The following is a 72,089-nucleotide window of genomic DNA, read 5'->3' as shown; positions in this document are numbered from 1 at the left end:
TAAGTTGATTGATTGAATAACTCTAGTGAAGTCTAGTGATTGTGAGATATAACAATTTTCTAATAAGGTGCCTATTTTAAGCAATTGGATCATCAACTAACTCACCATCATCTTGAGAAAGCTTTAGATTCTGGTCCATAGGAATAGACAATGGTTTACAACCCAAATAACCGGTCTTGGATAGTAATTCCAAGGCATATTTTTATTGACAAATGGATATACTGCCACCTAACCGTGCCACTTCTAAACCTAAGATATACCATAACGGTCCTAGAACTTCATTTTGAACTGAGCATTTAGAAGACATTTCACTCTATGTACTGCTAGATCATTGTTGCTTGCTATGATAATATCATCAATATAGATTAGAAGAGCTAAAAAGGAAGCTCCAGCTTGTTTTGTTAATAAAGAATGATCATTGACTGATTGAGTGAAACCATCCAATATGAGAACACTAGAGAATTTATGAAACCATTTTCTCGAAGATTGCTTCAGCTCTGATATAGCTTTGTGTAGTTGACACACAGCAGCATTTTATGGACAATTCCACACACACAAGAATATCTAGGATGAATGCTCATGTAAAGTTCCTCCGTAAGATCACCATGAAGGAATACATTGGTGACTACTAGTTGGGTAAGAGACCAGCCATATATTGTTGCCAAAGCCAATAAAATTTTGATAGCAACAAGTTTGGCAACTAGAGAGAAAGTATCCAAGTTGTCAATCCCCTCTTGTTGAGTGTAACATTTTGTAACAAGCCGAGCTTTATGTCTCTCTACTATTCCATTGACATTATACTTAGTTTTATACACCCACTTACAACCAACATGACCAAGTTTTATTTGTTGCTAAGGCTCTCAACTCAGTTGCCATAACATCATGCCAAACTTGCAATTCAATAGCTTGGGAAAAAGATTTTGGCTCAGGTTGAGAAGTGATGGATAGGATAAATTAATGAAAAAGATGAGAGAGTTTCTTGTGTTTTAGAAATGTGGAGATAGGATATTTAGTATTGCTAAACAAAAGATTTGAATGAGTAGGACAATATTGGGCCAAGTAATAATGATAGTCAAATAGATAAGGTGCTTTAGCATTGCTGGAAGGACGTGTAAGGGTGAGTATGGTATGGTCACACTAGGCTGAGCATTTGAAGGAGAAGGCTGCAATGAATGGCTCAGTTTTGTGGGTGATTCATATTCAGAACTTGGATATAGCAAGACACGGTCATGAAACACATTAAATATGCCAGTATTAGTTTGGAAATTAGCAAAAGGAAAGATCATTTCATGAAAGATAACATTTCGTGTGATATATATATATATATATATTGTTATTTAAGTCAAGTAATTTGTATCCTTTGTATCTAAGAGGGTAACCAAGAAACACCGAGGCTTGAGCACGAGGGGTGAATTTGTGGCATTGACTAGCAAGTGTAGAACCATAACAAAGATAACCAAGAGTACGAAGATGTGCATAGGAAAGTTTCTTTTGGTGTAATAGCTCAAAAGGAGTTTTGTTATTTAGAAGTGGAGATGGTGTGCGATTAATAAAGTAATCAGCAATTAAGATGTCCTTACCCTAATAACACAATGGAACACGACATTGGAACAGTAATGCACGAGCAACATTGAGAATGCTTTGGTGTTTACACTTAACTACCGAATTTTGTTCATGTGTTTCAATGCAAGAATGGTAAGATATAACACCTTTTGAATGGAAAAATTTACGGAAATCTAACTATTTAGTATTATCTGAATGAACTGATTTGATAGAACAATTGTATTGGATGGAGATCGTAGCAGAAAATTCTAGAAAAACTATCAAAACATCTAATTTTACACGTAAGAGGTACACCCAAGTAGCATGAGTACAATCATTGACTATTGTAAGGAAATATTTTTAGCCTTCTAGTGTGCTAACATGGAAAGGGCACCAAATATAGATATGAATGAGATCAAAAGGTGCACCAGATATATTATTATGAGAGATATATGGGAGACACTTTTGTTTTGTTAAATGGAAAATATCACAATGTGAAGATGACGAAGAAGAATTTGGAATTTGTAATTCATTATTTTGGAGCTGCAGTTTTACAAGAGATGGATGACCGAGCCATGAATTCCATACATCAATTTTGGACTTAGCAGCAACAATTACAAGGATATAATTACAACCAATAGCTTCAAATTTTAAGAGATAGAGATTGTTTTGTCTTCTACCCATCCCAATCGTTAAGTTCCGAGTAAGGTCCTAAATGGTACAAGAGTTTGGAAGAAAGTTAACACTTTAATTGTGACTTAGGATGAGTGAACTATTTCTTAGAAGATTAAAAGCAAAAATGGGGCAAACAACACATCTTCCAAGCATAAATTGTTGGACAAACAATGGTTCCCATTTGGTCTATAGCTACTATGTTTCTGTTAGGCAGAGTGGTATAAGCATTATCGTGAGATGAACATTTAGAGAACAAGCAAATATCACAACAAACATGGTGTGTGGCTCCATTGACAATCACCCAAACATTACATGCAATGTTAAGATTTGAGAAAGAAGAAGAGGAAAGTATATTACCCATGCTATGTGAGGTTGGGACAGGTTGTCACTTGAATTGGCAATGGATGTGGCAAGATGTGGCTACTATAGTTGAGAGCTCAAGTAAGCAATCAGCTGTTGAACTTAGTTGGTTGAGAGTGAGTTGGTTGAAGGTGGAGGAATTGATGGTGACCCCATTTGTGAAGCCGATTGGTGTTGCATTGTCGCAGTTGCAACAAAGAAATTTGGCCGACCCCTAGATTCAATCTGAGAAGGCCCATTATGGTTGGAATGGAAGCTATCATGTACTTGTGATTGTTAAGAAAAATTATTTTTTGGCTTGGGCTTGAATCCAAGTGGGCACCCATTTAAATGATAGCACTTCTTCATGGTATGGCCTATTATTCCACAGTGAGAACATACTAGCCGATACTTCTCTTTGAATGATGGTGTTGCTGCTGTAAGAGATGAGGACAACGATGTCAAAATCAACTTGAACCCAGCCATGGAATCTGAAGATCTATTAGGAGGTCCCATATCTATACTTCATTGCCTCGTTTCTTGAACAACAAGATTGAAAACTTTTACTACAGGAGGCAAGGGATCTGACATCAAAATTTGACCTCTAATTCCTCCATAGGATTCATTCAAACCCATTAGAGATTGCATCACAAACTTTTGGGCCTTGTTTGGATTGACTTCTCAAAAAAGTGCTTTCTTTCATTTTAGTAGAAGTGCTTTTGAAAAAAAAAGTGCTTCTCCAGAGTAAGTTAAGCATTTTTTTAATTTTGTGTTTGGATTAGCTTTTCTACAGGAGAAGAAGCTATAAAAATAAGCCAAAAAACAGCTTTTTTAAAAAGCTGGTCATGACTAGCTTCTAAAAAAAACTATTTTTCAGTTTTTTTTACAGCTTCTGCTTTTGCAGAAAAGCCAATACAAACAACTTTTTTTAATCCAAAAGTGCTCAACTTATAAAAAACCACTTCTAGGTTTTCCAAAACCTAATCCAAACAAGCCCTTAATCTTGGTAGTCCATATATGCCTTCATTCCTCGACAATGACAAACTGGGACTAGTTGATAATTTTTTTGCTCATCCCATAGTATCTTTAATTTTGTATAGTAAGATTTGAGATCTAAAGATCCTTGGAAAGCCCATGGATCTGTTGCTAATCTGAAAAGTTCTTGGTGCATTACTTTGACGAAATCGATCCTTAAGATCCATCTAAACAACATGTGTTGTGTCTACATAAAGAAAGCTATCATCTATTTCCTCAGAGACTGCATTTAAAAGCCATGTAATCACCATACTATTGCAATGAGACCATGAATGAGCATTAAGATCATCTACAAGAGGTTGTGGGATAGATCCATCAACAAAGCCTAGTTTGTTTTTGGCATTAAGAGCCATCGATATTGCATGACACCAAGTTTTGTAGTTGGAGCCATTCAATGGATAAGAAACAAGAGCCAAACCAGTATGATCTCCACTGTGCAGAAAGTAAGGGCTGCTAAAGATATCTATAGAATGTGCCTCTGGAGCATTTGTAATGTTTGAAGAGGATGGAGAAAAAGATTGGAAAAGATTGGCATTAGTGTTTTGACCACCATGAGCAATCTATGGTAAAGAAGCTAAAAAACAATAGAAGAAAAGATCTCTGATACCATATTAGAAAGAAAACTGCATAAATTTTAAGAAAGAAATTGCAAAAATGATAATTTAGCCTCTCACTTCATCTCCTTAGAAATTTTACATAAAATTTATAGCTGAAAGAAAAGAGCAGAAAAATAGAGTGATGAGTTGTATTCCTTAATAACAACCGGAAAGCTTTCTAACAACTGGAAAGGTTGTTCTAATAACAGGAAAGAAACAAGCTAATGGGGATCAGGATTTCCGGATTCTTTCTTCGTGAGGATGGCGATGGGGATCAATTTGTCCCCATTTCCTTAAACGGGGCTGCGACAGGAGTGTTCTCCTTGCCCCTGGTTAATTTATTATAATTAATTATATTTTATTATTATTATCATTCTCAAAATATTATTTTTTAAATAAATATTCTTTGAAATATTTCCTAAAAGCCCTCAAAGAAAAATAAATCTCAAAAATATTATTTTTTAAATAAAGATTTTTATGTAATTTTTTCAATCTTATATTTGTGTTTACTATTTTTCAAATATATCTATTTTTTTAAAATATAAATATTTTCAATGATCTTTTATAAAGCAGCAATATATGCTAAAGGGCTTATAGTCCAGTGGCATTAGCTCTAGTGCGTAATGTATTAGTGTATATATTGAAGAGTCTCGAGTTTAAATCCTACTAAACACAGTTGTAGTAACGAGTCCCTAATTGTGGGTTTGGATTTACTGTCTGAACCTCTAATTGCGGGTGAGGGCTCCAAGACTAGACGACCAAATTTTTATTTCATGTCCATGCCCACTCCTCTTACTGTATATTGCGCTTATCACATTAATTAAAAAAATAAAATAAAATAAAACAACAATATATACAGTATATATATACATATTTCAGTAATCCCGTATAAAATGCCAATATTTATACCATTACATATGTTAGAACATATTATTACTTTTCCAGGATAATTTTCAAATGTTTGATTTGGAGATAAATACTATTCTCCCAACCAAATAACTTGTTATAAAGAACTTTAAATTTTAATTAAAAAATTTACAATTTTTATTAATTGATTCAAACTTTGGTTAGCTCATATAAACATTTTTCCTCCCACCTATAATTTTAAAAGCATTCTTTTAATCTCACACCAATATCCTAGGACCAAGCAAAACTAGTGTGGGGGAATATTAATAAGAAAAAGCAAGACTTAGTTGATTGACCAATTTTTCTTTTTCTGATAAAAAATGGATAAACCACTAATTTATTGAAAGGAAAATGACTAGTATGGATTAAAATAGGAAATAAGCAACAAACTGGAAACTAGAGAAGAGAAGCACAAGAGAAGAAAAACGCAAAGACCAAACAAAGTTAGGAGACCATTATCAAGAGTAATGCACTCCTAAAAGCCACACACTAAGATAATAGAATTATAACTTAAGGAAGAAAGCAGGCCACAACTGAGAAGACAAAGTTCGGCAAAAGGTATCAAAGGTGTACTCATGCTGTCAAGGGAGATGGATCACTCCTAAGGTGGTAGTACTGTGCTGAAAATAAAGGCAGAACATGGGAATTAAAAATATGATTGTTTCTTTCATGCCTAATGTTTCAAAATATTGCTCTTGAAAGAAGGTCCCACAGAGCTCACTGCCGAACATCTATGGATGGAATCTAAGGTGTCCAAACCTCTGAAAGAGATTGAGAATGTGACTATAAAGTTAAGGTTTGCTCAAAGAACACCTAGATATGTTCAGCAAATTCACACCTAAGCAAGAGGTAATCTGTTGTTTCTGAATCTTTGTGACACAAAACACAAGTATCAGTGGTGCTTTTTATGTTGCAACCTTTTTCGGCTAGATTAGTAAGAGTTAGAATTTTATCCTCACAAGCTAGCAACCAGAAGAGAGATATTTTGCTCGGACATTCGAATTTCCAAAACATGGGGATAGAGCGCTACAAGTTCCACTATCCATGAGAAACTTATAAAAAGAACATACAAAAATCTTCCATTGTTCTCCAAAGTCCAGGTCATCACATCATCCTGATTGCATGAACAATGTGGTATAGATAGCAAGAGAGGCAATATTTCAGTAGGAGAAGCTGTTCTAAAAATCATCTCCTGTAAGGAAAGTCTTGTGTAAATTGTCTAATCGTAATCCAAGGGAAGTTACAATCATTGAAAAGATAAGGCCAAAAATCATTGGGGCTCTACCTTCCAGAAAGTTATTGTACCATAACCACATGGAGTTGCCATTTTTCACAGTCTTCGAGGTACAGAATCTATAGGTAAAATCTGTGTAATGCCTACCTAGAAGTATGATTTATTCCTAGGTGATGAACGGAATGACAGTCCTGGAGGTCCTCTTTTCCAATAATTAAAATAAATTATTTTAGACCAACAACATATTTGGCGAGAAAAATTTTTCCACCACCACTTGCTTTGGAGAGCTTTGTTGAATTTGTGGATATTAAGGACTCCCCACCCTCTCATTTCACATTGTCAGTTAATCCTCTTCTAAGCAACTAGGTGAATATTCTTCGATCCCGACTCCGGTCCTTTCCAAAGAAAATTTGTTCAGATCTTGTCTATCTCTTTAACAACCCATACAAGTAATTTGAACACCAACATCAAATACGTTGGAATCGAGGTCATAACAAAGTTAAGGAGGGTGAGGCTACCCCTTAGAGAAACGTAGTTAGCTTTCCAGGATGTGAGCTTAGCATGAACCATAAGAATTAATTTTGTCCAGTCCTATTGTTACGCCCTGACCCACGGGCCCAACATGTGACATATCACCACAATAATCCAAGGGAGACCAAACCCCGCCTCAACCCTGGTTAGCTCATATAAACATTTTTCCTTCCACCTATAATTTTAAAAGCATTCTTTTAATCTCACACCAATATCCTAGGACCAAGCAAAACTAGGGTGGGGGAATATTAATAAGGAAAAGTAAGACTTAGTTGATTGACCAATTTTTCCTTTTTTTTTTTTTAATAAAAGTGGATAAACCACTAATTTATTGAAAGGAAAATGACTAGTATGAATTAAAATAGGAAATAAGAAATAAACTTGAAATTGGAGAAGAGAAGCACGATAACCCAAGGGAGACCAAACCCCACCTCAACCCTGGATTATCGTAAGGCTAACATGTTTCCTATGCATAATCACTATAACAACATGGGAGAGTACAACAACACACAAGAAAATTCCTATACATAATCATCCTGACAATAAGAAGATGGAATAACATAAACCACATAATCACAACACCAAAGAAAATCCTAAGTATGGTTTCTCATTCAACACTGTAGACAACACCAAATAAAAGGGTTTCCAAAGAAAGGAAAGTAGACGTAAAAGTCAACAAATACACTAATGGATCCCACATAAAGACATGCCATGAACTAAAAATAAACCTATAGAAGACTGCGAGTAAATGCACTAAAAGTAGACTCTTGCCAAGCATGACGAATGGGGGAACAAACCATTTTTTTCTCAGTGAGGGGATTATCATAGATTTATAAAGTCATGCACTCAAGAGTATAGATTGTATAAAAATAAAAATATTCAAGAAACAATAGAAGCACAAAAAATTATGAAAGCACCCATTACAATATCAAACTGATGTTCACCAAGATCAATATACACAAATGATAGTATTTTATAACATGAATTGGTCAAAACAAGGTTTCCTTTCAATAAACATCATTTTTTTTCTCAACAACTCATAAATTCAATATTTTATGAAAAAACTTGTCAAAAATCGTCAATGTGATAGATAGTCTCAAGAAACCCTCCATTGCTAACCATGGCTACGGCTAGGTTTGGAGGCACCAAGATACATGTCTCTTGCCGTTGGCTGTTGGGAAACCCATGTGGTAACTCCGAGCATCCAACCTTGCACACTGTCTAGGTTCTCTGTGCCTCCTAAAAGGGTGGTAGCTCAACTGAGTTCTCCACACCACCCCAACTACTGCAGTAAGTATGAGAGCTTGGCTCTATGTCACCATCCATACCATCAAACCATCATACTGCCCGAAGGCCCAATATACAATTCATCAAAATGTGCCAAAATCTCAACAAGATTTCATAATTTCCACATAAACAAGCCTCCACTCGGAGAGTGAATAATTTGAAAACATCGATTCATCTCAATAAGAGTTTTCAACATGAAACATAATTCTTTCTCAAGAATTGACATCATTTGCATTCAACCTTTGCATATATGTTTCAAGAACAAGGTTTTCAAACACAAGTAATATATGTTTACAAGCACTCAATGAAATCATTTGATATAAAAGTAGTAATTTTAAGAATCATAAATACTTTCTAAGAATCCTTTCAAAAAAATACAATATCATGTGAAATAAATGGAGATCAAACATCACAAAGTCATGTATGACATTATAAACCATGCAAACAATAATCCCACTCACAAACTTGGCCAGTCACAATACTCTGGTGCTAAACCTCCACCGGTCCTTTACCCTTTCCCAATGTCTTGCCTCCTAAAACAAGTCCATCAAAATAATGGATCAAAACCAAACAAAAACTCAACACAAGGATGAGGAAAACTCCTCAAGATGGAAAGTATGCACCTTGGGTTTACTAAGCATGCCTTCCCAGTGATTCTACCAAGGTCCAACCTAAACCCTCAAGGCTAATGGCAATGGCCAAGAAACCCAAGATGGGTTTGGTGCTACAGTAACCCAATAATAAAAAAGAAGAAGGTTTCTAGATCCAATAAATATCAAAGGAAAAATGAGTGCAAACACTCATCTCAAGCTTCTGGCACTAAACAAACAAGAAATGAGAGCAATGAACAAGCTCACAACCAAACCCTAGATCTAACTTTGACACACCAAGGAGAACAAAGAGAGAAACAAGAAGAAAGTGCTTACCTCTAGATTTGAAAGAGAGAAGAGGATAGATCTTGGAGATTCAATCAACCAATAAGAGGAAGGTCACCCAAAGCCTTCTTCCCTTCTAGAGAAAACTGAGACAAATAGAGAAAAGAGGGAAGAATGGGAGCAATAGAGGTTAAGGTTCATAAAGACGCAAAAATATCCTTTAACCAAGGCTGGAAAAACTGAAGCACGGGCGTGCTTTACCCATGTTAATGCTATAGTACCACTGTTATAGTATCACTTCTGTAGTAACACTACTATAGTAAAAGAGCACAGTCTTCACTAGGGAAAAGCACAGGTGTGCTCCACAAAAGAACGGGCATGCTTTTGGGCAGTGCACTTTATAGAAAATTGAAAATCTACTTAAAACAATTAGCACGACAGTGGTCTCAGAGCATGGTCGCATCGAGCAAAGCATGGTTGTGCTTAGGGCATGCTTTTGAGCCCTGCATTTTATAATTTGGCTGATTTCACACTGATAAGAATCCCCCAAACTTTCCTGTAAAGTTCATGGGCATAAGCACGGCCTGAGACGGGTATTCTTGCATTTTTAGACTAAAAAATGATCGAAAAGGCTAATCTGCAACTGCAAACCCCCCAACTAAATAAAACACTTCCGAATAGACTCAAAAAAGATGACAACACTGAAAAAAATATCTCTAGTACCACACTTGGAGTGGGACCTCCATTTAGGTAAGGGGTAGGAAATCCTTGTTATAATTAAGAATTGCAGCTTAGGCAATGTTTGGCTAAAAACCATAATTAATGGAGTACAAGCAACTCTTAAAAAAATTAATGGTTAGGCTTGCAGAACCTTCGAAGAGATAGAGAATCAGTTTGATAATTCAAAGATCTTCCTATCCTCCAACTATGAAAATAATAAGGTCATTCATATATTGAAGATGACAGATATTTTTCAAGGGTTCTATATAAACCGCTAATAATACTCTGGAACGTAGCATGTGCATGAACATTACACTCAAGGTATTTGCTACTTAGGTAAATAAAAGAGCATGGGAGAGAGAGGATCACCTTGCCTTGGACCTTCCTTATAACGGATATAACCATGTGACTCCCAATTAACTAGTAATCTAGCCTTAGCAGAGCTGAGGATGTTATGAATCCAAGAAATAAAATGAGATCCAAACCCCTTAGCAACTAGGACATCCAGGAGAAAATTCAAATCTAGTGAATCAAAAGCTTTTGCTATGCATCTACCTTTAATGAAAGTCGGCTATGCATCTCCCCATTAACTAGTACTTTAAAGGTATATCCTAGGAACTTTTGCTTTTGGACGTTGAAGATCAGTTCCTAAGCAACAATAATATTATCTGCTATGCATCTGCCTTTAATGAAAGTCGTCTATAAATTATCTACAAGTATAATGATTACCCGACTTAGCCTATTAGCAAGCAGTTTGGAAATGATTTTACATAAGGAATTTATAAGGTTAATAGGTTGGTAATCATTAATGCACTCTAGTGAGTTAGTTATATCTATGAGTGCTATGTTAACCAAATTTAGACTTTCGAGGTTAACTCTACTCTCAAAGAAAATATTGTACTATTTAACATAATCATCCTGGACCAGAGCTTAGTGCTTTTGAAAGAAAACATGGGAAAACCATCAGGGTCTGGAACCTTGTCTGCTCCCAAGTCGAACACTCCTTGTTTAATTTCCTCACTTGAAAAAGAGTGTTCAAGAGCCTAGAGATTTATTATGTCTTTAAGTGAGAACATATTTTTCCTATCCTGGAAGAATCAGAAAGGTCTACGTGATCCAAAGAGAAGGCGAAAGTGCTCTGTAAAGATCTTGCCTAGGTTTAGATCCCCTTCTATCAAAGCCCCGTTATTACAAATTCAGGGAATAAAGTTTTTATTCCGCCAACCATTAGCCATCAAGTGAAAGAATTTTGTGTTGTAATCACCTTATTTTAAGCTAAGTAATCCTGGGCCATTGCTTCTAGTATAATTCCTCTTATAGCAAAAGGAAGGAGAATTTCTGATAACTGCTTGTGGGATAAGAATGCGAAGTGTTCTTTCCTTATGATGAGCATTACTTTTATCGGGTTTTAACACTAATATGTGTGTATTTATATTACTTTCATGCATATAGGGTTGTAAAGCCGAATCTTAGAAGAAACCAATGTAGATCATGAGTGCACCATTTGGAGAAAATCTTGAGAAGGTACAAACGTAAAGACATAAGTTGGGTTCAAGATGCTAGAATGTGTGCTAACCTCGTTCTATTCAAGCTAGCACAATGATTTGGAGGGGCACAAAGGCAGTCACATTCTAAGTATTCTGACTTGTGGATGTGTAACAATATCTCCAGCAACGTGGCTGTTCATTGAAGAAGCAAAGGGATCTACGACGTAAACGTGTGCCTGTTTATGTTACCTCGATGAAAGCATGGTTTCGGGAGTGTTTCAGGCCGATACTGTAGCAAAACACTGTAGCAGGAATGTTCACAGCTGGCCGAAGAAGGAGTTGTCTAGAAAATCCAGACGGACGTGTGGAAATTCCACAAGCCCGTGCGTTAATTCCACAGGCACGTGTGGAATATCCAAAGGAGCGTGTGGATTCCCGATTCCAGCCTTTAAAAGCCGATTTCAACCCCAATTTCAGCATTCTTTTCTCCATCTTTTCCCCAACTTGAGAGAGTATGGCGGCTAGGGTTTTGAGAGGTATTGGCTATTGATTGGGAGAGGTTCTACGGCTCTGACATCACGCTCCGTTGGGAAGAAGGTTAGTGGGAGAGCTTTCGTCGGCACCTATCTGGCGAGGTGTATCCTAGGCCGGACAAAGGGACTTTTGGACGAGTAGAGGACTCTCCACAAGACCATCGTCATGACTATCGAGAGGGTTTTCTATGGATTTATTGCTTTTACATTCGATTTCATTGATTGTAATTAGCTCCATAGAGAGCTAAACCCCCTAGTGGGTATTTGGATTGTAAACCCTAGGATGTATTCGTTTCATTAAACCTTGTTATTATGCTTTTATTAATTGATGTTTTTATTGAGTTCCAATCTTGAATGCATTGATTGTATGAATACTCCCTTAGAGTGACACTAGGGTTGAGAGTTCTTGTTGGTAACCCTTGTGAGTGAGTGACACACCACGAGAGTTAGACAAAGCTAGATTGGAGAGGGTTGAGAGGGTGAGTCGAGAGGTAGCGGAGCATCCCCTTTCCCCTCTGGTGTGATTTATTCTACCACCAATTCCTCAAGTTCTTTGCGGTTATAGTAGAGTGAATGGGCTAAGGGATGACCTTCTGCTAGGGCTTAGTTGCAAGTGCAATGGAGTGAAGCGTTGAAGTGATTTTAGCATCTAGGGCTTAATTGTGGCTAGGGACCTTCCGCCTGGACCAAAGGGTTAGGTCTACATATAGGAAGAGGATTTATCACTTGGAATCCCTAGAACTCATTGCAATTCTATACAAGTGCGAGGTTGAGAGATTGTCCAATTTCTCCTCCTGGACATGTATAGGGTTAGGCATGGTTGACCTTAGATTTGGATCATGTATTAAAGGATCTCCACGACTCATTAATGCAATAGTTAGGAAGCATAATAAAGGGTTTTTGCACTTGAAACGATTGTTTTAGGCGGATCAATATCCGAGTACCCCATTTATATCGATTGCCTTACCTCTCCTTTACTTGTGCTCTCTCTCTCGTCTCTTTTACTTTTGTTTGCATTACATCTTGTCACACAAATCACTATTCATATTTTGCTTAGTTAAGAAACAGTTTAAGTATTTTTACTCCCTACTCCCTGTGGATACAATACCCACTCACCTGGGATTTTATTACTTCGACAAACCCGTGCACTTGCGGGACATACGCAAGGGGCATTGTTAATTTCATTCTTAACTGCGACATGCACTAGGACTCAGCATCCGAAGAGGATCTACTTTCACTATTAGAATCCATGGAATTTGTTTCTAGAAGTAGAGAATTCTTATGCATTGTAATAGACCCCCAAGTCTTTAAAGCCCACTTTCAAAGCTTAGCTTTCAGAATGATTAACCTCTTAGAGAGGATAAAGGCACCACATCCTTCAAGTGTAATCTCAGTCCACAATTCCTAGATAAGAGTTCCAGGTTCACATCAAAGTAGCAGGATTTCTCAAAATGGAAGTTCCGAGGTCTCGAGGAGAAGGGGAGTATGGACAAAACTCCATGTAAATTAGGGCATGATCAAACCCAAACCTAGGCAGGGTATATTGGCAAGTCCTTGGAAAGATGGTAGACTAGTTTTAAGAAAGTAGCAATCAATCTAGGCGAAACTAGATCGGGTCTATTTGATGATTTGTCTACATGTACCCTCGACCATGAAGAGGGGAGTCTACTAGGTTAAGCTCTTCAAAAAGGTTTTGCATAGTAGCTAGGTTACCTAGGTTGGGGGGCCTTTGTTCATATCATACAGGTAAAACACTACATTAAAATCTCCACAGATAACCCAAGAGAAGGAGCGCAAACTTCTCATGAAGTGGATTTTATTTCAGAAATTGCTTTTAAGAGATCTAGCATTAAGTCCATATACTGCTGAACATAGCCAGATTGAGTTGTCAACTTGACTTGTAAATTCCAACATAAGTGAGAATGACCCTACATGAATTAGGGAACAACTGACTATAGTTTTATCCCAAGCCATAACTATTAGGTTTATTGTACCAGCGGCAGGAATGATTCAAAAGAATCTAGGAATTGACCACTAATTGATTTCCACAAAGAAATGTGAATATCTTGATGTTTGATCTCTTGTAAGCAAACTATATCTTCTCTAATAGAAATCAGAAAATCTTTAACAAGTGGTGTTTAGATAGCTTTCCAAAGCCTCTAACATTCCAAGATAAAATTTTCATTGAGAAATGTTGGGGGCCTGGTCAGCAGGTCTTACAAAGGATCCTGCCAGGTGAGAAGAAATAGCAGGTGTATCTACTTCTAGGTCCTTTATCATTTCAATGCATTTAAACTTGTGATTAGGGGAATTCAAGAATTTCACACCACAAGATTTACTATAATTAAGAATTTGAACATTAGACCAAGAATTAAGGATGGAATGATTTAAAATGCATGTAGATTCTCTTGGATCTTCTGGAATCTTCTTCTTAGCAAATCTAGGTGGGTAAGAAAGAAATCATGCCTCTTCATTCCAATGGGTAGAAGGTTTTTTTTTTTTGTCGCTTCTTCTAATTTGAGCAGACGTTGGTATTTATATAGGGGCAAGTGGATTGTGCTTCTTGTAACTCTCAGGTCTCTGATCCACCTGTGGCATCTAGATCTATTTCTACTTCACCTGAGTCAAGAATTTGATCAAACTATTGTACAAGAGCCGAGACCACCTGTAGAAGGTCTTCTTGTGCCTCAAAGGGGATATTGTCTTCAAGAAAATTTTCTTCATTTGCAAAATCTTCTACAAGATAACCTTGATCCTCATTATCTCCCTAGTTAGAATTAATCAAATTAATATCCAACTCCATGCACGATGTGGTATGCTCTCTAGAGGTGGGATCAGGTGCAGTATGCTCTCTAGAGGTGAATTTATCAAAAATGGCACTTAGAATTAATGTCCAACCCCATCCAAGACCACCCATTTATACCCTTCTAGGATTGTAGTTGTCGGTGGGAATGACCTAAAATGATAGGGTAGAATGTTCCCTAGTTTGTTGGGAGTAGTCTTATGTGATATTGATTTAGATTGATCCAATAAGTTTGAAGAAGAACCATCTAGGGATTTAGGCATATCCCTAGGCAATAACATGGTTTTAGAAAGAGTAGTGATAACATTTGGAAAATCTATCCAGAGGCATCCGATCATCATCAATTAGAGTACATGATTTAACATTGTAAACCTTATCCCGAGGCAGTGACAAAGTAGAAGAAGGATTCAAAATCCTTTTAACATTTGAGACCTTATCTCAAGATACATTTCGAGGCGGTATCCTTGTATGCTATTTTCAATATAACATTAATGAACATATTAAAATACTTTTGATGTCTCTATATATATTATGTGAAATTAGCTTTTAGGTTACATCGTTGTGTTAATTTTTTTGGGTGGACTATACAATCATTTATTTTTTTAGGATTAATTTTTAATTTATATCACTTTGACTATTTAATTCTAATTTATGTTTGTCAAAGAGTGGCAAAAGAATTCAAGAGAGAATTTGATGACATGTTCATTGAATTTACTATGTCAACACCAGTTCACCATGCCATTTGCATACATGAACATGACACTTCATCAAAGAATAGTTTAAAAGGGCTGAAATGGAGTGTAATGTGTCAATAAGATTAGCCGCATGGTTCTTTTTGATGATATGTCATGTATGCCCATCCAGATGACGTAGTAAATTGCTATTAGCATGTCAAATCCGGTGAACACAAATTCAAATTGGGTGACCAAAATGATTGGGATGCAGAGCTGGCCACACAATTGCATTAAAGAAATTTTTATTAAGAAATTTTTAGAATTATACTAAACCCCAATTTCTCAGCCAAAGAGTAACTGAATAGACGCAGAGCTGGCCACACAATTGCATTAACACTCTATGAAACCTCACTATAAGCTAATGATAATCTCTTATGTAGATAATCTCCCCCAAAGAGAGAGATTTCCTCTAATTCGAATATAGAGCAGAAGTGTGGTTTCTCCTAAAATACACTACACATGATTACAAAAGACATGAAGATTGTCAACAACTCACTCGGGAGAATTTAGGGAGATTAAGTCTTCAAAGTACCCTATACCAAGCCTTACTCACAATTTCCTCTAATCACGGCAAGTCTATGCTAGGTGGGTATTTTTACTAGTCATGTAGCACACAAACATGATAGCTAGAGCTTTGTCCTCGTTAGTAACTAACCATTCAAACACGCGATTAGATTCAAGTAGATATGATTACAACTATAAATTCAATTAAAGCATCAAAGATCCAACAACCAAAGTCATAAAAATAAACCCTAGAGTTCAACTATGTCCAAACATCCACAAATTAGCCCTCCATTAATGGAGGACAAGCATTCAAGATACAAAGAATAAAGATAAACATAGGATCCATGAAAACCCCCTTGTCAATTCCTAGGATGGAGAGTCATAGAGGTAGATTCCACGCGTGGCACCAAGGTGAGCTTGACTGCTACGATTTTCAATCCCCTTGAATGCCGGGCAAATCCCATTCCAAATCTTGCCAAAGATGCAGGAGATTCGGCCCTTTTCTTCCTCAATCTCGCCTCCAAGAATCGCCCCCAAAGAATAGAGAGATAGAATAGATGATGCCCTAAAAATCCTCTTAAGTTCTATTTATACCCGACTGCTTACGGGTTGCTAACGAGCGTAAGGACTATGCCTTAAGGAAGCTGAGGAAAATTGTCGCGAGCCTTACAGGATAACTTACGGTCATAAGTCCCATATATAAGGTCTTTTGATTTCGTTACGGTCATAAACACTGGACCATAAGCCTTATTGTTCTGTTTCTCGCGACTGTCCTTATGGGTATATACTGTGGTCGTAAGCTCCTCTGGTCCTTACAAGCATCCTTACGGACGTAAGTTTTAACTGTAAGGTCCTCTGAATCCTCCTTATGGGCATAAGCATGCCCGCAAGGTCTTCTGGACTATACTTACAGTCATAAGATTGACTGTAAGCTTCCTGTAAGCCATCCACTTTTCTTTGTTCTTGTTCTAATAATGCCGAGAGAGCTCAAACTTCATCATTTTCGGTCAAAATTGCTTCTTTTGGATCTCCCTCGTCATAAGCACTACCCTAAGTCTGTTAATGCAAAACACACGATATTTAGCATCGAATTCCACATTATGGTTCTAATGCATGCCAAATGAGTGTACAAATAGTTATGAAATACATGAAGGATGTACACTCATTAATTTCCCCTATACTTAAGCTTTTGTTTGTCCTCAAGAGAACTAGAATATTACAAACCAAGTGGAAGAAGTGTGCAACCTTGGGTGCTAAAGAATTTAGAAGTTTCATAAGTATTTTAGGTTTCCATAACACGAGAATGTTAAAAATGTCAAGTTTTAGAAATAGTGATAATTCTATTGATGATTATCATTGTGTGTGTGTTACACTTTTTACTTCGCTTTTTTCAACCTAGAGGAGTTCCAAAAGCAAATAACTATAAAAATATCTCATACACCAACCGGTAGCTTCGCACATCTCCCAAGGTAGCCCTTTTCCATGAGCGTTCAACGGGTGGCTTTCACATTTACAAGAGAGGTAGCTCTTTCCGCATCTTTTACTAACAAAGTTACGGCAGCTTTCACTCACATATAGAGGTAGCGCTTTCTCTTGTTAGGGCATATATAGTATCTGACTTGTCGAGAGTAGCTTCACACTTCTAATAGGGGTAGCTTTTTCCATTTTTTAACTTTTTTGCTCTCTTTTTGAAACAAATTCTTTCAAATTTGCAAAAAATTTCTTCATAAAAAGTACAATGAATAAAACTAAAGGAAGTCCAACATGGTTTAAGTCATTACAATAGAGAAGTTGTGTGCTCTAATTAGGCAAATCATCAAGAATAGCATGCACGCTAAAAAAAATAGAACTCGAAATAGAACAAACTCACAAGTTTCCACCCCAAAACTAAGAAACTCCTCAACATTTCAAATGCACCATCATAAGTCACAACTTGGCAAGTAATAGTGTTAACAATGAAACTTAAACCCCTCCCCCACACTTAAATCATACATTATCCTCAATGTTGTGCAAAAGAGGAGCATACAAGGCAATGCAAATAATATTAGGGAGGTAGTGGAATATGATTACTTCCCTGTTTCATATTCATGAAATCATTGAAGCTTGGAACCAGCCTAGTGTGTCCATTATTGTGCCTAAACAATGTGGGGTTTACTCAAGGTCAAGAATTAACCGAGTGAACATCCCCTTTATAATTGAGGATAATGGGTGTTGCAAATAAGTCTTGCGAAGTGTAAAGGAAGAACATTAAAGCTCAACAAAAATAAAATCAACAAAACAGAAAATAACAATCCACTCAAACTCTCAAAATAAGTATAAACTAGGCAGAGCCAACCCATCTCAATAATGAATACAAAGTTAGAAATGAAAATACAAAATATAAATAAAACTCACTACTCAGCAGCGTTTGAAGGAGCAGAATCTATCGGTGGATGTGGGGACGGAGGAGGAATCGATGTCAGGGAAAACATGAGCTAGGGGAGGGATCAATTGTGATAGCAGAGCTAGTGTACAGTTGAGGTCGGCCTCCATCCGTGCCTAGATAGCTATGATGGTCCTCTGGCCCTCTTACAGCTACAGCACAATGGTCCACAGCTCTTGTAACTCTGATCAGCATCAGGGACAAGTAGCAGCTAAGCTAGATGGACCACCAAGCTCGGTGTTTGACGGCAAGGATGATTCACTTCCAGACTCATCATCTGACTCATCATCCTCATCCTTACCATCTATTGGCTCTTGTGCTATGGTCAGGCAGAGGATAAAATGCCCGTTGTGACACACCACCATCCCCATCAGCCATAGGGTATCAAGGCTGAGGGGAGAGGTGCCGCCAACCACCTCTTGTCAATGGAGTCGATCCGTCAACCCTATCCCTTTGATAAGTCATGTGATGTAGGGGCCAGCAAAAGTCTTGACTAGGCATACGTGTTGGCCCTGGTATGCAATAAAGTAGGCTAGCACATAGCCTAGGTTGATGGGACGGTGCTCCACAAGGTTGTACAGAAATAGGAGCTCCTACTACCCACCACTCTAATGTTATCAGTCCCTACCTGCAAAAGAATAGGCCATGATAGCATGGATATACCGATGAGACGAGAGAGTGGGGAATGAGGCCTTTGTGAGGCCTGGCTCATAGCTGTGTCCCCAGCTCAAATGCTGCCAAACTCCCTAGGTTGTGACACCCACAGGGAAGTCAATCAGAAACTGCTCGTATTATGGAGTGCTGATAAAATTTGAGTCGTACAACTCCGATAGCAGAGAGAAATCATTGTTAGATAGTCGCCATTGCTCCCTAAATAACTGGAATCTTATTGAGCCGACCTTATCGAACCCCATGAGGCCTCTATTTACCTCAAAATTAGATAGGACCTAGAGGGTGCTTTCTCTTCAGGTCTGTTCTCATAGGAGAAGAGCCGGCTCCAGCTACTTAACTGGAACATCCCCCGAACCTCCTTAAGCCCTAGCTGTGCCAGTACAGGCCAATCAACCCTACGTGACTAGCCAAATAGCTTCGTCCTTAAACAGTCAAACCACTCTCGAAAGCAAGCCTTTGTAAATATGGGGCTGAGGGAACTGGGTGAGTCGATGTCTCCTCTGTGGCGGTTCTGCCCAAGGTCGACACCTCAGGTCTCTTTGTCTTGCCCGCCCTAAAATTGCTCTCTTTGCCCTAACCATGCTACACAAGAAAATAAGAAGTTTAGAATACAAAGTTATGAACTTTGAACACAACAAGAGAGCTTACAACCTAATTATGGGAAGACTTATGGCCATAAACAATGGGGAAAGTCACCATTACGGAGACCTTACAGCCATAAGCTACAGGCTCAGGCGGTAACCACCACTCTTATAAAATGGAGCTTAAAAATTTATAATATTTGACTCTAAACTAACATTCAAGCAATGCAAAAAAACAATATACATTCATTCTCATGCATAAAGATCAAACAATCTGCTCAAAAATCATGAAAAATGAAGGTTACCTTTGAGGAAAGAGAAAATGAGAAAACCGGCCGGTAAGAAGCTCAAAAATTGGTTCAATCCCTTTTGAAAACATTCAAAAAGAGATGAAGAACACTAAGGGAAGAGAATGAGAGGAGAAATAAGCGTTGGTGACCGAGAATCCGGTGAAAATCAATTAGGAATAAAGATCAAAGGTTGCCGACGTTGCTTAACCCCTAGGTGCTTACGGGCATAAGCCATGACCATAAGTCTCTCTAAGTGAATAGTTATGGGGGGTATTACGGCCATAAGGTCTACCCCACAAGGATATATCTCCTTTACAACCTATGTTATGACCATAAAAGGCTTAGCACTATACTCCGTAAGGTTCTCTGTAATTCTCTTACAACCAGATTTACGAGCGTAAGATACCCATAAAGAACTTAGGCTGAACTCCCCAGAAGGTTACGAGCCGTAAGGGTTTAAATTACCCGTAAAGTGCACTCATAAGGCTTTCTAAAATCCCTTTGTGGGGTGACTTACGGGTGTAAGATGCCTATAAAGCTCTCTGTATGAGGTTTATAGCCGTGATTACAGGCATAAGTAGCTCCTAAGAATCCTTAAAATTGGAGTAGAGTTTTCCCTATTTCCTATAGTTAAGCTCAAATACACATCTGACCTGGGAAGCATACAATGACTGTTTGAAAACACAAGCAAACAACCAACACATGCCATTTATTGCAAACTAAAACAAAACTAAACAACTACTATCAAAGACTCAAACTCAAAAAATTGCAAAAAACCTTCCTTGGTTAACCTCCCAAGAAGTGTTTGTTTAACATCACGAGCTTGATGTACCTGAAACGGAAAAGTCATGGAGGTTCAAAGTAAAAATACTCCTCATAACCATAACCAATATCTCCAAAATAATGTCCAAGTGCAAGATCAAAGAAAATAGGGAACTTACGGATGTTGTGGACTGACTCAGAAGTTACCTCCTTGGGTGAAGGTTTTCTCTTGTCTTTCTTCGGGGAAGTGACCTCTTGCCATTGCTTCTTTCACATGGTTTCATCAACAACGGTAGATGTAAGCAATGGGATGGCATCTTCAACATGAGGATCTTCCAATGACTCCTCAAAAGACTCCTCGTGCATCATTTCCTGCACACATTCATCAACAAGTGAGTAAGTTCCATCCAGAAAATAACAAGTGTTATCGAAAGTAGAAGGGTGTTTCATTGCATCTGATAAAGAGAAAATAACTTCCTCATCCCCAACCCTAAGTGTCATTTTACCATTGCTAACATCAATAGATGAGAAAATAACTTCCTCATCTACATCTAGAATTACAAAATCTACCAGGAAAATGAACTTGTCAACCTTGAACAAAACGTCTTCTACGATTCCCCTAGGATGTCTAATTGAGTGGCCCACTAGTTGCAATGTCATCCTAGTTGGTTTAAGGTTAAATAGCCCCAATTTCCTAAACATGGTGTAGGGAATTACATTAATGCTAGCTCCTAAATTTTCTAGGGATTTTTCATCAACAAAATCACTAATGTTGCAAGAAATAGTAAAACTCCCTGGATCTTTTTGCTTCCTCGGTGGCCAGTTTTGAAGCAACGCTAAACTCCCTTCACTCAATATCACCATCAATACCTCTTTATGTTTTTGCTTGCTTGTTAATAAATCCATGAGAAACTTAGTGTACTTTATCATTTTGTACAAGGCTTCCAAAAACGGTACATTGATGTGCAATTGCTTCAACAAGTCCAGAAATCTCTTGAATTACTTGTCTGTGCGGTCATTCTTCAACCTTGAAGGATAAGGAAGCCAGGGAATGTACTCCTTCACTACCGGTGGTGCTTTTTTCTCATTAATTGGCATATATTCTCCCTTCCCTACCGAACCTTAGACAACCTCAATTTCTGGCCTATTTTCCTTCTCCATCACCTGCTCACTACCCATCAGCAACTTTTTACCACTCTGAAAAGTGATTCCGTTGAGATGCTCATAGGGATTGGCTTCGGTGTTACTCGATAGAATTCCTTGAGATCGCTCAGACAACAATTTGGCAATCTATCCTATATGGTTCTCCAAGTTTTGAAAAAAATCCTGTTGGTTTCTCAGTGATGCCTCTATGCCCTGGACCTTATTGTCTGACTGTTGGAACTTGGTGTCCATACTTTGAATAAACTGAGTAAGCACTTCCTCCAATACGGGTCTCTTGTCATTTTGTTGGTAAGGAGGAAACCCTGGCGGAGATTTCTATTATTGTCCTTGACCTTCCCAAGAAAAATTGGGGTGATTCCGCCATCCAAGGTTATACGTGCCACTGTAGGGATTCCCTTACTGTTTGGGGGCACTACCAATAAAATCCACTTGTTCGAAGGGTCCATGTGCCACCCCCTACAATGGAACAATCAAAGGGAGCATGTCCTCTCATGCAAGTATCATAAACCATAACCGTAGCTAATTTTTTAGTAGACAAACTGTCAATTTTTCTGCTCAATGCCTCCACCTGGTCTACTAATGACATAATCTCACTAACTTCAATCCTCCTAACTGTCTTGGCAATTGATAAGTGCTTGTGTATGCACATTATTGAGTATGTTTTACTTACAATGAATATTTCTTTTATCAAGTTTTATGGCTTATTCATGTGTTTTTGTGTTCTTTTGTGTATTCAGCGTTGTGGAGACAGTATAAGAAGAAAGATAGCAAAAATAGGTCATGAAGACAGATTTTGAGAATTTTCTTATGTGAAAGAAGGGTCAATATATGAGCTATGATCATACGCATGAGGGTGTGTGCCAACTTCCAAGAGTGCGCAAGTCTGACTACTAGTTGGAAAGGCAAAACGGCAGCCACACACTTATGCTCCAGCCTGTGCAGAGTTCTCAAGAGCTTCATCAACACATTTGAAAGAGAAGAAGTGACATGACCTACCACACTGGTGTGTGCCCAACTGTGTTGCCTCAATGGAAGAAGAGGAATTCGAGATCATTGTAGCAATTACTATAGCAAAGTGCTATTCACAAGTACTGTAGCGATTGTTGTTCATGCAGTGTGAAAATCCAAAAAACAGAGAATCCACAAGCCCGTGTGGAAATTTCACATGGGGGTATGAAATCCCAATTTTTGTGTTTTAAAAGGCCAACTGAAGAGAGTTTTCAGGGGCTTTTTTCTATCTTTGGGAGAGAGCGTGGCTAGGGTTTGGAGGAGGTTTTGCTAGGTTTTGGAGTGTTAACCCGTTCAACATCTACTTCCTACGAAGGAAAGTTATTGGGGGAGCTTTTAACGGCATCTTTTCGGCGAGGTGTACCCTAGGCTTGATGGAGGAGTCCTTGGAGAAGGAGAAGCGGCTCTTGGAGATCATCATCATGGACAACATAGGGTTATCTTTATGGATAGTTTGCATTTATCTTTGATTTCATCTTTGATTTTGTATTGCTCCATGGAGAGCTAAACCCCTAGTGGGTGCTTGGACTTGTAAACCTTAGGATGATTTTGTTTTATTGACACTTATTATATTTTCTTTAATTGAGTTTTTTTAATTGAGTTTCAATCTTGTATACTTATGGTTAGATTTTCCCTTAGAGTGACACTAGGGTTGAGAATCCATCTAGTTACCCTTTTAACAAGTGACAATCACCATTAGGGTTAGATTTAGCAAGATTGAAGAGGGTTAAGAGGGTGAGTCGAGAGGTAGTGGAGTGTCCCCTTTCTCTTCCGAAACTATTTATCCTACCTCTACATTCCAGGAGTTCTTCGCAATCACAACAGAGTGAAATGTTGATATTCCTCTCCACTGGGGCTTAGTTGTGCAGGCACAACGAAGTGAAGCGTTGAGAGTTCCTTTCTGCTAGGGCTTAGTTATGATGAGGGATCCTTCACCTAAGGGTTTGATCTAGATTTGGGAATAGGATTTATCAATTGGAGTCCCTAAAACCCCAAGTAGTCCCACGCAGTGTGAGGTGTTGAGAGTCTTCCTATCCACTGGGGAACACGTAGAGGGCTAGTCACTGTTGACCTTAGATTTGGGAATGTATGATTTTAGATTTCCACGACTCTTTAAATCTCAATTAGGAAAGCATAATGGTAGTCTTGCACTTGAAACTGTAGTCCTAGGGGGAGCATTGTCCAAGTACCCTGCTTTATCATTGATTGTCTCTTCCTTTTGCCATTTGCTTATTTTCTTGTCATTTTATTTCATTAACATCTTGAATAAAATCACCAATTGATTATCACTTTAGCTAATTAGTAGTGCTACTTGTTTATGTGGATTTGACTACCCATCCCTTGGGTACTTTATTACTTCAACACCCTTGCACTTACGGTACACAGGCAAGAGTGTGTCAGCAACTGATTTGCATATCGAATTCTATTGATAATTGTTCATGGCTATTTCTTCAATTAACTATTTGGCCACCTCCGGTATTTTACTACCAAGTGATCCTCCTACTGCCGAATCTATGAGCTACCTTGTACTCTGGTTGATGCCTTGATAAAATATCTGAACTTCCATCCATTTCGTGAGGTCGTGATGCGGACATTTCCTCAACAAATCTTTAAACCTCCCCCATGCCTCAAAAAATGATTCAATGTCCAATTGTGTATATACATTAATCTCTTAACACAACTTGATCATTCTCCCATGAGGGAAATACAGAGCCAAAAATGCTTTGACAAGCTGCTCCCATATAGTGATAGATGCTCAAGGAAGGGCTTGGAGCAACTGCTTGGCTCCCCCCTTTAATGAGAATGGAAATAAGCAGAGTCTAATTGCATTGTCAGAAACATTGTTAATCTTGAGCATGTCACAAACTTTGAGGAATCCAACTATGTGACCATTAGGATCCTCATCAGGTAGCCCAAGGAACTGAACTAAATTCTGTACCATCTGTATAAAAGCAGGCTTCAACTCAAAATTATTTGTAGTAACTGTTGGGTGTACTATGCTTGATTGAGGACCATCAAGAGTGGGATGAGAGCTTTGAAGAATTTGTGAAGCAAATGAATCAGTTGCTAGTATTCATTCAGAAAATTTGCTTGCTGTAGACTTGTTAGCATTATTCTGGCCAGATATCCATGTCAAGAAAGATTTATTGCTTTCATTTGAACACCATTGATTTATTGATTTCTCCATTGAGACATATCCAAGGAGCATTTTAATACAATGAAACCTTCTTCACAATGGCACCCTACATCATAGGCTAGTTCTTTGAATACATTTCCTACTATTGTGAATCCTGTAGGAAAGACTTCTTCTTTTTCCAATTATCTTAGTACTTCTTGCTCAGATATGAATTGCTCATACTAGGATGTCATCATTTTTTTAACTATGATTTGCTTGACTTCTTCAATGGGTTTTGGAAATAATTCCAATTTTTTCATTCTTTGTTTTCTTTCGTTTATCATGACTTTCTTCATTTCTTCTGCTTCTTTAGTGATTTCTTGCAGTTGAGCTTGAATTTTCATTGCTTCTTTAGTTTTTGAGAAATTTTTGTTTTCAAGAGGATTAATGGTTATAAAAACATTTTCCAGCCATTTCTACATAAAAATTAAACTTGTTAGTTTAATTATGAGACTACTTACATTGCATATATTTGGGTGTTGAAGGTAGCCAGGTTTTCACCATAACAAGAGGCACATATGAACCTATTGGTTTTGTAGCCACAGCTCTTATTATTCTGATGAACAAAACTTTGTCTTCGATTACTACAAGGGACTTGGTTACATAGTTCCCACAATTAAAGAGAATGTGAATAACCGTGCTTATTTTACAGTCACAGTTTTTTCTAACGCATATGGACAAACTATGGGGTAAGGCTCAGGTTTCATGATTACCACAGTGATAAGAATATAGAGAATTCTACTGGTTGTGCAGTTTCCATTTCTACCATCAAGGATGGACAAACCATGGGTTCTTGTTGCTTTAAATAATTATCAATTTCCAATTGTCTTAAAATTTCTTGGATTCATTTTATATCTTTTTCTATTTTTGTAATTTTTTGAGACATTGTTAATTTTAATTCACTAAATTTTCCATTAGTTCTTGTTTTTCTTTATGTAATAAGATCTATTATGCTTTGTAGACAATCAACTGTTTTACTTCCAGAATGAGAGATTGGATACTTTAATATTATATTATCTTTAAATTCTTTTAAATCTTTAATCATCTTTTCTAATTCAATAGGATTCTCTTCATCTGTTTCTCTGTTTCTTTTTGTAGGCATTATTTTCTAGTTCTTGAACTATTATGCCTTTCCCTTTTTCTTTTATGTCTTTTATATTTTTTAATTCTTATTGTAACTTACTAATTTCTTCCTATAAAGTTTTTATTCTTTTTAATAATTGTTCTATTATTTCCTTATCTTTATTTGGCATGCTATTGGATCTTTCTATTTTTTGTTCTTCAAAATTAAAATTATAAATTTCCGAGACACATTTCTGGCATAAAGACAATTTACATTTTTACAAGTTGCTCTATGGCTTGTTATATGGAATCTGAAATATTTATCACTTTTGATTTAAAGTTCATTTTAAATGGTTCAAATTCATGTATACATTTTTCAAAATCTTCTACTTGATTATATTGTTCAAATAAATATTTAGGATTTATATCAAGATTATATGTTTCCTTAGTCATCTTATATCATGAAAATCTATTAAGTCTTCAGAGAAAAAAGTTTAGTCCTTCATTTCCATCAAATATGCTACACACATCACTATCATTTTCACTATCATTGTTGTCAATACTTACTATGTCTATTTCATCATGGATTTCTAGATTTGATACAAATTCAATCTTTCTTTCTTAACTTGTGGATTTTTGCATTCTCTAGCATAATGTCCTTCTATACCACAAAGATAACAAATACATTTTCCTAGTGATTTATATGTTTTGAATTTTTTAACTTGATTTGGTTTAGGTCTTCCTTTTAAAAAATATTGGCTTCTTTTAAGTCCTTTATGTTTTCAAAAAAACTGTTGGTACATAAATTTTACTACAATAACTGTAATTTGAAATTTGTCTATATGCTTCTTGAACTTACTTTGAACTCTCCGTTTGTGATGAACTCCAGTGAAGGGTCTAGAGAACAAAGTGAAGTAAAAGTTAGGGTCGGAAGCTTATATAGAATGAGAGAGATAGAAGAGTTTTAAGAAGATAGGATTTATTTATTGATGACAAGGGTTGGTCATCCAGTTGGTCATGGATAATTACAAACACTAAGGAGCCTTATATAGACTCCAAGGGACTCAAAACCACTTACAAAACCATAGGCTAAAACCACTCAAGCCCAAGGTTTTACAATAGGCTATGACAAGACCCTGACAAGACACTTACTTGTGGAGTACAAAGATTCTCCACTATCTACAATGCTACTACAGTCAGTGATAGAGCACTGTTTTTTATAGTATCATGTATAGTACTTTTATAGTGTCTCCATATTATCACTACAATATTGTTTAAAAAAAATACATGGCCTCCTCTTCATCTTCTCTGAGATTCTAGACCATGTACCGTTGCTGCAAGTGTTCTGGACATATGAAGCGTCAATGTCCTTAGCTTTAGCAACACCATGAGCAACAGTCTCACCCTCTGTCTCCTTCTTCTATTATCTCTCCATCTTCCCATGATGCTTCAGTCTTAGCTCCAAATTTTTCTGCTGATCTACTCTCTCAAGTTGCTCAACTTACCGAGAAGATACATGTTATGCAGCATGCTATGTAGTCCAGTACTCCCTTGGTTATGTCTACTGTCTCTGGTATGTCTTCCTCCTCCTAGATTTTATACTCTAGTGCCACTCATCATATGACTACGGATGCTTCTAGCCTGGTTTCTATATCTACCCCTCCCCACTTTCCATTGTTCGGACTGTTGATGGGAGCCTTCACCATATCACACAGTGTGGCTGTATTCAGTCAACTTCATTTAACATTCCCGATTACTATTATGTTCCTAGCTTAGCTCTCAACCTTATGGTTAGCCAACTTATTGATCATGGTCTTCTAGTAACCTTTTCTTGTTCTGTTTGTTCCAAGCAGGATAATCTTACAGGTAAAAGGATTGGAACCGGGCGTAGAGTTGGTGGACTTTATCATTAAGACTATCTTCATCTTCCAATTCTTTATTGTTCTGCCATTGTTGAATTTGTGTGTTCTCTCGATCGTTATCATAATCGTCTTGGTCACTTGTCCAATGCTCGCGTGAAAATCTTAACTATTTCAGGTAGTCTTGGTTCTGTTCCTACTACTTTTTTACCTTCATGTATAGGTTGTAAGAATGCTAAGCATACATTTCTTCCCTTCTCCTCCAGTGAATCTCTTTCAGAATCTCCTTTTGACCTTATTCACTAGGATGTTTGGGGCCTAACCCCACTCTCATCACTTGGTGGTTTCTTCTACTATATCAGCTTTATTAATGATTTCTCCCGTTATACCTGGCTTTACCTACTGCGTTCTTGATCTGAGGTTTTTGCCATTTATTCTCAATTTGTATAAGTGATATATACTCAGTTCGGTAAACCCATTAAGGTCTTTTGTTCAATCTAATGGGGCATGTGAGTATCTCTCTACATGCTTTCAAGAGTTACTCTCTACTCATGGCACTCTGGCTCAGCAATCATGTCCTCACACACTTGCTCAAAATAGTATTACTAAGCGCAGCATCATCACATCTTGGAAACTACTTTGCCATTCTATTTTCTTCTACTCCCCCTCAAACTTTTTGGGCTGAGGCTATTCTTACCTCAGTCTTTCTCATTAATAGAACTTATCCCCCACTTTTTCTGGTGGCACTCCCTCTTATGGTCACCTTTGCAGTTTTGGTTGTACTTTTTTTGTACATTTGCCTATTGTTGAGCGAACCAAACTCTCTCCTCATTCCAACATGTGCATTTTTCTAGACTATAGGTCTAAACACAAGGGCTATCACTGCTATGATCCTCTATCTCATTGTCTTCATATTTCCCGTCACATAGACTTTCTTGAAGGCACACCTTACTTTTCTTCATCTTCTCTAAATCTTTCTTTTCTTCAGTCTTCCTCTAGTGCATCGTCTTCCTTCCCTTCAGTTATTATTTCGAGTTCCACTATCATTACCAATTTTGTGCCTCATCCACCAGTCTCAATTGATACTTTTTCTATTTCTCCATCCTCAGGTGCATTGATGGTTCTAGTAATTCGCCTCCTCACCCCGCCAGCTCACCCTCTCTAAAAGATGCTCCTAATGCCTTGATAAGTGCTTGTGTGATATGAATGCGAAGCATTCTTTCCTTATGTTGAACATTACTTTTCTCAGGTTTTTATACTAATATGTGTGCTTTTATGTTACTTTCATGCAGGTAGGGTTGTGAGGCCGAGTATGAAGGAAAAAAGCCAATGTGGATCATAATGCACCGATTTTTGGAGGAAATCTTGCTAAGGTTCAAACGTGAAGACATAGGTCGGGTGTGAGATGCTAGAGTGTATGCCAACCTCCACATATTTGAGTTAGCACAACCATTTGGAGCGATACAAGGGCAGTCACATTCATGCATTCCGACTTATGCACATAGAACAAGATCTCCACCAACTTGTCTGTCATTAAAGAAGCAAAGCTATCCACGATATGAATGTGTGCCCGTTTGTGTCACCTCGATAAAAGTATGGACTCGGGAAGTATTTTAGGCCAGGTATTGTAGCATAACACTGTAGCGAAAGTAATGTGGTAGCACTGTTCACAGCCGGCCGAGAAAACAGGAATTCAGAGAATCCCACACGGGCGTGTGTAAAATCCACAAGCCCGTGTAGTCGCCCGATTCTAGCCCTATTTAAAACCGATTCAACCCCGATTTCAGCATTTTTTTCTCCATCTTTTCCCCAACTTGAGAGAGGGTTTCGGCTAGGGATTTGAGAGGTATTGGCTAAGGTTTTGGAGGGGTTCTACGGCTCCGACATCGTGATTCCTTAGGAAGAAGGTTGGTAGGGGAGCCTTCGTCGAGGCGTATCCTATACCAGACAAGGGAATCTTTGTACGACGAGTAGAGGACTTTCCACAAGACCATTGACATGACTATCGAGGGGGTTTCTCTATGGATTCATTGCTTTTAGATTCTATTTCTTTGATTGTACTTAGCTCCATGGAGAGCTAAACCCCTAGTGGGTACTTGGGTATTTGTGAACCCTAGGATGTATTTGTTTCATTGAATCTCTTTATTATGCTTTCAATTAATTGATGTTTGTTGTGAGTTCCAACCTTGAATGCTTGATTGTATGAACATTTCCCCTAGAGTGACACTAGGGTTGAGAGTTCTTGTTGGTAACCTTGTGAGTGAGTGACACACCACGAGCATTAGACAAAGCTAGGTTGGAGAGGGTTGAGAGAGTGAGTCGAGAGGTATAGTAGCGTCCTCTTTTCCCTCCGACGTGATAGATTCTACCTCCGTTCCTCGAGTTCTTTACAGCCATAATAGAGTGAATGGTCTAAGGGATGACCTTCCGCTGGGGCTTAGTTGCACGTGCAACGGAGTGAAGCGTTGAGATGATCTTAGTATCTAGGGCTTAATCGTGGTTAGGGACCTTCCACCTGGACCAAAGAGTTAGGTCTATATTTAGGAAGAGATTTATCACTTGGAATCCCTAGAGCTCATTGCTACTCTATTTGAGTGCGAGGTTGAGAGGTTATCTAATCTCTTCTCCGGGGCATGTATAGAGTTAGGCATAGTTGACCTTAGATTTGGGACTATGTATTTAAGGATTTCGACGACTCACCATTGCATTGATTAGGAAGTATAATAGAGGGTTCTTGCACTTGAAACGACTGTCCTAGGCGGAGCATTATCCGAGTACCCCATCTTTATCGATTGCCTTACCTCCTCCTTTACTCGTGCTTTCTTACTTGTTGTTTTTACTTTTGAGAATTGAATCATTGTCACACTTATCACTACTGATCTTTCACATAGCTAAGAAGCAGATTAAGTGTTTTTATTTCCTACTCCCTATGGATTTGATACCGGCTCATCCGGGATTATTACTTCGACAAACCCGTGCACTTACGGAATATACGCAAGGGGACCTTGTCAAGTTTTGGGCGCCGTTACCGGGGAGTAGGCGTTTAGAGATACTTTGCACTTTGTTTTCTTAGCTATTTCACCATACATTCTATTTCATATCTTCTTATTCTATCATCATTCTGATTTCTTTTTCTTTCTTTTTGGGTGCAGCTCCAGTGTATGACCCGTGGGAATCCCTCAATATTGATTGAAGGAGATCCTGAGCTTGAACGCACACTTAGAAGAAAAGGGAAAGAGCCTGTGCAAGAACAGTCTAATTTAGCTAATTTGGAAGTGGAAGGATCTGAAAATATGGCAGAACAGAACTAGCAACAGCGGACATTATCTGATTATGCCAGACCTTCAGTGTTGCAGACACAATCGAGCATTGTGTGTCCCCGATTATAGCTCAGAACTTTGAGCTGAAGCCGGCATTCATCCACATGTTCCAGCAATCTGCACAGTTCAACGGTTTGGCCGATGAGGATCCAAACAGTCATATAGAGAGTTTTCTCGAGGTGTGTGACATGCTGAAGATAAACAGAGTGACGGATGATGCCATCAAGTTAAGAGGCTTCCCATTTTCCCTAAAGGGGAGAGCGAAGCAGTGGCTACACTCATTACCTAGAGCATCGATCACCACATGGGAGGAGATGGCAGAAGCTTTTCTTGCCCGTTATTTCCCTCCCTGAAAATCTGCAAAGCTTAGGAATGAGATCTCATCCTTTGTTCAGTTGGAATTGGAGTCTCTATTCGAGACATGGGAAAGGTTCAAAGAGCTCCTGAGAAAGTGCCCGCAACACGGATTCCCGGAGTGGATAATTGTTCAAACCTTTTACAACGGTTTGAATCCGAGTACAAGGCAACTCTTGGATGCGGCAGTAGGTGGTACCTTAGGTAGCAAGACCCCAGATGAGGCCCGTCAATTAATTGAGAAAATGGGGCTAAACAGCTACCAATGGAATGCTAGGGAGAAGAAAAAGGTGGCCGGTCTCCATGAAATAGATGCGGTAAATTCATTGGCGGCTCAACTGGAAAATTTGAGTAAGAAGTTAGATCTTCTAACTTCAAATAGAGTGGCCGCCGTGACTAATTGCACCGGGTGTGATGGAGGACATGCTCCCTCCGATTGCCCGATCTCTATCGGTGATGTCTCTTCGGCGGAGAACGTTGATTTTGTAGGTAATGGCATGAGACCTCAAGGAAACCCATATAGCAATACCTACAATCCGGGTTGGAAGAATCATCCCAATTTCTCATGGAATAATCAGGGTCCACAAAAGGCCATGGGGCCACCGGGTTTTCAACAACAACAAGCCCCTCAGGTGGAAAACAGAGTCTCAAGTTTGGAAACCCGAATGAATGACTTAGAGAAGCACTTGACTAGATTTGTGCAATCTGCAAATACAAGGTTTGAATCAGTCGAGGCTACACTTCACAACCACACCGCCTCTTTGCATAACCTTGAAAATCAGGTGGGGCAAATTGCAAAGTCTCTCTCTGAAAAGCCACATGGAAGCTGGCCGAGCAATACAGAGACCAACCCTAGAGAGCACGTGAAGGCGATCACTTTGAGGAGTGGTCGTGAGGTTGAAGGTAGGCTTCCGAGTGATAAGCCAAAAGAACAAGCACCCGAGGTTATAGAGGTAGAAGAGAGAACAAGTAAAGAGAAAGAGGCGGCACCCCACCTTTCAAGCCAAGAATCCCTTATCCCTCTAGATTTTAAAATGGCCAAGGGGATGAACAGTACAAGAAGTTCCTGAGTTTGTTCAAGCAACTCCACATCAATATCCCTTTTGTTGAGGCATTGGCCCAAATGCCTAAGTATGCGAAGTTCTTGAAAGACTTGTTGACTAACAAGAGGAAGTTGGAGGAAAGTGCTTTAGTGATTTTAGATGCTTCATGCTCGGCGGTATTGCAAAAGAACATGCCGAACAAGAAGAAAGACCCGGGAAGCTTCATCATTCCGTGTAATATTGGAAATCTAGGTGAGGAAATGGCATTGCCGGACTCGAGGGGCCGATATCAACGTTATGCCATACACCTTCTTTCAAAAAGCTAGGTTTGGGCGAGCCTAGGGCCTACTCGGATGACTTTGCAACTAGCGGACGAACAAAGTCGACATCCGAGAGGCATCATTGAAGATGTGCTTGTCAAGGTTGACAAGTACATTTTTTTCCGATTGACTTTGTAGTGCTAGAGCGTCGATGAGGATGTGGATGTACCTTTGATACTTGGGAGACCGTTCTTGCGGACTTCCTAGGCATTGATTGACATGGACGGCGGAGAGCTAACTTTGAAGGTTGGAGATGACAAGCTCACATACCGCCTTGCTGAAGCCATGCGGCATTCTCTTGATTTCGATGATACTTTATACTTTCTAGACACTACTGATGAGATTGTTGATGAATACATGCAGGAAATGTTCAATCCAGACCCATACGAGGATTTGTTCGACCAAGAGGAGGATTATGAAGAAGTAATGATGCTTGGTTCGACAGAAGAAGTACCATCTACCCCGGGGATCTTGAAGAAGGTGCTCTTGAACATGAAGAGGGATAGGAGACGCCACCGGAAACACTCCAAGGCTGTTGGAGATGTCCGTAAACCGAAGGAGTTGGATGAACCATCGCTAGGTGGTCCGAAGCCCGATAATTCACCCTCTATCCTCAAGACACTTTGCACATCATGCTTTCAAGTCATGGGTAAGAGGGCAACTTTCATTCATGAACCCCCGTGAGGTAAGGCAAGGTACGTCATGCTTAGTGACGTTAAACAAGCGCTTCTTGGGAGGCAACCCAAGTGTTTACTATTTTCTTATTTTCTAGTTTAGTTTGTTTGCATGAATAATTTGTTAAGTGTTGGTGTCTTGATTTTTAGATGCTTGTGCTGAGATTTTCTTGTGAGCTTGAAATATTCATCGTGTGTTTTCATGTGGAATTGGCGAAGTTATGTCGTTTGAGCTTTATTCCATGTTTTTCGCTGGTAAGACTTGCATACTAGAGGCGGACTCCGCTGTGTAAACATGTTCGAAACTTTCTCGCAGAGCTCCGCAGGTTTTTCTAAGGCATGCAGTGAAAACGCACGGCGTGTGGGAATTTCCGCACGCCCGCGTATTTGTATTCTGAGCTCATCGAGAGAAGGCAGTGGGCGCACCGCCCTGTGAATGACCATGCGAATATCGCACGCTGCGGGTAATTTCCGCCGGGCAGTGAGATTCTCGCGAGTTTGGCCGATTATCCTGAGAGCACACAAGGACGTGAATTCGCCCCTGTGGGCAACCTTGTGACAAGTGCACGGGCGTGGGTAGTTCCCCTGCGCCTGCAGTGTGAAACTCGTGAGGGAGCCCTCTTCATCCCGAGAAGACACAGGGGCGTGTGGGTACCCTTGTGAGTTGGGCATATGAATCTCCACGGCCGTGTGGAACACTTAGCGATTTTTCTCGGATGTCCAGAGAAACCACGGGCGTCAAGGGCTGCCCCATGGGTCGGGCGCACGCAAGCGTGGGTATTTTTCCTGCACGCCTGCACTAGCGCTCGAGTCGAGTGAGAGTTTTTTTCCCGAGGCGCCCTGTGGGCGTGCACCCCGCCTCGTGGGTCTCTCCTCAGTGAGGCGCACGGGCGTGGGTACTTCCGCACGCCCTGTATGGATGTACTGAACGCCAAGAGGCACGGAGTTCTTTTTAAAGAATAGTCGCTTTTCTCTTCTCCCTCACACCCTCCATTCGTCTGGGAGCACTTTCACATCAACCCCCGACCTCCTAGCGCCGATTTGGTAGGATTGTTGCAAAGTTTTTCTGGTCGATTCGTAGTTCTTTCTTTTTAACTCATCGGTAAGCCCTATTTATGATTTCCTTCATCAATTCATGATTTTCATAGATGAATCTAGTAAATAATGCTTCGTTTCTTCAATTAGAAAGATGATTTATGTTTAGAATAAAGTTAGAAGTATTTTTAAGTTGTATTTTTGGATTCTTGTGGCGCGGCCATGCGGTTTTCATGCCCCGTGGATCCATACGGGCGTGCAAAAATTCCACACGACCGTGTGGATTTCTGCAGCATTAGTTTATCAACTCGTTTGATAGATTTTGTTTCAAATTTTACAGATTATGGCACCTCTGTCAAAGAAGCAAGCTGATAAGAGGCCGCGTGAGTCATTCCCTAAGTCATCCCCTGAGCCGGAGGGCATGAGTTTCTCGATTCCAAAGCATCAGGTTTACTATGAGCGCTTGTCGAGACTCCGGTCTCGCATGCGACTCGATTCCCTCGGACACGAGTATACTCGAGAGATCTACGAGAGGAGATGTGTTCGCTGATGAGGTCGAGGATCTCATTTCAGCAGGTGGTTGGCGGCAGTTATTGACGATTAGAGAGCCAGCCATATGAGAGTTTGCACTGGAGGTGCTATCATCATTCGAGTTTGATAGATCGTACGCGAGCTTCGAAAGTTTGGACACCATTCAGTTTAGAGCACTTGGACACCACCATAGCTTGAGCATCACTCAGTTTTCAGTTCTGCTTGGCTTGTATAGGGAGGCATTCACAGACACTAAGGAGTACTCTCAGTTACCGACTGATTATCCCGGAGCTTTGACCCCGCAGAGAGCTTACAGGGTGCTTTGTGGTTAGGGTCAGTACGAGCCAGGGTATCCAAGGCCACGTGCCTTTCCCGACCTGCATACCGATACTTACATGCCATCATGAGCAGATCGGTGAATGGCCGTGGTGATAGCACTGGCATTCTGAGCCGGCAGGCGCTTCTATACTTGTACTCGATGGTGCAGCGTGTATCGATTCACGTAGGACACATCATGGCAGAGTACATTAGACATCAAGGGCATTATGCTAGACTGGGAGCGGTCTTCTCGGGCCCCTTCATTACGAGATTAGTGCTGGGCATGGGTCTCTTGGATTCGATTCGTGGGGCTGAGAAGACGAGTATACCTACCCCCCCTAAGTTTAGAGACACTGAGATTGATGGGTATGATCTGTAGAGTTCGGACAGGGGTTTATGCGTTGGTGCTACCAGCTCCAGAGATAGCTGAGGGTGAGGGTGATCTTGCCGAAGCTTCCCAGCCTGCCCCTCAGCCTCAGTTAGCACCAATGGAGACCGAAGCACCTTCGGCGGTAGAGGACGCTCCCCTCGTACGTATGTTTTCACCATCTCGAGCTCATGATCACTTCGAGAGGCTCGAGAGTGCGGTGGGAGTGATACGGACAGAGGTGGCTGAGGCTCGAGCAGAGATTGTTGAGATTAGGGCTACGCAGGTTACCCAGTACACAGAGTTCATGGCACGTTTCGACGTATGACAGCAGATCTTAGAGCAAGACGTCGTCTTCTCATTTGTCTTGTGACCGAGGACTCCTCAGCCCCCCTCGGCATCTCCTGCACCCCCATCTCCTATACCAAAGACCGATGGATCCACCTTATGTTTCCCCACCACCAAAGCAATAGCAGGAGGAGCCGCGGAGCGTGACACCGACATTTGACTTTATTTTTCTGCATTTTCTTTATTTTGCATTTTATTTTAGACTTGTTCACTCATAAAGGATTCTCCTTCTGAGTTTATTTTCATTTTGCATCTCGAGTTGTATTTATTGTCTATCTTTTATATATACTCGAGTTATTTTTGTTTTATTGAGCTTCACTGAACCCCCTCGTGTATGCGTGCAAATGGTCTTGTCATCATGGGAATTGAGACTCTGTCATGGACACGGCCAAGGTGCTTCGGCACTTGCCCGTGTGAGCTTCACAACCCGTCAGAACATTACTCCCAAGGACTTAGCTCCATCAAACACGACACTAGGAGTCAGGGGAGTATTGTTTTGATTGCTTCTCCCACATATATTCTTCATTGATATACATTATGAGTGAGCTTGCATGTGTACATTGGGGGCAATGTACAACTTACGTATGGGGGGGGGAGTTTCATAGTGCACACATCCTTTTTATTGTTCTTGATTAATATGCATGCTCACATAGCTAATGGCGGTTCACCTTAGTTGCAATGATTGTATTCTTGAGTTTAAGAGAATTTTTAACATTGAATATCTTCATGCTCTAGTTTTATTTGAATTTTTAGGAATTTTTGCCCGATTTACACTTAGTGCACTGCTCACTCTTTAAACTCTATTGGAAATTCATGTTCAATGTTAAAGGGACTAGTTATAGTTGTTTCTTGTGTTAAAAAATGATGAAAAGAAGGAACAAAATAGTTTTCTTGTTTGTTTTGCATTGTGGGTGGAAAAAGCTACCACCTATGAAGTATGAAGCTACTCTCATAAGTCGGATACTAGCTATGCCCTAATGAGAGAAAGAGCTATCTCATAGGATGAGTGAAAGCTACCACTCCGGTAGAGAGAGCTACCACCTCGAAAGTGTGAAAGCCACCTTAGCGGCCGCTTTGGAAAAGGCTACCTTAGAGGATGTGTGAAGCTACTACCATCTTTGAAATTTTTGTCACTTTCCACAAGACCATCGACACGACTATCGAGGGGATTTCTCTATGGATTCATTGCTTTTACATTCTATTTCTTTGATTGTACTTAGCTCCATGGAGAGCTAAACCCCTAGTGGGTACTTGGGTATTTGTGAACCCTAGGATGTATTTGTTTCATTGAATCTCTTTATTATGCTTTCAATTAATTGATGTTTGTTGTGAGTTCCAACCTTAAATGCTTGATTGTATTAACATTTCCCCTAGAGTGACACTAGGGTTGAGAGTTCTTGTTGGTAACCTTGTGAGTGAGTGACACACCACGAGCGTTAGACAAAGCTAGGTTGGAGAGGGTTGAGAGGGTGAGTCAAGAGCTACAGTAGCATCCCCTTTCCCCTCCGACGCGATAGATTCTACTTCGGTTCCTCGAGTTCTTTGTGGCCATAATAAAGTGAATGGTCTAAGGGATGACCCTCCGCTGGGGCTTAGTTGTGCGTGCAACGGAGTGAGGCGTTGAGGTGATCTTAGTATCTAGGTCTTAATCATGGTTATGGACCTTCCACCTGGACCAAAGGGTTAGGTCTATATTTAGGAAGAGATTTATCACTTGGAATCCCTAGAGCTCATTGCAACTCTAATCGAGTGTGAGGTTGAGAGGTTATCTAATCTCTCCTCCGGGACATATATTGAGTTAGGCATAGTTGACCTTAGATTTGAGACTATGTATTTAAGGATTTCCACGACTCACCATTACATTGATTAGGAAGTATAATAGAGGGTTCTTGCACTTGAAACAACTGTCCTAGGCGGAGCATTATCCGAGTAGCCCATCTTTATCGATTGCCTTACCTCCTCCTTTACTCGTGCTTTCTTACTTGTTGTTTTTACTTTTGAGAATTGAATCATTGTCACACTTATCACTACTGATCTTTCACATAGCTAAGATGCGGATTAAGTGTTTTTATTCCCTACTCCATGTGGGTTCGATACCCGCTCATCCGGGATTATTGCTTCGACAAACCCGTGCACCAACATTCGTCATCCTCCTACAGAATATGCACTTTCACTCCCATTTCAAGCCGTAGTCTTATCATGAGTTATCCCATTACAGCAGGTTATGACGAAGGAACTCGATGCCCTTCAGCATATGTATATATGGGATCTTGTTCCATTTCCTTTTGATGTTACTCCTATCAGCTATCGGTGGGTCTGTCGGGGCAAGACCCAAGCTGATGGTAGCATTGAGTGCCACAAGACGCATCTTATTACTTGTGGTTTTATTCAAGAATATAGCATTAACTATGAGGAGACATTTGCTCCTGTGGCCAAGTTGACTACTGTTCGTCTTCTTTTTGCTATTGCAGCCTCTTGTCACTAGCCACTTCATCAGTTAGATGTGATTAATGCCTTCTTACATGGGGATCTTTCTGAGGTTGTTTATATGACTCATCCTGGTTTCTTTCATCTTCCTTAGCATGTCTGTCATGTTTATTGGGCTATTTATGGACTTAAACAAGCTCTTGCTCCTGGTTTAAGCATTTTTATAGTGTAGTTCTTGCTCTTGGTTTCACCGAGATCTCTCATGATTATGCTCTTTTCACTCAGTAGACTCCTCGAGGCCTCACTGTTCTTCTTCTTTATGTTGACGATATGGTTATTTCTAGTGATGATGTTAGTACTATTCTTTGTCTAAAACAGTTATTACACACCAAGTTTCAGATGAAAGACCTTGGATCTCTTCCATACATTTTGGTCTTGAGGTCTCTTATTCTCTTTGAGGTTACTTGGTATCTCAACAAAAGTACATTTCTGATATTTTTCGATAAGATGGTGTCACTGATCTCCGTACTGCCTCTACTCCTATTGAGTTGCATCATAGTCTCTCCTCTTTTGATGGTGAGCTGTTGACTATCCTGGCCACTATCGAGGTCTTATGGGTGCTCTTGTTTATCTGACCATCACTCAGCCTGATATTGTGTATGCTAGTCGCGTTCTTAGCCAGTTTGTCAGTGCTCCTTGATCTACTCATTATGTTGCACTTCTACAGGTTCTTCGTTTCCTCCATGGCACTATCACTCAATCTCTACTTTTCTTTTGCCATGTCCTTGATTGATTTGCATGCATACTATGATATTGATTGCACAGGCGATGCTACTGATCGGAGATCTACTACTAGTTTCTGCATTTTTCTTAGAGATCCACTTATCTCTTAGAAAAGCAAGAAACAATCCAATGTTACTCTTTCCACTACTGAGGCTGAGTATGGTGCTATATGTCATCCACTGCTAAGGAAGTTCTTTGGTTGCACCAGATTTTGATAGACTTTGGTGTCTCCACATCTGCCCCCACTCTTATCTTTTGTGATAACCAGAGTACCATGAAAAATTCTACCAGTCCTGTGTTTCATGAGCTCACGAAGCATCTTGAGGTCTCTCTTCACTTTGTTTATCATCATTATCTTGCTGGCAGTATTCTTCTTCCGTATGTTACCTCTTCAAAGCAGCTTGCTGATTTTTTCACTAAGGCACATACTGTAGCTCAATTTCAGTTTTTAGTTGACAACCTGTTGGTTTGCGACCCACCGTGAGTTTGAGGGGGCGTGTTAGAGTAATATTCCTTTATGTATAACGTATATGTATATATGATGCGGGGCGTATTGAGGAGCAAGCCAGTGTCTTTCTGGACAAATGGGACATGACCTAACAAGGGTATTCTGGTAATTTTTTAAGCGGTGGATTTTTGGTTTTTACGGGTCTCACTTGACGGAAAACAGGTCAACGAGCACAACTCACTAGCTTTGCTTGTGAGTCATGCCAGTTTTTGGCCAAATTTCATCATCTTGGCATCAAAAACAACAATTTTGTCATTTTAGGAAAGATTTGATTTCATTATATATTAGGCTAGAAATCTCTGATTTGTAAACCGTTTGTGGTAATAGTCTTTATTTTGTTAAACCTTTTATTTCTTTCTGATATTTGAGAATTTACAATTTTTGGTAAATTTTCAAATTATCTCCTTTCTTATTACTATTTTTGCCTATTTATTGTAAGCTTACGGGGAAGAGAAAATCAGTTTTGTGATCATCATTTTCTTGAGTAATAAGATTTTACTCTTTCCCAATCCTAGTTATCGTTGATCAACAGGTGTTGGAAGGCTTGTTATCGAGTATTGATGCGCGAATCAACGATCTCAAGTATGACGAGGAGGGCAAGATTATGGGGGTGACAATCGACACTACCGCGATGAAGATAGGCATTGGGAATTTGGCATACGGGTCGATATTCCAGAATTCCATGGTGGACTACAAGCGGAGGAGTTCCTTGACTGGCTGACCACTGTCGAGGTGATCTTGGAGTTCAAACGGGTCCCGGATGATAGAAGGGTGGCACTAGTGGCGACACAGCTGCGTGGCCTCGCAACCGCTTGGTGGCAACAACTGAAGCTCAACCTTAGCAGGTTGGGGAAGGACAAGATCAACTCTTGGGAGAAGATGAAGAAACACATGCGCTCTAATTTCTTACCCCACAATTACCAGCACATGATTTTCAGTCGTTTACATAATCTACGCCAAGGAACTCGCATTGTGGAGGAGTACACCACGGAGTTCTATTAGTTGCTTGCTCAGAATGAAGTTCAAGAATCAACAGATCAGTTGTGGGCATATTGAGGAGCAAGCCAGTGTCTTTCTGGACAAATGGGACATGGCCTAACAAGGGTATTCTGGTAATTTTTTAAGCGGTGGATTTTTGGTTTTTAAGGGTCTCACTTGAAGGAAAACAAGTCAACGAGCACAACTCACTAGCTTTGCTTGTGAGTCATGCCAGTTTTGGCCGAATTCCATCATCTTGGCCTCAAAAACAACAATTTTGTCATTTTAGGAAAGATTTGATTTCATTATATATTAGGCTAGAAATCTCTTATTTGTAAACCGTTTGTGGTAATAGTCTTTATTTTGTTAAACCTTTTATTTCTTGCTGATATTTGAGAATTTACTATTTTTGGTAAATTTTCAAATTATCTCCTTTCTTATTACTATTTTTGCCTATTTATTGTAAGCCTACGGGCAAGAGAAAATCAATTTTGTGATCATCATTTTCTTGATTAATAAGATTTTACTCTTTCCCAATCCTTGTTATCATTGATCAAGAAGTGTTGGAAGGCTTGTTATCGGGTATTCGTACATGAATCAATGGTCTCAAATATACCGCTGCATCAATATATAAATATATCTTATATCTCTCTGTTTATACATACTTTTATATACTCTTATATCTATTTATCGGGCTATTGCCCTAATGAATGACAACTTTCTTCTCTCACATTTTCTTATAATCATTATCTTGATTTTTTCATCTAGTTGACCAGGATGCATCTTGATCTTAATAAACGAACGGATTCTCTTGTCAACATTTACCATGCATATTGTACAATACTATTATTTACCATGCATATTGTACAATACTATTGATACATCTTGCTTAATTGGCTACTAAACACTATTCAATTATTAATAGATAAATGATTGAGGACCATGTCGAATAATGTCATATCCATGCAGACTTCATTAAAAGTTATCGGAATATTGATGCCAATGCTCACCATTTCTTCCGTTTACACGTAAAAGTGTCTATGGGTTAATGATGTCCCAAGCCTCTTATCTTTTGATTTACTTAACTAATAAGACTCGGATTGTTTGGCTTATTGTGGCGCTACCTATATACCGAACCGGAGAAGACATTGAACTAATCAACGTGTTGGGTCATTTATCGGGTCAAATTTAATTGCGTTGGATCAGTTTAAATATTTTAAATAATTTAATTTAATATAATATTTTTATGTATCTAAAAAGGGTTTACTAAGAGACTGGCGGTTCAATTACTGGTTTAACGGTTCAACCATTGATTCAACCATTGGTTCAATCATCTTTTCACTTAAAAATTAAAATCACTAGTTCACACTGGTTTTTACTAGGTTCAATTATAAATTAGTCCAATTAGAGAACCAGATTGCTTCTAGAACCAATTCAATTAGTCTGGTACCGGTTTTGATAATATTGACACTACACCAAATTCTAGTTATAGAGGCAGACAAGGAAAGCCGGTTTTGGAAAACCGGCTCTAATTTAAGGGATTAGAAAATTAATCTCACTTTTAGAACCGGTTTAAAGCAACCGACTGTATAAGCGCTAATATTATCAATATACTAGCCAACGAGCCAATGAAGTTCGCGAGAGGAGATAGTTTTGTGGAGGAAATCCGAATCCAAATCCCGTTAGGGTTTTCTTGTTCCTTTTTCCTCGCGACCGCGAGAGCACGTATTAAGGCCTAGATCACGAACGACGAGCTCGTGAGTGCTAGAAATCATCGCTGGTGATGGGAGTTCAGGCATTCTACCGTTGGTTGGCGGAAAAATACCCCCACGGTGGTGGTTGATGTTGTGGAAGAGGAGCCCATGGAGATCGAGGGGGTTCGAATCCCTGTTGATACTTCAAAGCCAAATCCTAATTGCCTTGACTTTGATAATCTCTACTTAGATATGAATGGAATCATCCATCCCTGTTTCCGTCCAGAGGATCAAGTATTTCCTCACTCTAATTTCTTTCTTTCTTTTTTTCTTTTTTTTTTAATTGTATTTTTAATGATTTTTGTGTTAGTTTTGGGTTTTGGAGTTATGCATTGGCTAATAATTGGGTTCCTGGTTTTGATAATAGATTAAATTACAACTTCAATCATTCCATGTTTGCGGATGATCTAGTTATGGCTACTAAAGTCTGCAATCTTAGTCTAATGATCTATAGGGATTTAACTGCCAAACTCCTAATTTTGATAAATCTACTCTTAATGTGCTAATTACCCTTGAACTTGGTCATTGACCTTGAAAAAATAATCATGTGGTTAAGAGTTTGAAAGGCCTTGATTTATGAAATACATTCTTATACATTTTATAGGATGCTGCTGCAACTAAGGGAAATGAATTGAAGATTACTTTTTGAAGTGAGAGTTTCTTATGAGAATATATGAGAAGGGATTTTGAAAGACCTTCGCATATTCAAGAAAGCATTCCGATTTCACTGACTGGTAGTTACATACTTGCCAGGGATAAAAATGGGACTAGGAAAACAGCTGCATTTTGCATTCCTGCTCTAGAAAAAATTGTTCAAGATAACAATTTTATTCAAGGTTCCCATACAATTGTTTTTATTGCCATTACATCAATCAGTTTATGTCTATTATTTGAAAGAATAAGCTGCCATTTTCAAAGTTGTAGTATTAATTCTACTATTTTTCTTTGGTGTGTCTTTTGAAGTTTGACCCACATATTCCATATCTAATTTTGTTAACTAATGTTTCGAATTGTTTTGCAACTATTTCAAGTATGGGGTTACCTTCTTGGAAGATAAACAAATTAATTTTCTCCAAATGTATTCTAATACTAATTTGTTTTTTTCCCCTTTTTCTAGTATTAGTTGTCATATTGGTTCCCACAAGAGAATTGGCTCTCCAAACATCTCAAGTATGCAAAATGTTGGGGAAACCATTTAAAGATTCAGTCATGGTTACCATTGAGGAACTAACTTGAAGGATGCCATTATGTGTTTATATGAGCTCTGTTCATTTACTTGTGACAACACCGAGGCACATTCTTGATCTTGCAAGAAAAGTTGTTTGTGTTTTGAAGAATTGCTCAATGCTCATTATGGTTGAGGTAATCTTTGCTCATATGATCAGATAAAATTAATCCTATGCACTAGTAAATATCCAATCAATAGAAATGGCATGAATGAATTTTGTATCATTAATGTTTATGTTGGATCTAGCATAATGTGTGAACAGTTGATTATTAGTTACTACTTTTGTGACAGACCCAATGCAGTTTTGGTTGTTATTTATTTTATTTTATTTTATTTTATTGCACTAATTCTGTGTGTGTGTGTGTGTTTATTTTTATTTTTATAACTTCCGTTTATGTTACCTTTTTAAATGAGCATTCCTTGTGAATTATATTCGACAACATTAAAGTCGAATAACATATCAAACTATCAATAGCTTGATTATCATTTAATTGTTCAATTCTGGTTCTTTTCAGATCAATGGTTCTATATGGATAATTGAAAATTTACTTAAATCTCCTATGTAATTGCAAAAATACTCATGACACAGTCCATGTTGTTTATTTTCAGACCAATGCTTCTTCTTTTGCATTCTTTGCATATGAATTATGCCAAAAACCAAATATGATTGATTTTCATGGTCACTAGCCTTTAATCTAGTGTGGACATGCCAACAAACAACTCAACTGTTGATGATATGCTATGCACATGCCATTTGACCATATTCACATCTTAGGCACATATAATGTTTACCAAACTTTCATTGAGCATGCCATAATGTTTCTGAGTCCTTTGATTCACACTATTGAAAGAAGCATAATAGTTTGTGAAGTCAGTAGGGGAGCATTGAGGAAATTTAATCAATATTGGTTGAATATGTTTCCCTCATTTTTGATTTTTTTCCTTAAAGTCTAAAACCACTTACGTCCCTTTTTACACATAGGCATGCATGCTTCTATCACCGAATTTCAACCTTCCATTGAGCAGACTTTTATTCAATTTCTTGCTCGCCCATCAACAAATTTTTAATGTTTTCAAAGAACATTTCCTGTAATTGTCATGGAATATATGGAAAAATACTTGCCGAAGCCTTACATTATTAACCTTGTGCTGTGTCTTCTGAAGACCACATTTTACCTTTGCGGTTGCCTAAATGAAAAGAAGAATTATGTCGGTTTTCTTATATGTTGGATATTGGTATTTATTATTTGTAACCACATATTTTTCAGAGCTATGGTTGTGATCGAGTATTCATCCTCGTAGAGTATACCTGAAGAGTCCTCGATGATGTAAAAATTCAAGATCCGAAAAGTCTCACCGTGTAGTGGTTTCTTTTTAATAAGGAGCCTCAGATGATGTTATTTGCATGGCTTAATCTTGTGTGTATATTTTATTGTAAGTTCTCTCATTGTAATCTTTCCTGGCTTTAGGTCCCAATGGAGGAGAATATGCATGGCACCAATGCATGGTGAGCTTTTAACCTTTGTCTTCTTTCTGCATAACATCTACCTAGTTGGTAATGGAGGTCTCATACCCGCTTTATACTGATTATCTTTTATTGGCCAGCAGGGTTGGTTGTTATCATGTCCATGTACAAGTACAAAAAAATGAGAAATATAAGAAAAATGATATAATTCAAGGAGTTTGACTCAAAGAAAATCTTCAAACCATAGATCTTAGAATGAACACTCTTTGGATATTGAAATAATTGTTTACTTTTTTGTATGATTTGTAGTTGCAAAACATTGATGATGGAAGAAGAATTAATATAAACCTTTCATTGTTTTTTAAGCTTTGGTTTAATTCACTAGTTTGATTTTAACACTCCAACCTCTAGAATCTCCACTAACCTTAAGCTAACAATAAGCTATCTTTCTATGAATATAAAGAAACCTCAGTAATTAGTATTCTTTGGACAACCAATACTAACTGAGGAGTAGCTCTGGACATATTTGTGTGCCAAATATGTAATTTTGTTATCATGAAATGATTTTCTTCTTTACTTATTTCTTAAATTTACGCTGTGAGTTGAACTTGAAACTCGATGATCTCTTTGTACTTGTGACAGCTTAATTCATTTACACCATCAGTTTTGGAGTTTGATAGAATAGCATGTCAGTTATTTAATAGTTGATTTCCTTCTTTGTTATATATATATATACTGTTGGTCTGAGGAAGCTCTGTTTTTTCTCTATGAAACTAATGTAACAAAACCTCTTTATTCATGTATGCACAAGTCAGTAAACGATTTGATTGGTAAGCCATTAATTAATGTGATATAGTATGATACATATACGTTTAAAGAAACACAAGTTGAATGATTTGTTAATTACTTTTGGTGCTGAATGACTTAGCTGGTATTATTTCTGCAGTTTTTGTTCAATTATTATGTGATCATAAATTTATAATCAATTCTATCCTTGACCTTATTATCTATGGCCAGGTTCATCAACACAAGGCTTCAATGGTCTTAAATTTTATCGGTGCTGCTTCTGCTATGTGTGCTTTTACTCGTCACTTACGCCAAAGTAACTGCAGCCTACAGATACTCATAACTTCTAAACATCTACCAACCATTTCTACCATGCTTCCTGACATAAGAAAATAACACAATACATGCTTGTTTCTTGGCATTGTAAATGATTGTTGGAGACTTCTAGCCTGCTTCCTATAAGAACATGCCACCTTATTGATCATTCATCGTTGTCATGCATCATATATAGCCAAAATTTTGTGGCATTTTCATGACACTTCATTGATTATATCTACATGGGTCCCCTGACAATTTACTTGTCTGAATATGTCCTTTCTTTGATGTCAAACCATTGACACATGTTACATTGCTTTAATTAATTTTTAGATCCACAAATTGCATTTCCTATATATGATGAATCATCATTCATTAAACCGTTTATTGTTTATATCATTTGTCCTCTTCTTCAACTTGTATTGATGATTCAAAGTTCAAACAATAGGATATGTTTACAAGGTGCAATACTAAAACATCAGATAAGATGCTTGAAGTAGTATTTTTCATTGGCTAGTGGATGCATTTACTGGGAAGCTGGTGGAGAGGCTCACTGATGTCATTGAAGAGAAGGCCATCATGGTGTTAGGAGTCAAGGATGAGCTCCAAAAGCTTCAGAGAAGGATGAAGAGGTTCGCATGTGTACTCAAGGACACCGAGAAGAAGAAGATCCAAGACAATACTGTCAAAGGGATGGGTCGATGATGTGAAAGATTTGATGCACGATGGCATCATTTGATCTTTGCATGATACAAGGTACTGGGCTTTTGCAAGATGATCATCAATCTCTGGGCCCTTTGGAAAATATGCTTTCATCTATTATTTACTGATGATATAAAGTTTCCTGTATATGATATTGACAGATAAATTATCTTTCTATTAAATTATCTTTCTATTATTATTATTATTATTATTATTATTATTATTATTATTATTATTATTATTATTATTACATTTTTGCTTGCTCTTCCAAAGTCACGGATCCTGTGTGGGTGTTTTTAAGGTGTAAATTTGTGTAACCTGTATTATCTTGCTTGAGGATTTCAGAGACAGTGGCTTCATTATCTTGGGCAACAAGGATGATGTTTGCACTTGGGACTGCCAAAGGCATTGCTTTCCTTCAAATTTATTTTTTATTAATAAAATAATAAATTAAAATTCAATTCAATTAATGAACAAATTTAGAGGTGGTTATAACCGCCTCTAAAAGTATAAACATGTTAGAAAAATAATAATTTTAGAGGGGGTTATAACCATCTCTAAAACTATTTAGTAAGGATAAAAAATCATTAGTTAAAGAGGTGATTATAACTATTGAAGAGTAATAAGAAATTTTAGCTATAGAGGTGGTTATAACCGCCTCTAAAACTATTGAAGAGGAATAAGAAAATTATTAGCTATAGAGGCGGTTATAACCGCTTCTAAAACTATTGAGGAGGAATAAGAAATTATCAGCTATAAAGGGGGTTATAACCCCTTCTAAACTATTTAGTAAGGATAAAAAATCATTAGCTATAGAGGCGATTATAACCATTGAAGAGTAATAAGAAATTTTTAGCTATAGAAGTGATTATAACCACCTCTAAAACTATTGAAGAGAAATAAAAAATTATTAGTTATAAAGGCGATTATAACCGCCTCTAAAGCTATTGAGAAGAAATAAGACATTATTAGCTTTAGAAGCGGTTATAACCACCTCTAAAACTATTGAAAAAGAATAAGAAATTATTAGCTATAGAGGCGGTTACGCTTGTTATTAAAAGCTGCTTCTATAGATAAAACTTACCCCAACGGTTGGTACAAACCGGCTCTAAAGTGTAGAGCCGGCTTGATAGGAGGCGGTTTAGAGGCGGGTGAAAAAACCAACGCAATACCTATAGAAGCGGTTAAAACCGCCTCTATAGGGCTCGAAAACCGCCTCAAAAGCCTTTTTTTGGTGTAGTGTGAGTAGGTGATAAACATACTGAAACACCAATTATATTAGTTAAACTTTTATTATTTTATATATTTATATAACTTTTTTTATATTTGAAGATTTAGAAGAATTATTATCGAAATGGTCCGGTCCTGTTCATCCTTATTTTGTTGTTTTGTTTTAAAAATTATTTTTTTAATAAATGGTGATTTATTTATTTTATATAAATTTTTTTTTGTATATTTCCAATCAAACTCAATTATTTTGTTTGCCTTCACATTCATCAAATTTCTTTTCAACTTTTATCCTACAAATTAGAACAAAAATCTACAAGTAATTAATAACAGGTCGGCACTTGGCACAGGGAGGATAGAATGAGGTTGGTGAGTTCCCAGATTGTACATTTTCAATGCCTTCTTTCTTTGTTGTCCCCCTCATAGGGTCAGCGAAACATTTAAAATCAACACTCCAATAATGAAATCTTTCGTCTAGCTTCCCCTGAAAGTCATACACATGTACATCTGTCCCCGATGAATAGTGTTCATGTCACCAATTCATTATTCTATATATATATATATATACAAACATATATAGCTAACAAGCTTCCACAAAGAGTAATCAAAGCCATGGATATAAACCTTATCCTTATACTTAGCTCTATCTTCTTGCTTGTTTGCTTCTTCTTGATTAACCGTGGCTCCAATCTCCGGCTGCCACCAGGGCCAAGAGGTTACCCGTTGCTCGGCGCGCTCCCGATGATCGGGCCAGCCCCACACGTAGGGCTCGCCAAACTAGCCAAACGTTATGGCCCGATCATGTACTTGAAGATGGGTATGCAGCGTTGTGGTAGCCTCAACCCCCTCGTCCGCGCGGGCGTTCCTCACAGCCTTCGACGCCCAGTACGCAAACAGACCAAACAATGTCATCAGCGGCAAAGACATCACCTACAACGGCAACAACATGGTGTTCGCTAACTACACGCCGAGGTATAAGCTCCTGCGCAAGCTCAGCACACTTCACATGCTCAGTAACAAGGCGCTCACTGACTGGGGGCCTGTGCGACGCTCTGAGGTCTCGCACATGGTGCGCACCATGCTTGAGTCCAGCTCAAGGAACGAACTCGTTGTCGTGCCGGAAACACTCATCTGCGCTACGGCTAACATCATTGGGCAGGTCATGTTGAGCAGGAGGGTGTTCGATGTCTCTGGTTCAGACTTGAGTGAGTTTAAGGTTGCTTTGAAGGATTTGATGACTGGTGGAGGGTTATTCAACGTTGGGGATTTCGTGCCGTCGATTGCGTGGATGGACTTGCAGGGAATACAGGCCAAGATGAAGAGGGTGCATGAGAGGTTGGACGAGATGATCAAAAGGTTGTTGGACGAGCACAAGCCAACCGCTTCCGAGAGACAGTGCTCGCCGGACTTCATTGATCTTGTCATGGCTAGCAAGCTCCGAGACGACGATGGAGAGAAGTTGTCTGATGTCAACATCAGGGCTCTCATCTCGGTATGACACTATTCTTTTCATGCCATGCAATTAAGCTTCTCATTGGTTATAATTTTAGAGGTAGATTACGGAAATAAGTACAATTATTGAACTTTAATATATAAATATATATGACTTATTGTCAAAGGTTGACTTGGATGTCTTTCTTGGATTATATAAGATTATCTCTTCCTTGTCTTCTCATTCACTTCGAATGAGTCGATAGTTAAAAAGGTTATTAATTTGGTTGATCGTGAATTTATAGGATATAATAATTTCTCTTGCTTAACATAATCTAGCATATATATTATTATCATCTTTAATGTTAAAACTAATATTACTGATGACATGCATGATAGGACATGTTCACGGCCGGAAGTGACACCTCATCAGTTATTGTTGAATGGGCAATCAGTGAGATGTTAAAGAACCCGATCATTCTCAAACGCTTGCAATCAGAGTTGGACACCATCATTGGCCGAGAACGCATGCTTGAAGAATCTGACATACTGAACCTACCTTATCTCCAAGCTGTTTGCAAAGAAGCACTTAGGTTACACCCATCCACACCCCTTAGTCTCCCTCATTTCTCTGCCCAACCATGTGAAGTCAATGGATATCATATTCCTGCTAATACTCGTCTTCTTATTAATGTTTGGGCCATTGGTCGGGACCCAGACACATGGGAGTTCCCACTAGAATTCTATCCCGAGAGGTTTCTTCCAGGTGGGAAAGCTACTAACATAGAGCCACATGGTACTGATTTTGAACTGATACCTTTTGGAGCTGGAAGAAGAATATGTGCAGGAAAGCAAGCTGGTATAATATTCGTGCAATACTTCCTAGGTGTTCTTATGCATGCGTTTGATTGGCAACTACCCGCAGGGGAGACAATTGATATGAAAGAGTCCTTTGGATTGGTGGTACCCAAGGCTGTGCCTTTGAAGGCTATGGTGTCACCTCGCTTGGCTCCCTCTGCTTATATATGAAATTAAGGTTTGGTAGCAAGAAAACCAAATATACGTGGTTGTAAGAAATAAATGTCTACCGTGCTTATAATCATATATGGTTCCATATGTAAAGTTAAATATTGATGTCTTTGAATGTATCACATATTAATATATTTTATTTTGTTTTATTTAAAAAAATAAATGTCATTTACTAAAATAAAATAGAGTTGAATATGAGAATAATAAGAGAAAATAAAAATTTAAAAAAAATATATATGCAAGGGTAGGCAATCTCCTAAGTTACATGTTCCTGCTCGATCTTCACCTGCCTCCCTTCGAGTATCTTTACCCATCACTGCAACCATTCTTAACTCCAAAGAAGATCTCAAAAAAATGGTGATAATTAGGGTTTTATCTGGCAATGCAAGCATCCAGTCACTCCACTCCTTTCTCTCTCAATGCTTGGATACTGGTCTTTGTGAGCATATTACTCCTTTTAACGATGACTTTGTTCTCACCATGGCCTCTGCGAGGGATGCTGCAACTGTGGTTAAGAGAAGCCCGATCTCCCTGACTTCCTCTCATGGACCTTGCATGATTAGTCTCTCTCATTGGACTGCCGAGTTTGGGTCGCACGCGATAGCTGCGGGAAATTACAACTGGATCCGAATTTCCAACCTCCCTCTCCATTGCTGGAACTGGGACTCAATTGTAGAGGTTCTCAGACCGATCGGTGATCTTATCTATGTTCAAAAGAAAGAACACATTACTCTTGAGCATCTTAGAACTTTGGTGAGACTCAAACCCTCGATCCGGTTTCCGTTGGAAATCACGGTGGACGTCGGTGTTAGGAGCTTCCTAGTAAAGCTGGAAGATGACGGAGCTCATGTTATTCGTTCCAAGGTTGTGCATGGATCAGTGAATCGGGTCTCTTCTCAGAATTCTCAGAACCCTCGTGCCCCACCTCGTCAATCCCCGAACACCCCATCAAGCTCTCTTAACCCACAGAATCTTGATATTCATCCTCATCGTCCTCCAGATCTACCTCGCCGCAGCACTCATCAAGTCCCTAAGGCTTCAAAAGGTAAAGAACCCGTTTCTCAATCCCTCGTTGATGATAATCCTGGCGAGACTGTTGAGCATAGCTCCGGTCCCGGCCACTCGACGAGGATTGACGCCTTCGGTCTTCAAGGAGATGATTCCCTTCCTCCAGTTGATCGGCCGTTGGCCGGAGATCATGTTTTCCATTCTGTTTCTCGTGAGAAACCCGAGAAAGAAGCCATACTGTTGCCATGCAGTGGCAACGTAATGGCTGGCCAATCCTCGGCCGTTGCACTGCCTCGAGATGGGGATTTTGAATTAACTTTTGGAACCATACATTCGTCCCTCTTGCCTCGAGATCGTAATTCCCAAGATTCCTGCAAAAATTCAAATTCAAACATTGCTCACACATGTGATTCTCTGATCACGTCTCGGGATAAGGTCCCATACGATTTAATCCCAGCTCGCGATCCCATTATTCTGACAAATATTGATCAGATGCCTAGAGATAACCAATCTTCAATCACCTCCAACTCATCTCCCATCTTGGAGAGCTTGCCTCGAGATCACCACAATCCTGATATTCCATCTGATGGTGCTTTATTACATCATGATAAGCATTCCCCAAATTTTGATCTCTCTCCATCCACTAAAGATCTCTCGCCTCGTGATAAGCACTTTAAATCTACCAATTTGGTTATTCCCAAATTAAACAAATCTATTCCTGATATTGATCATTCTCTTTCAGGGAAGGAGCCCATCTCTACTCCTAAGGAAGATCTTACTGATATCAACTTACAGGGGACTTTACCTCCACACCTGAATATTCTCCCCCCATCAATCCCAATACCAGACGGTTATTAATGGATTTTCGTTCATGGGGGTTGGACATTGATCCCAAGTATTAATTCTGATAAATTTTATTCTCAAGACCCCTCACCTCAGAATATTCCATCAGATGACCCCTCTGATGAAGAACTTCTTGACTGGGGTGATAATGAAGACATCCTTGATAATGATTTGCAAGATGATGACACTATTCTTGAAGAAGATATTCCTACAGCTGAAACTGAACCCGAAGAAACAAGAATCTTGGAAAATAATCCATCACTTCATTCCACTGCTCCAATGCAAATTCGAAGAAGTGAGAGGCCCAAGAAACCTTCTGGACGTTGGACTGAAGAAGCAGGGTTTGTTCCTCTTCCTCCTCGATCCTCTAAAAAGAAAATACCAGAAGACCCAAGAGAAGGTATGCCTAATCCTATTAATTCAGTATTTTCTTCTTGGACTGATGCTCAACTTATTAAGTATAGCAACTCTTGTGGCATTAAATTTCTAGGATCTCCTACTCATAAGTCAAAATGCCTAGATAAAATTAGTTCTCTTGAAAAGGAAAGAGCCTCCAATGACTCTAAATTTCCTGGATCTCCTTCAAGATCAAACACCTAGACCTATTTTGTCTACCAATGAAAATTCTAAATTGGAATGTTAGAGGTCTTGGCAAACCTTCAAAATGCCACTTAGTTAAAGATGTCATTTTAGATTCTCATGCTGACATCGTTTGTTTTCAAGAATCCAAACTTCATGATCTCCATAGATCTTATTGAAGATTGATTGGAGGCAAGCGCCTTGATGCCTTTGATTACTTGCCAGCAGTAGGTACTGCTGGTGGCATTATTATTGCTTGGGATAGCACTCTTGTCCTTGGAACTTTAATTCATAAGGGATCCTTCTCCATTTCCGTTGGATTTATTAACCGGGCTAATGATCATTCCTGGGTTTGCACTAGTGTATATGGCCCAAATATTAGATCCATTAGACCCGATTTTTGGAATGAACTTCGCCACCTTCGAAATCTCATTTCTACCCCCTTGGGTAATCTGCGGAGATTTCAACACTGTGTTTAATTTTGAAGACAAAAACAATGGAATTTTCAATCCAAGAGACATATCTACTTCCCAATCTATCCTAAGTGATCTGGACCTTATTGATCCCCCCATTAGCGGGAGAAGATTTACCTGGACTAATGGTCAATCTGAACCAATCTGGATTCGTTTAGACCGATTTCTTTACTCTCATAATTGGTCCTCTCTTTATCCCAGAACCACTCAATTGATCCTCCCCAGATTTGGTTCTGACCACTCTCCTATTTGTCTTGATTTTGGTGATCATCTTCAGCATTACCGAATTTTTAGATTTGAGAAATTCTGGTACACCAACCCTCAATTAGCGAACTTAATACATGATTGGTGGATGGAATTTAATCCTGTTGGTTGTGGTGCTTTTATCTTTTCCAAAAAGCTTGCTCACTTGAAAGTCAATCTTCGGTCTTGGTCCAAAAATTCCTTTGGAGCCTCGAAGCTTCTAAAAAGTAGTCTTCTCACAGAATTAAACTCCCTTGATATCATTGGTGAAAGCAGATCTCTCTCTGAGGATGAATCCAATCGGCTCTCCCATATTCACTCTGAGCTTTACACCATTTTAAATCAGGAAGAAATCTACTGGAAGCAGAGATCTAGAATTACTTGGCTCCGTGATGGTGATTCCAATACAAAATTTTTTCATCAAGTAGAAAATGGAAGAAGAAACAAAAGTCATATTCCTCGTATCTGTCATAACGGACAATGGTTTGATGATAACAAACAAATTGGTAGGATCTTCAACGATCATTTTCATTCCCTCTTTGGCACTTCTATTCCTAACAGATTTTTACTCGACTGGCAATATCTTTTTTATTATAAAGAAAGTGTCGATCTCTCTCAGCTTGAATCTCCCTTCACTCTTGAAGAAATAAAACAAGCTGTTTTTGATCTAAATTCTGATAAAGCTCCTGGTCCAGACGGCTTTCCCATTTTTTTCTTTCAGAAACACTGGACCACCATTCAGGACTCCTTAGTCAATTTATGTGAGGACTTTTATGAGGGCACTATCAACTTCGAACGTCTAAATTGGATCCATATTGCACTCATTGCTAAAAATAATGCGCCAGAGGATGTATCGAACTATCGTCCTATAAGTCTAATCAATTCCACCTGTAAAATTATCTCGAAAATCCTTGCTTCCCGGCTTAGCGCTGTGATCAGTAATCTGGTGGACGATTCACAATCTGGCTTTATTAAAGGAAGATGCATTGCGGATAATATTATTGGTGCCCAAGAAGTAATTTTCAATCTGCAAAAGCGGAAAATCCTCGGTTATGTCTTCAAAGTGGACTTTGCAAAAGCTTTCGATTCTTTAGATTGGAACTTTCTTCTTGATGTCCTTGCTGCTAGAGGATTCGGACCTAGATGGCTTTCCTGGATTCACACTATCCTTAGTACTGCCAAGACACAGTTCATCATTAACGGATCCACTCAGTGATACATAAGATGTAAAAGAGGTCTGAGACAAGGTGATCCTTTATCACCTCTGCTCTTTGCTCTTGCTGCAGATGTCATAAGCGCTATGTTCACCCATGCACTTAGATCCAAAGTGTTAGTGGGTGTCTCCTTGGATCATTTGATCAACATCTGCCACTTACAATATGTTGATGACCTCTTAATTTTCTCAGCTGGAGGACAAGAAGATCTCCAAATCATTAAATTAATTCTCTACCTTTTTGAGGGATCTTCTGGTCTTTCCATCAATTTCTCGAAAAGTTGTTTGTATTCTACACACTATGGTTTCCACCCTCATCATACTTCCGTTAGAATTCTTAACTGTTCCAGAAACTATTTGCCAATCACTTACTTAGGGATTCCTCTTTCCGGAAGAAGGCCAAGGCGTATTGATTGGGCAAAGCTCATCGGAATGGTTCGATCTAGGCTCAGTTCTTGGAAAGCAAATTATTTATCCCTTGGAGGCCGCCTAACTCTCATTAATTTCGTGCTTTCAACTGTCCCAGTTTATTGGATGTCGGTCTTCAAACTCCCTGTCTGGGTAATCAAAGATATTGATCAAATCCGCAGAGGTTTTCTTTGGAAAGGTCCTGACCTGGGTTCCAAAGGAATCAGATTGGTTGCATGGAATAGAATCACCAGGCCTCGTGAAATGGGAGGTTGGGGAATTCTCAACCTTAAGGAATTTAATAAAGCTTTACTGGGGAAGTGGTGGTGGAAATTATCTTGTAATCCAGACAGTGGCTGGGCTAAAATCATTCACTCTAATTACTCAATCTGTAGCCCAAACGGAATCCTTTTCCACAACCCACCTAGAGACAAATCTTTCTTTTGGGCAGGTGTGAACTCTACTTTACTTCCCTTCCGATCCTGTATAAACAAAATTATCAGAAATGGCTCAAACACTTCCCTCTGGTTTGACCGTTGGAACGCTGGACAATTGCTCAAAGATCTCTGGCCAACACTTTTCTCTGATTGTACATCTCCTTGGATAAATATTAGACAATTCATCCAACTTATTAATAGCCCAGAGATTCTCTTTCACTCTGCTTCCTCGGCCATGTTAACCCATCTATTAGAGATCATACCTGATTGCTCCCATAGTCAGGATGATATCTACTCCTGGACAATGGAAAAAAGTGGGAAATTCACAGTCAAATCTTTTTATAATTTCCTTATTGATGGTAGAATGCGCAGTCCACATTACTCCCAATTCTGGAAAATCCGCTGCCCTAGTAAAATAACTCTTTTTTACTGGCTCGCTGGGGAAAATAAAATTCTCACTCTCACAAATCTCTTCAAGAGAGGGTGCAACATTCAAAGCTCCACAGACACCTGTGTCCTTTGTCACAAAGCCCCTGAAAAGCTTAACCATCTTTTCCTTGAATGTGAATTCTCCAGTCGTCTTTGGGGTTTTTTTTTCACAGGTCCTTGGGTTCAATCAGTTTCCACATTCAATTCCCACACTTTGGACTTCTTGGATTCCATCCCTTACCCCTCAACACCGAATCCTCTGGGATCTTATCTCCCGTGCAATCTTGTGGAATATCTGGATTGAACGAAACACTCGCATCTTCCATTTGACTGCTTTTCCGCTTTACAATATTTTTATTAAAACTGCTAATATGCTTCTCTCTTGGTTCTCAACTGCGGCTGATTGTCGTGACCGACCCATCTTGAAGCTTCTCAGAAAATTAAGCGTTCCCTTAATTTCATCAGCGCTAGAACCTCAAATCTCGCTAGAGAGTCGGATCCTGATCATGTGCAGGAGTAGTTGCTCCTTTTGATGGTTTGGGCAGGCCTGAGGGACCAGACGGTGTCTTCCGCCTTCCCAGCTTCTTTTCTCATTGTATTTTTTTCCTGTCGTTCTTAGTTATTCTCCTCACTTCTGGTGAGAGCTTTTATCTTATGTTCCCTGTCTTTCTTTTTTCAATAAAGTTGTGGTTTATCCACATTTATTTCAAAAAGCTATGGTAAATCCAATCCTTATTTGATTGAGCCCAAGAGCTAATTATAAAGCCACAACAGAAATTAAGACATATTCCCTGTTATCTACTTGAAAATCCCATTAGTTAATTGGTGCCAATTTGCTAATTACATTTAATTGACAATTTTTTTCATATTATTTTTTTTATAAAGGCAACAAGCGCTGCCTCACAAGAAGGTATTAAAGGGACAAATAAATACAGTAGTGTATTAGTTACGGTGGCTTAACGACCCCTAAAAATTTATCATGTAAGACGGGTTAACAGGCAGGGCAAGTAGACCTTGTCACATACGCCCAAAATAATATATCAATGACCATAGCCCCACAATTGTAACCATATTATTTATATTTATTTTATTTATTTTAAATATATTTTCATACCGGTTTAAGTTTTTGTTCCATGATCTAAGATATCTTCTCTATTGGAGTATATATTAACAGAGGAGGAGAAAAGAAAAGTCATGTGCCTAAGACCATTTGTTATCTGTCCAAGGTCATTTTTATTTAATTATTTTTTTATTATTATTATTATTATTATTATTATTATTATTATTATTATTATTATTATTATTATTATTTTGGTAAAATAGCTAAGCCACTGTGCAAGCATGCAAGAATGCCACTAGTGCCAAATGACTATTTTACCCCTAATATATGCACAAAAATGTAAAGAGGCCCAAGGTGCAAATTAGAATGGGGTACAACAAATTAAATATAATGTTTTAATCTAGATTATTTTAAGTTTTAACCAATTAAATATAATAACTAAAATACCTTTACCAGAATATGAAAACAAAATGAAAACATAATGAACCTAAATTCACAAAAATTGTTTCCATGAAATTATCAATCTAATTTTGCAATAGATCTTTTTATCATATATCTTAGGATAAAATTGATTCTTTCTTGCCGGGTCTGGATCACCAAAAACCAAACCCAGAACTGGCCCATGCCACAAAAAAAACCCACCGGGCTTGGTTGATTAGGTCTAGGTTTGCCATAGATTTTTTTTATTATATATCTTATATTAAAATTGATTCTTTCCCCCGGGTCCGAATCACCCAAATCCAGACTCGAAACCGACCTATACTACAAAGAGAGCCCGTCTAGCCTCGTTGACCCGGTAGACCTACTGTGTCTAGTTTATCCAGGCCCGACCCAGCTCATCCCAGAAGCCATCGGGTCCGATCCGAGCCCCTCGGGCCCGATGAGTTTTTAAGTTTTCTACTATACTTATTTTAAATAATATTTTATTATTAAATTAAAATATTCTTTTAAGAGTTAAACTTTAAAAAGTTAGTGTTTTGGATGGGATTTGAACCAAAAACCATGGATAGCAAATGAACACTTTCACCAACTTGTCTATAATTTTTTTTTTTGTAGTGATGTAAATTGTAAATAAATATAAAGAAATTACAAAACGATTTTTTAAAATTTTAATTCCAAAAATCAAAAATTTTAAAATAAGTTATAATAACTTAAAAATTTTGAGACAAGTCAAAATAAATTTAAAAAAGATTAAAAAAAAGTTGCATTTAATTTATTTACCTATCAAATCAATTTTTCAACATATATTGTTGAGTGTGAGAGAAATTAAATATCAAGTAGTTCTCTTATTTTGAATCAAAGTAATCATATACTTATTTATTTATTGCAATCGGGGTGGCTCTCGACTTTGACTTTGGTCTTGAACTCTAGTACTATGTTTGGATTGGGAGTTGAGGAGGGAAAATAAAAGAAAGGGAGGGTTTCAGAGGGTCAAAATTAGCCTTCCCTTGTTTGAATAATTTTTTTTTAATTTAATGAAGGAACATGGGTGCAGGGGAAGGAAGAACCTCCCAAAAATTTATATTTTTTGAAAAGGCCTTAATGCCCTATATTTTTTAATTAATTACATAATAATTTATAAATTTTTCTTCCACTTTTTTTAATCTAATTTTATTGTAATCAAGGTCACCCGGCACCAATCATCTTGTCTAAAAGGTAAGGTTCTTGTATTATTTTCAACTCTTTATTTGATCATTGTTGTTAATTCAACATATCTTGCATCTATTTGACCTTGCTTTTTTTTTCTCTCTCTCTACTTATCGATGTAGATCACACATCTATATTATCTTGAACATTCCTATATCACTAGACTTATCCATTTTAAGATTTCATTTTTATATTGTTTTTGTTATTATATACTTTTTAATTGTTTATGGTCAATATCGAGTCATTCTCATATGTTAGGGTTTTTATTTCGCATGTTAATGCACAAAATTTCTTATAAAAAATATTAAAAATCATAGATTTAATGAGTTTATGCCACACCTTCGCAGATCCTCATAATTATATATTTCTTTTTTGTTTGTTTATTTGTTTATTTGCTTATTTGTGTTTTCTAGGTCAATCAAACAAAGAAATACTACACAATTAAAGGCCCAACTGATCACTACGTCTATATTGTAAATATACAGTTACAAATGATCCTACTAAAGTAATAGGAATTAGACCTGACACAATTCCAAATAGAAAAGCTTTAATAATTTGGATTTCTTTTGTTTTGAGGTAAAAATAGATAACCTAAATTATTCATGAATCTCAATGATAACAATTAATACGGAAAGGAATCATATAATACACGCAATTCTACATTAATAATCTCAATATTTAAAAAAAATACTACTTAAAGTGCATTTGTTTCAGATATTGATAATACATGTGTTTAAATAAAAATAAGTAATTTTTATTTAATAGTAAGGGTATAATTGATAAATCATATTATTCTATATCTTTTTCTTTCCTTTCCTTTCCTTTCCCCTTCTTAACCAGTACAAAGTTTATCAAGCAACCATCATTTTCTTTTCATCCATAAAATTTAACTATCTAAACAAGGGTTCAACCACTCATTTCCTTTCACTTACTTTCCCTCCCATTCCCTCTTACTTTTCCTTATACTTTTGGATCCAAATACTATGTAAAGGTTATTATTATTGTGCTCATCATGTTGTCATTAAAAAAAAAGTCATTGACTTCAAAGCTTCCTATATTTTATAACTATTGAAAAGAATACGGTGCCAACTATTATTCAAAGACATTGAAATTCATATTTATGTTAAGAAGCTGAGCCAAAAGGGCGAAAAAGGGCTACTGCCCTTGCCCCCACCTTTTTCCTTTTTTTTTAATATATTTTTTTTACAAATTGATATATATATATATAATTAAAATAATATCTAATTTTTAAAATGTTTTTTTCTTTTACAAATTGATACAAACAATCTGATATATATATATATATATATATATATGACAAATAAGAGCGCCTCTATTTTAGGAAAGTTAGGGGCATGCATGTGTAGTGTGACTTGGTGCTAATGGGTCAAAAGGAGGTTGACAAAAATAATAATTTTTTTAGAAAAAATATTTGTGAAAATTTATTGTTTAGTAGTTTGATATTTTACAAATTGATTTATATAGTTTTTTTTTATTTATTATTTGACTTCTTGATTTTCTTATAAATTAATATATATATAGAGAGAGAGTATATAAAATAATTTTAGAAAAATGCATGTTAAAGTGTATTGCCTTAGTTTTAGTTGTCTCTGAATAAAATATTTTGATCTCCATCTATATATCTATATATAGTGTTTTTCAATAATGTACTTAGAATGAATTGTGGCTCAATTGATAAGTTTTATTCTCTAACTTTGAGCTCATGGATTCAAATCCTGTGAGCAAGATGTCTTTTATAAAAACCCAAAAAAAAAAAATGCCGTGTTGACTGATCCGGTGTATTTTTTTAAGCCAGACCGGGCTAAATCTTGGCCCGTGCCACCCTCTAATGATAAAATACAAAAGCCACCAAAAGGGGGATTTATCTATGGTTCTTCAAATAAGATGTTTCATAAAATTCCTAATGACATCCAAAATGAATAATAGATTGATTAACTAGCAAGCCATTATATAATAATAATGATAATAGAAAATACTACATTTGCGAACTAGCTCATAGCTTAGCGGCATGGCTAGCCCAGGGCAATTACATAAGGTGATGGTTGGGGATTTTCATTTCTCCGAACTAAAATTCTCTTGGCTTCAATGTGGTAGTTAAAAAGGTCCCCGGTGTGAGTTTGGGCTTGCAACCCGAGCCCTGCATCTCCAAATGAAGGCAGTAGAGTGAATGATCAATCCCCAGTCCAGCATAGGCCTCTTGTTCACATTTGTAAAAAAAAAAAAAAACGATACACTTTCAAGCTTTGCATTTCTTGGTAAAGAAAAAGAAAATCAATAGTGTGATAATTAAATTTAATGTCATAGTGTAAATGTAAAAAACTAAAGTTTATTAAAATAGTGTAACACGTTGAACTTATAATATATATATATATATGTTGGGATTTGGGACCAGTATTTAGAAAGCAGTGAAAAAGCAGCGGAAGTAATCGTAGCAGCGATCGCTTCATCGATCATCGTAGCACGGTTACAGTTCACGCGCGGACGGTGTGCGGCCCGCGAACTTCACTGGTAATTCTACGCGGCCCGCATGCGGCCCGCGCAGTTCACTAGTAATCCGCTGCGGTTCACAAACAGGCTTGCGCGGCCCGCGTGCAGCCCGCGTGAACTGGAAAAACCTTGAATGAGATCCTTTGAGGCTTCGAAATCTTCCCAACTGTTCTACATATCTTCAAGGCTCCAAAACAAGCTCAAAAACACCATCAAACTCTTAAATCTTGTCAGAATGAGATGAACAAGCAAACAAATATTCAAGACAACCATTTTTAGAGTGGAAACCCTACAAATCGAGGGAAAAACCACGGGACTCCTTAGAGCCTCTTAAACATGTATCCACTAGGTCAATAATGAATTACAATGGATCTTCTCTAGCTAACTAGAGGTTTACAAGCACAAGGACAAAGGCATTCATGAGAGAAGAGTTCTCATTGACAAACATCATCATCATCATCAAGATGGCTAACAAACAACAAGTAGGGGGAAATAGAAGGATCAAACCTAATCAATAGGTAGTGCTTCTTGCAAGGAGTCTTCTCCCGGAGTTTGAGTGAGATCTGGCAAGGTTTGGCCGTCCGATCTCCTTGCCCTAGCCCTCTCTCCCTTTTCTCCCTCTTTGTCTTCCCTCTCTCTCTTTCTCAGGATGAACCCCCCTCCAAAGCATAACCTATTCTCATTACCAAGGAATGAGAAAAAATTTCTCCTTGTAAAGTTACCTCTTTGCCCTCCATCTTCTCCACTATTGACCTAGCTTCATTTTTTTTCATCATGGGCTTGGAGCCCAATTATTCATCCAACCCAACAAATGGGCTGGACCCCAACAATTCTCCCCCTCAGCACCATTTGGGAGGTTCTACCAATCCTGCTCTTTCCCGACATGCTTCACGCTTTTCCTTGGATAATGCCTTAGTGAACATATCGGCCCCATTCTCACTAGTGTAACACGTTGAGCTTATAATATATATATATATATGTTGGGATTTGGACGGTATTTAGAAAGCAAGTTGAAAAAGCTGCGGAAGTAGCGAGCATGCAAGATCGCTCATCGACACTCGTAGCGATTCTGATACACACGCGAGACGGTGTGCGGCCCGCATGCGCCCATGCGAGTTCACTCAGTAATCCGCTGCGGTTCACAAACAGAGCTTCTGCGCGCCGCGTGCAGCCCAGCGTGAACTGGAAAAAAACCTGAATGAGATCCTTTGAGGCTCGAAATCTTCCCAACTGTTCTACATATCTTCAAGGCTCCAAAACAAGCTCAAAAACACCATCAAACTCTTAAATCTTGTCAGAATGAGATGAACAAGCAAACAAATATTCAAGACAACCATTTTTAGAGTGGAAACCCTACAAATCGAGGGAAAAACCACGGGACTCCTTAGAGCCTCTTAAACATGTATCCACTAGGTCAATAATGAATTACAATGGATCTTCTCTAGCTAACTAGAGGTTTACAAGCACAAGGACAAAGGCATTCATGAGAGAAGAGTTCTCATTGACAAACATCATCATCATCATCAAGATGGCTAACAAACAACAAGTAGGGGGAAATAGAAGGATCAAACCTAATCAATAGGTGAGTGCTTCTTGCAAGGAGTCTTCTCCCGGAGTTTGAGTGAGATCCAGCAAGGTTTGGCCGTCCGATCTCCTTGCCTAACCCTCTCTCCCTTTTCTCCCTCTTTGTCTTCCCTCTCTCTCTCTCGGGGATGAACCCCCCTCAAAGCATAACCTATTCTCATTACCAAGGAATGAGAAAAAATTTCTCCTTGTAAAGTTACCTCTTTTGCCCTCCATCTTCTCCACTATTGACCTAGCTTCATTTTTTTTCATCATGGGCTTGGAGCCCAATTATTCATCCAACCCAACAAATGGGCTGGACCCCAACAATTCTCCCCCTCAGCACCATTTGGGAGGTTCTACCAATCCTGCTCTTTCCCGACATGCTTCACGCTTTTCCTTGGATAATGCCTTAGTGAACATATCGGCCCCATTCTCACTAGTGTGTATCTTCTCCAAGTACAACTCTTTGGCTTCAAGAACATCTCGAATCCAATGATATCTAACATCGATATGCTTGGACTTCGAATGGAATGTTGAATTCTTGGAAAGATGGATGGCGCTTTGACTATCATAATAGACAATACACTTTTCTTGTTGCATACCCAATTCTTCAAGAAACTTCTTCATCCACAAAGCCTCCTTGCAACCCTCAGTAATTACAATATACTCAGCTTCTGTGGTGGATAATTCAACACACTTCTGACTTTTGGTGGCAAGAAAGCATTCCCCCGCAAAAAGTCATCATGAACCATGAAACTGATTTTCTGGAGTCCACATCTCTTGCCATATCTGAATCTATATACCCATCCAACATGGGTTCACCCTTACCAAAACACAAACATACCCGGGAAGTACCTCTTAGATACCTCAGTATCCACTTCACTCATGACCAGTGTTCCTTTCCGGTTGAGAAAATCTGCTCACAACACCAACAGCATGAGCAATATATGGCCTCGTACACACCATGGCATACATCAAGCGCCAGCAGACGGATGCATAAGGAACTCGACTCATCTCCTCCTTCTCTTTGTCACTTGAAGGACATTGACTTGAGCTAAGTTTAAAATGAACTGCAAGTGGAGAACAAACAGCCTTGGCATCCTTCATATTGAACCTCTCAAGAACCTTGTCAATGTATTTTTCTTGAGACAACCATAACTTCCCATTCATCCTGTCACGGAGATTTTTCATACCAAGAATACATTTTAGGCGTACCTAAATCCTTCATATGCAAAGGACTTGTAAGCTGTCTCTTGAGTCTTCAATCTTGCTTGCATCACGACCAACAATAAGCATGTCATCAACATAGAGTAGAAGAATAATGAAGTCATCATTTGAGTGCTTCTTCACAAACACACAATGATCAACTAAACTTCTAGTGTACCCTTGAGTCATCATAAAGGAGTCAAACTTCTTATACCACTGCCTTGGCGCTTGTTTGAGTCCATACAAACTCTTTTCAACTTTGCACACTAGATTCTCTTTTCCCTTGACTTTGAACCCTTACGGTTGCTCCATATATATTTCATCCTCTAGATCACCATGAAGAAAAGCGGTTTTCACATCAAGTTGTTCCACCTCTAGGTTTAGACTAGCGACTAAACCAAGCACAACTTCGATGGATGACATCTTCATAGCTGGAGAAAAATATTTCTTCAAAGTCAATGCCTTTCTTTTTGATGAACCCCTTCACAACCAATCTTGCCTTGTACTTTGATTGTGAGCTATTACTTTCAGTCTTCAACTTGTACACGCACTTGTTCTTGAGTGTTTTCTTGCCCTTAGGAAGCTTCACCAAATCATAGGTGTGGTTCTCACACAAGGAACTCATCTCCTCCTGCACTCCTGCTTCTTCTCATGTTGCATAGCTTCCTCATATGTTTCTGGCTCTCCTCCATCACTGAGCATAACATATTCATTGACACTGTATCTACTAGAAGGATGACGGTCTCTAGTAGATCTTCTCACTGGGTCTCAAGTGGTGGGCGTTGGAGATGCTTCTTCAATTTCTTCAAGCGGCTCTACATCCTCAACTGGAGGAACTTCACTTCTAACAATCTCATTACCATTTTCTTGGACATCTCCCCCTTGAGATGAACTCTGTATAGGTGAAGGAGCGGATCACACTAACGAGAATCTCAAGCTGAGGAACTAGAGGTTTCACCACGCTCATCAAGCTCGATCATTTGGTCTTCTAGAAACACAACATCTACGCTCCCGATAACCTTCCACATTAGCTGGATCCCACAATCTATAGCCAAACTCCCATAACCATAACCCAAGAAAATGCCTTTGCTTTTGCTTTGTCATCAAGCTTGGACCTCTCATCTTTAGGGAATGTGAACAAATGCCTACTGACCAAATACTCTCAAATGAGTGTAGGAGATCTCTTTCGATCCACACTCTGTTCGCACTGTCACCATCTAGAGCAGTTTCTTTGGAGAAAGATTTATCATATCCCACTTTGCAGTCCTCATAGCTTCCCCAAAAAGGACTTAGGAAGCTTTGCATGAGGAAGACATGCATCGATCCTCTCTTCAATTGTTACTGCATTCATTCTCGGCCACACCATTGAGTGAGGGTGTCTTGGCTGAGTCTTCTCAGAGACTGATGCCATGACATCTCTGATAGTTTCTCAAAGCGACTCTCTATATTCACCACCATTATCTGCTCTTACTGCCTTCAACTGTTTTCTTGTCTCCCTTTCAACCTTGACATGGAGATCCTTGAAGAAGTCAAGTACTTGATCTTTGGTCTTCAAAACAGTTGCCCAAACCTTCCTAGAATGATCATCAATTAAGGTTACAAAATAGTGTCCACCCCCAAGTGTTTTTGTCACGATAAAACAAACATCGGTATGCATCAAATCAAGAATATTTGATTTCTGGATGAGGGGGTGAATGAAATGCCACTCTATGTGTTTTCCATGCTAAAGCAATCCACACATGTTTTGAGGATGCTCCTTGCATATTCGGTAGAAGATTCTTCTTGGAGAGTTGTAGCCCTTTCTCTTGACATGCCCAAGTCTTCTATGCCATAGCTCAATGCTTGCATCTTTACGGTGCATTCAACTCTCATATGTGTAACTTAGCTTGCATAACATAGAGTGTATTTGCCTTTATTCCCTCTAGCAACCACTAGGGAACCTTTGGTGAGCTTGCACTTACTTTCACCAAAACCAGCTGACAGACCCATCATCATTAGGTCTTCACCGTGGATATCAAATTTAGGCGAATGTCTGGAACATGCCTAACATCCTTGAGTACTAGCTAGCTTGAGCCCCTAATTAGTCTCCAAGCAAATGTCTCCAATACCCACAATCTTTGATGCACCACTGTTACCCATTTTGACATTTCCAAAATCACCACTAGAGTAGGTAGATTAGAAGTTACCATGGGGAGTGACATGGAATGAAGCTCACATGAATCAAACACCCAGATCCTCTCTTGGCTAACAAGATTAATACAATCATCATCACATGAGCAACCTGATGTCACCATCTACTAGCTCTGTATTAGTCTCATTCTCCTATTTACTTCCACTACTCTACTATCTTTTTAGGAGCACACTCCCTCTTCCTGTAAGCCCATCTTGTTACTGATGGAAGCACTTGATGTTTTTCCTATTCTTGATGCGCCTCTGGATGTGTCTTTGTTGCCGTAACCATGGGGATGTCTACTCTTGCTTCTACCGACCTTACGGCTTTTTACGAAACAAGAACACTCTGAGGAGGTTTCACCTTTCTCCTTCCTCCTAACCTCTTAGACTCAAAGAGACTTTTCTTAACCATTTCCATGGTTAGCTTTTCCACTGAGTCTTTGAAGTGCTTTCGGAGATACCACCAAAGTTTCCCAACTATCTAGCGAGGAACTTAGGAGTAGCAATGCTTTACAACTCATCTTCAAGAGTCATCTTCATGTAGATGTCAATTGGTTCATCAAGCTTAGAAAGTCACTAGTATGCTTTGTCATACTTCTTCCATCTTTATACTTCAAATTTACTAGCCTTGAATGATTGGGGCCTTGTTCACGAGGTGCTCTTTTCATCATGCCTTCTACTTTTTTTCCAAAGTGCATCGGCCTTCGCTTCTTGAAAATGTGATGAAAGATGTTTACATCCACCTATTACCGAATCGTTCCGGTAGCTTTTAGATGTAAAAATTTCCATTCATCATCACTCACCTTCTCCGGTTTCTCTTTGCCCATCCATCGGCATGTACAAGTCTTTTTACAATGAGTAAGTCTTGCATCTTGCGCTTCAAATCGAATAATTCGATTGGGTTAACTTTATCATCCCGTGAAGCTTGTTGGCTATCTCGATTCACAACAAATAATCCCTAACCACCATGGACACTCGATACCACTTGTTGGGATTTGGGCGATGTTAGAAATAGTGAAAAGCTGCGAAGTCAACTTGTGCAATAGTCTTTCATTCACTACTGCTGTAGAGCGATGGCATTCACGGCAGACGGTGTGCGGCCCATGAACTTCAACTGGTAATTCTATCGGCGGCCGCGTATGCGGCCCTTGTGAGTTCCTTTATTAATCTGCCTGGATTCACAAAGCAGCAGGCTTCGCGGCCCAGCGTCTGACCAGCGTGAAGCTGGAAAAAGCGTGAGATAGGATCGCTTTGAGGCTTCAAAATCTTTATCGTTCTACAAATCTTGAGGGCTCCAAAACAAGCTCAAAAAACACCATCAAACCCTTGAAATCTTGTCAAAATGAGATGAACAAGCAAAGCCAAAGATTCGAGCAACTGATTTTTAGCGTGGAAACCCTACAAATCGGGGAAGCCACGGGACTCACTTAGAGCCTCATAAACATGTATCCACTAGGTCAATAATGAATTACAGTGGATCTTACTCTAGCTAGCTAGAGGTTTACTACAACACGGACAAGAGAGACATTCGCGTGGGAGAAAGAGTTCTCAGTTGACAAACATCATCATCATTATCAAGATGGCTAACAAACAACAAGTAGGAAATAGAAGGATCAAACCTAATCAATAGGTGAGTGGTCTTGCTTGCAAGGAGTCTTTCCCAGAGTTTGGTGAGATCGGCAAGGTTTGGCCGTCGAATCTCGCATGCCCCTAGCCTCTCTCCTTTTCTCCCTCTTTGTCTTCCATCTCTCTCTTTCTCAGGATGAGCTCACTCCAAAAAGCATAACCTATTCTCGATTACCAGGAATGAGATTTCTCCTTGTAAAGTTACCTCTTTGCCTCCATCTTCTCCACTACTGACCTAGCTTCATCATCGCTGGCGCTTGGGGCCCAATTATTCATCAATCCAACAAATGAGCTGGACCCCAACAATATATATATATATATATATATGACTTTGTTCAAGTAACACAATAAACATAAACAAAAGTATTATAGCAATATATTTGACTCGGATGATATTGATTTACAAACTATACACAAAAGAGTTGGTCGATAATGATGAACAAGATAAAAATAATAGTAAAAATTACTCATTTTATTTTTGGGTGTGGTACCATCTTATAATTTAAATAATCTCCTATAAAAAGAAATTAAATTAAATAATTCAATTCACCTTATTGAGAAAATACATGACTACCTAATTGGAGAATGTATTAGGCGGGACAGGGGTCCAATAAGACAAAATCATACTATCATGTTGGCTTGCTCATTAGGATTAAGATTGAGATGAATATATTAAATATGAGAACTTAGATATGACAATCTCAAATGTTGAAGGGCCTCATAGAACCAGTTATGATCACCACATGGAATTGTTCAATATATAAATCGTACTCGAAGTCAAATGATAGGTGTTTTTGTATAATTAATAATATTGTCTGCCTGGGTGAGAATGACTAATAATCATTTTAATTTAAGCTGGTCAATGAAATTAATTTTCATATGGGCAGGATATCATTTTTGGATTCATTTTAATACAGTATTCAATTCATGGATGGATTTGTCTCATCACCCCCCAACAGATGCCACTGATGTTAATCAATCCTTGTCTTGAAATGGTCAGCTGAATCAGAGTATGACATGATGTCTAATGTGATGGAGATATTTTTTGAAAATAAAATTTTATTATAATACTGCATCATTGAAATAGTCTGTCCATCCAACGTTCCTCCACACATTTCTATCAATAAATTTTTAATCTTTTCAGATGATATATTGAGAGGAAATTTAATTTATAATAATTGTTATGGTAGAATTATGTACCGTTGAATTTTCAATGAATTGTAATTTAAAATAAATCATGACGAAGGAATGATAATATTAAAAATAAATCAAGCTGCATTATAATAACCTACATTTATGAGCTAGGCTTGACTCAGCTTTAAAAGCTGGACGCGGATAGTTCCTAACTTTGCCTTAAGAAGTATAAAATGATTTCTTGGTGTTGAGTAAATTCTAACAAAGTTAAAACAGCTCAGTATATCTCAGAATGCAACTATATGTTTTAAAAGGCTGGTTGGTGAAGAGAATGATCATTTACCTTGGTCTTTTACTGACAACAATGATAAATTCTAACAATATCAAATAGATTTCCATATGTAAAGAGATTTTATTCAACACAAAGCATCATAAGACAAAGTAGGAATGAGTAGACTCCACTATGATAGCAATGCACAGTTTAGAGTTCTTTAGTCATCATCACGTTTCTCAGGAAGTGATGATGTACAGCTACTAAGGACCAACCTCCCTGGTCTAACTTCTAATTTTAATTTGTCTCTTACGTACGTAAGTTCAAATGTACTCTTTTCTCTGCTGTTTTCCTTTGTTTTCATCTTTTTCTCTGGTGGTGTTTCTCTATGACTCCTACTGATATACTCTCTCTTTTTAATGAGTGTCAAGTTTAATACATTTTAAAATATATATATATATATATATCTATATTCATAGTGTCTCAACAAACATTTCTCAAAAGAAAAATACAGTAAAATATTGTGAAAGCTGAGATGCTTTGTACTTCAAAGACATATGTGCACTCAGGAGCCCACCCTGGGTGTGAGCCAGCCTTGAGTAGCACAGCCTTTTGGTAACGCCAACTCGCGTTTCACTCATGTCAATCTCCTCCCACCTAGCTACTCGCCCAATCAAACGTCTACTGCAAGTGCTAAAAGTACTGTAAAACATCATTTCCAGCTTGTTTTCCTGCGCATATCGTCGCAGCACCAAATGGTAATAGCTCAAAATCAGATCCGTGGCTCTATCTTTTGCTCAACTACACCACTTATAAAATCTCTCAAGGATCAAAGCTCCATTAGTGCTCGTTCCCTATGCATTTTGGGTCTCTTCCAGTGCTTCCCAGATATTAATCGAAGAGTCTAGGTGTGGCGGGTATGCATAATAGCCTTCCACTTCCACATGCTTGGAAAGAATAGTGCTGAGGAGACTAAGTGGCGTGAGATGCAGGTGTTTGCATGAAGAGCTTCTTTGCATCAGCTCCTAAGGTGAGGGAGATGGGGATGTCAGACTCTTCAAACGCAGCGGTCACGGCCAATGGCTGCATCACATGTCTAAATGTGCACACTTGAGATAGAGTTGGATTCTTTACACCATCTCAGCGAGAGCCCATTCAACCATCAATTGAGAGATGTCTGTCGGTCCCCACCAGTGAGCCGTTATGGCAGCATCCTACATATTATACCACCACAGTTTTATGTTTGTCAATATTGTAATTTCTTCTCATCTTCAGAAAAATGTTCGCTTTAATTTAGACCATTGGTACTGTTATTAAACTTTGTATTAGATATACATCATAGCCTTGCAAAGGAGATTTCCGCATTTTACATAAATATCATCAAATTCAATTGCTTATCTATTATGTAATTATTTAATCATTAAATTCAAATTCATGTCCTATATCTTTCGTGTGTCATATCATTTAACACTTTGAATGCTAACTGTATAGATTATATGTTTACTTTGTGATAAATATTTTGAGGTTTATCACTATTTATAAAAGTAAATTTAATATATTTATCAATATAATTATTATATCAATACACTTAACAAAAATACCTAATACAATCAAATTTCAAAATATTTGGTCTTTCCATATATAAATAATTTCGCTAATTAAGTATATACTATATAACCTATAGTTAACCACCATAAAAGTATATATAGATATATAAAAAGCAAATTTTAGTAGGGTATCTGTATTTATTTAGGGTTTTCAGGGGTTCTGTAATATCCACAACAAGAAAAGGCAGTTGCTAGTGATTGATTACCCAGATGGGGCCTTTGATGTTCACGTCCGACAGCGTCTCCTGCGTTGTCACCAACACAGTTGGCAGGGACAGGATCAATGAAATCCAGAGTTGTCTGCGCGCTCTGCTGCCCGTGGCGGCGTACTCGGCAGGCATTTCTGGTGATCATCCCCATCAAACCTCTTGTTTCACGCCCTTCCATCTCCTCGCCTGCACGCGCCCTGCAAAGTCCATCCACGCGATTGACGGCACGATCTGCAATATTAAACAACCCCACCCGTCAGCGTGTCCTCAACACGCTCTTAAACTGACCCAGCTCTTCACCACGCAGACATCAAACACTCTCGGCTCAGCACCGCGCGAGGGAATCACGTTCCCGGTAGTGCACACGAGACAGCTCCGGCAGCTGGCAGCTGGCCGAGCTACAGCTCGATGAAGTGGATGGATTGGAGCGGGGTGGAGCTCAGACCGGCGGATGGGAGACCAAGAGAGAGCTTTGGTGCCGAGCATGTGAATTGGCGAGCTTACGGAGGAGTTTCCAGCGAGGGTGAGGTTGGAGAGACCATGTTGTTGCAGTTGTGAGTTATGTCTTTGGCGCTGATGATGTCAGTGGGGCGGTTGTGAACTGGGGAATCTAGAAGTGGTGAAAGGCACGGGCGGCAGAGGGGTGGAGGCGACGAGCTGGGCAAGTGCCAAACGAGAGTACATGATGGGGCCATAGCTCCGGAGGTGGC

At 38.7% G+C, this 72,089-nt stretch overlaps 2 protein-coding genes, 2 non-coding genes and 1 pseudogene across 4 annotated transcripts; 3 read left to right on the top strand and 2 right to left on the bottom strand.

Moving 5' to 3' along the window:
* Positions 1-20,798: 20,798 nt before the first annotated feature.
* On the bottom strand, positions 20,799-21,392 carry LOC120265206. Its single transcript, XM_039273091.1, has one exon. It carries the CDS (start codon positions 21,390-21,392, stop codon positions 20,799-20,801), a length of 594 nt encoding a protein of 197 aa, XP_039129025.1.
* Positions 21,393-24,277: 2,885 nt separating this feature from the next.
* On the top strand, positions 24,278-24,384 carry LOC120266169. Its single transcript, XR_005538012.1, has one exon. It is a non-coding gene; the product is annotated as a small nucleolar RNA R71 (small nucleolar RNA).
* Positions 24,385-31,479: 7,095 nt separating this feature from the next.
* LOC120266025 lies at positions 31,480-31,586 on the bottom strand. Its single transcript, XR_005537869.1, has one exon. It is a non-coding gene; the product is annotated as a small nucleolar RNA R71 (small nucleolar RNA).
* Positions 31,587-42,665: 11,079 nt separating this feature from the next.
* On the top strand, positions 42,666-47,056 carry LOC120265205 (annotated as a pseudogene).
* A 1,836-nt stretch (positions 47,057-48,892) lies between these two features.
* Positions 48,893-50,772, top strand: LOC120265204 (flavonoid 3',5'-hydroxylase 2-like). The gene is given in 3 exon segments (XM_039273089.1): positions 48,893-49,107; positions 49,109-49,772; positions 50,111-50,772. Coding segments are annotated over 3 exon segments (1,509 nt in total). The 3' UTR covers positions 50,741-50,772.
* Positions 50,773-72,089: the final 21,317 nt, after the last annotated feature.

Source organism: Dioscorea cayenensis, chromosome 7 (genome assembly GCF_009730915.1).
Source record: "Dioscorea cayenensis subsp. rotundata cultivar TDr96_F1 chromosome 7, TDr96_F1_v2_PseudoChromosome.rev07_lg8_w22 25.fasta, whole genome shotgun sequence".
Lineage (NCBI taxonomy): Eukaryota > Viridiplantae > Streptophyta > Magnoliopsida > Dioscoreales > Dioscoreaceae > Dioscorea > Dioscorea cayenensis.
Note: the sequence above shows the minus strand (reverse complement) of the source record. Positions and strands in the feature narration are given on the sequence as shown.

Bases quoted from the DNA above. Each gene is read 5' to 3' on its own strand.
- LOC120265206 (XM_039273091.1), bottom strand. From the start codon at position 21,392: ATGGTGATATTGAGTGAAGGGAGTTTAGCGTTGCTTCAAAACTGGCCA.